At 42.5% G+C, this 72,089-nt stretch overlaps 3 protein-coding genes across 3 annotated transcripts; all 3 read left to right on the top strand.

Annotated features, from left to right (window-relative positions):
* The first annotated feature begins 15,860 nt into the window (after positions 1 to 15,860).
* Positions 15,861 to 16,844, top strand: LOC132403406 (hydroxycarboxylic acid receptor 2-like). The gene has a single exon (XM_059986815.1). The coding sequence runs from the start codon at positions 15,861 to 15,863 to the stop codon at positions 16,842 to 16,844; it is 984 nt and encodes a 327-aa protein (XP_059842798.1).
* Positions 16,845 to 31,325: 14,481 nt separating this feature from the next.
* Positions 31,326 to 32,501, top strand: LOC132403407 (hydroxycarboxylic acid receptor 1-like). The gene has a single exon (XM_059986816.1). It carries the CDS (start codon positions 31,326 to 31,328, stop codon positions 32,499 to 32,501), a length of 1,176 nt encoding a protein of 391 aa, XP_059842799.1.
* Positions 32,502 to 40,268: 7,767 nt separating this feature from the next.
* On the top strand, positions 40,269 to 43,224 carry LOC132403536 (hydroxycarboxylic acid receptor 2-like). The gene has a single exon (XM_059986932.1). It carries the CDS (start codon positions 40,290 to 40,292, stop codon positions 41,307 to 41,309), a length of 1,020 nt encoding a protein of 339 aa, XP_059842915.1. The 5' UTR covers positions 40,269 to 40,289; the 3' UTR covers positions 41,310 to 43,224.
* Positions 43,225 to 72,089: the final 28,865 nt, after the last annotated feature.

A 72,089-nucleotide genomic window follows, 5' to 3' on the forward strand; every position in this document is an offset into this window, starting at 1 on the left:
TCTATGTTATGACCTACAAAGTTCCGATAACAAAGCCGGATATATTTCCTTATATTAAATCTTTTGCATTCTGGCGGCAATTTTAAAAAGTTTCACTCTGGATTATGTTGCTCGGAACTTTCTGTATGCAGATACGATTATCTTTGAAGAAGTTTTCTCTGGACAAGGTAGAAATGGGCCCAGTAATGTGTCTCTGTGGTGGTTCAGTCCGAAGTCCGTTGTCGGGTCCTGAGTACAGCACAGAAACAGGCCCTTTGGCTGATCCTGTCCGTACCAACCAATTTCAACTGCCTACTCTCGTTGACCTTCACCGTGTCCATAGCCCTCCATTTGCCTACTATCCCTGTACTTGCCCAAAATTCACCTGAACGATGAAATTGAGCTCACAGATATTTAATACTCTGATTAGGGCAGCAGAAAATTACTTCAATATAGACTGAGCTGCCTCACCACATTACAAGCTCCATGATCGAGCGTGGCCCGAGGACCCTGGGTTATGTTTTGTAGCTCCAAGACTGATCACTGACTCAAAAGAGAACAAGAGCTGAGAGATGCGAGTTTAAACTTTGTTCTTTCACGTCAAGCGATGCGCGTCCGTATCATGTGATGACGTGTGCAAATAACGTCATTTACATCGGAATTAAAACTAATTATAACCAGAATCCTTAATTAAGCAATCTATATACAAGAGTACTCAACTATTACAAAATATTAAATACAAGCAGGGTGAAATATATCCAGCTGTTCAGATAAGGAACATTATCCACTCCTGTCCGTTCCTATAGATACATTATTTTTTTCCATTTTGAGGTAATCTGTCATCTCCATATGAGGAACCACAAACCTGGATAATGAGGACTTGCAAAGGATATTCCCATTACTGGGAGAGGATCCAAGGATCAAAAGGTCTAGGAGCCGAGGGCACAGCCTCAGAATAAAGCGTCATTTGTTTAGAACTGAGATGAGAAATTTCCGCAGCCTGAGTGTGGGGAGTCTATGGAATTCGTTGTCACATAGGGCATTTGAGGCCAAATCATTGGGTGTATTTAAGACAAGATTTATGGGTTCTCGATTGTTGCGGGTGGGGGGTTACGTGTTACAGGATGAAGTTTGGAGACTGGATTTGGAAACATAAACTCAGCCATGATTACGTAGTAGACCAGACTCGCTGGTCCGATTAGCCTAATTCTGATCCAATACCTCATGACGTTTTTATGGTCCTCCACAGACGGGCAGATGCTTTCCTGACAGGGTGTCGGGTGGGTGTAGGTGAGGTGCTCTGCTGCACCTACTAATTACACAGATCTTACTTACTTGCGTTTCTGAAATATGGGCATAAGCTTCTCAGTTCCGTCCCGAAAGTTCCTTCTGTACTTTGAGCAGCCGTGAGCCAGGGAGTCCCGAAGTCGGCATGGGATTTCATATTTGTTGAATGAGTCAGGCGCGGCCGCAGTGACGGCAGCAAGATTGGAGGAAGGCTGAAGGATTCAGGTGAAGTAGAAATTAAGGTGGCAGTGAAGGATTGTCACAAAGGCTTGAATTCATTTTATATATCTCAGCACGAGCACTGGGAGTCTTGGCAGGTTAACTCACAGGCTATATGAAGGAACCTGATAGAGGTCCAAGTGATGAAGCTTGGTGCCTCTGATCTTCGCCAGGCTAGTGGTTAAATTGTCTGGCTGCAGGTCTGCTCTGATACCCTGGGAGAACCTTTGGAATCCAACATCTTCAGTCGTTATCTAAGTTGAAATCAACAGAACTCCCATGTACTCCGGTCAGCAATTAGTGTACCTGCAGTAGCCTTCCACTCACAGTGGCCGGTAGCCCTTACAGACTTCCGCCTAAATCCCAATAGTGGCCATTTCATCAAGCACACCTGCCCACCAGCTCGTTATTTATCCAATCAGGCAATCATGTTCAAAGTTCAAATTTCAAAGTAAGATTTATTGTTAGAGTACATAAATACCGTTATGTACAACCCTGAGATTCTTACCCTTGCGGGCAGGCAGTAAGTCTATAGATTAGTAACTGTAAGCAGGATCAATAAACAGCAAACGGTGCAAATGCAAATCTAAATAACGAGCAATAAATAAGGCGGACATGAAATACCAAGGTAAAGTACGCTTAAAGTGAGATCATTTGGTCCTGGGAACTACAGAAACAGAATGCCTGCAGTTATCCTCTTGTGTTCAAGGACCTGATGGTTGGACGGTATTATCTGCTCTTGAACCTCCTGGTTCGTGAAAACATGCAGACATGGTCAAGGGGTTCAGTTGTTGTTTAAACCAAACATCAGGTTGTGGAAGAAATCTGACAATCAGATATAATTCATTGTCTGCTCCGTAATCTGAACGTTTGTGCCTCTGGATTTCCTGGAACTTGATGATGTCATTCCGACATCTCTGACTAATCACTCCGCCCATACATTGCTCCCACAGGGGAACGTTCATTCGAAGATGATCAGCTGATTAGGTTGTTCGTCTCCGAATCAGTTTGCTCTCCTCTAAAACATCTTGACTGTGTGACCGCCTTTTTCCGCAATGGAGAACTCGACCCCGGAATGTGCTCCTGGTGAAGATGTTAACTCGTCCTACAACCCGCCCGTAATTATCGTCACATTCATCCTCGGGATTGCTACAAATACGGTTGCTTTGTGGATCTTTTGTGCTCATGTGAAGTCCCGGAAACCAATTATTGTGTATTCACTGAATTTGATGATTGCGGACACTCTGTTAATGTGCTGTCTACCATTCCGGGCTGATTATTTTCTCCGAGGGAAGGACTGGATTTTTGGTGATGGACTGTGTCGACTGAACGTGTTCATGATTTCCCAAAACCGGATTGGCAGCGTCTTTTTCCTCATGGTTATTGCGATCGATCGTTATTTTAAGGTGGTCCATCCATTCAATAGGCAATAGACAATAGGTGCAGAAGTAGACCATTTGGCCCTTCGAGCCTGCACCGCCATTTTGAGATCATGGCTGATCAACTACTATCAATACCCGGTTCCTGCCTTGTCGCCATATCCCTTGATTCTCCTATCCATAAGATACCTCTCTAGCTCCTTCTTGAAAGCATCCTGAGAATTGGCCTCCACTACCTTCCGACGCAGTGCATTCCAGACACCCACAACTCTCTGGGAGAAGAAGTTTCTCCTTAACTCTGTCCTAAACGACCTACCCCTTACTCTCAAACCATGCCCTCTGGTACCGGACTGTCCCAGCATCTGGAACATATTTCCTGCCTCTATCTTATCCAATCGCTTAATAATCTTATATGTTTCAATCAGATCCCCTCTCAATCTCCTTAATTCCAGCGTGTACAAGCACAGTCTCTCTAACCTGTCTGCGTAAGACAGTCCAGACATCCCAGGAATTAACCTTGTGAATCTACGCTGCACTTCCTCTACAGCCAGGATGTCTTTCCTTAACGCTGGAGACCAAAACTGTACACAATACTCCAGGTGTGGTCTCACCAGGGCTCTGTCCAAATGCAAGAGGATTTCCTTGCTCTTGTACTCAATTCCCTTTGTAAAAAAGGCCAACATTCTATTAGCCTTCTTCACTGCCTGCTGCACTTGCTCATTCACCTTCAGTGACTGATGAACAAGGACTTCGAGATCTCTTTATATTTCTCCCTTACCCAACTCTACACCGTTCAGATAATAATCTGCCTTCCTGTTCTTACTCCCAGAGTGGATAACCACACATTTACTCACATTAAACGCCATCTGCCAAGTATCTGCCCACTCACCCAGCCTATCCAAGTCACCCTGAATTCTCCTAACATCCTCATCACATGTCACACTGCCACCCAGCTTAGTATCATCAGCAAATTTGCTGATGTTATTTTCTATGCCTTCATCCAAATCGCTAACGTAAACTGTAAACAACTGTGGTCCCAATACCGAGCCCTGTGGCACCCCACTAGTCACCACCTGCCATTCCGAGAAACACCCATTCACCGCTACCGCTACCGCTACTTCACAAGGTAAACAAGATCACTACAAGGTGTGCGGTGATGATAGCCGGCGGTCTGTGGATTGTAGCGGTGGCTATTTGTTTGCACTTGCTGATAGACAAACATGATTTCAAACAACACAACGTGAGAAACTGTGAGCCTTTCAGCATTAACAAGGCTCTGAGTCCCACAACAGTTTGGACTGACTTTATTTTTATATTCTTTCAGTTTCTGCTCCTATGTGTTATGGGTATCAATGAAGTTACCAGGTTATTATAAAATCCGCTCTGATTTACTAATAGTAAAACAATCTTGCTTACCTGTTGAGACCCATCTAGGAATGTCAAAAAACAGAAATTTATTTCACCTTAAAAGTCCTGCCGAAGGGTCTCGGCCTGAAACATCGACTGTACTTTTTTCCATTGATGCTGCCTGGCATGCTGCGTTCCTCCAGTATTTTGTGTGTGTTGCTTGGGTTTCCAGCAGACTTTCTCCTCTTTGAATTCCTCGGAATTGTCTTCTGTGGATCAATGTTTGCAGTAAAGAACTCTAACACAAGGTGGCAGTGTGGAAAGGAATGAACACTGAACACTGTATTCATTATGAAGAATCAAGGATAACCAAAAACATGTGGGATACTGAGTTAATAAGTTCTTTTATTCCCCAAGTCCTAATCAAAATATTTCTGGTGTCTCTGTCCGATTATTTTACATGAACTTTAACACCATGATAGAGTGTGTCGCCAGGAACTGTTGCAGCCTCCCCTCCTACAACCATGATAAACCATGTCCAGGCTGCATGAAGGAGAGCAGAAATCACTTTTAACCTTCATTCAGCAGATCTTTCTTTTCTTTTTCAATCTTTTTATTGTTGTTATTAATATCAATAAAATAAAATTGATACATAGATAATGGGATTACAAACATACACATTTCAACTGAACATGAAAGAAAACATAAGTAATGATGACAGTATAAATGAGTATTCCCAAATCATGGACGATACAATATACAAATAAACAAGGCAAACCTAGGTATATCATAATATATATTTAAGAAAAGCAGAAAAAAGAAAAAGAAAAAAAGCAAAAAAACTAATCTAATAATCTAATAACTAATAAGGAAAAAACAGAAAAAGAAAAATGAGAAAAAGAAAAAATGGGAAAAAAGGGCTGTTTATAATATCTCACAAATATACAAAATCATCAGTGTCGTCAACTCCGATCCTCTCAACATATATAAAATTGAAACTGGAAAAACAAATAGGCTTGGAACAGGGTCATATTACATCATATGAAAATATTGAATAAATGGTCTCCATATCTTTTCAAATTTAATAGAAGTATCAAATACAACACTTACAATTTTTTCTAAATTTAGACATAACATAGTTTGAGAAAAGCAATGAAATATGGTAGGAGGATTAATTTCTTTCCAATTCAACCAAATAGATCTTCTAGCCATTAATGTAAGAAATGCAATCATTCGACAAGACGGAAAAGGATAAATGGAGTGAGTCCATAATTGGGAAACCAAAAATTGCAGTAATAGGATGAGGTTGTAAATCAATGTTCAATACCGCAGAAATAATATCAAAAATATCTTTCCAATATTTTTTCAAAAGCAGACACGACCAGAACATATGAGTTAAAGACGCTCTCTCAGAATGACATCTGTCACATATAGGATTTATATAGGAATAAAAACGAGCCAATTTATCCTTGGACATATGGGCCCTGTGCACAACTTTAAACTGTATTAATGAATGTTTAGCACATATAGATGATGTATTAACTAATTGAAGAATTTTATCCCAATTCTCAATAGGGATAGTAAGGTTAAGTTCTCTTTCTCAATCATTTTTAGTGTTATAAAAGGGCCCTGAACATATCCTCATAATTATGTTGTAACATTTTGATATTAGCCCTTTCTGAAAAGGATTTAGTTCAAACAAATTCTCCAAAATACCTGAAGGCACAAAATTTGGAAAAGTAGGAAGTACAGTATTTAAGAAATTCCTAATCTGTAAATATCTAAACAAATGAAATCTAGGCAAATTATATTTATTAGATAATTGTTCAAAAGACATAAAACAATTATCCAAAAATAAATCAGAAAATCGTAGTAATCCTTTAGCCTTCCAAGCTGAATAAGCTTGGTCTATAATAGAACGATAAAAAAAAGCAATTGGATACAATAGGAATATTTGAAACAAACTGAGTTAACCCCAAAAATTTCCGAAATTGAGACCATATACGTAAAGTATATTTAACTATCGGGTTGTCAATTCGTTTCGTCAATTTAGAAAGAGCAAAGGGAAGAGAAGTCCCTAAAATAGAACTCAATGCGAATCCTTGTACAGATTTAATTTCCAGGTTCACCCAATGAGGGCTAAAAGATATATCCCAATCCTTTAATTGTTATGCATGTACCACAGCTCTGAGGGGCCGAAGGGTGCGGGGTAGCCCCCCCCCCCCCTTTGTAAGAATCACAAGATCACTGTTGAGTCAGTTCAGGAGGCCAAGGAAATGAGAGAGAGACGTTTGGAATGTCTTGACCCTTCCGACGATATAAAGCTACGGGAAACGGCCATTGTCTCTTGGAGTATTACAATATTGTGTATTACAATACTGTGCTACGTGGAAGCCCTCAGGCAAAGTGGGCTGGTTGAGGGAGGGATTGCGTCACCCAAACCTGATTGACATCTGAGACCCTGTGAGTCAGGATAAAAGAGGGTCTGTGGGAACAGCCACTCAGACGCACCAGAAGAAATGCTAGCTATCCCGTAATAGCAGAAGCCGATGGGAGGAGGCCACGTGCGTTCGGTTCCATTTGCCCCGGAACCGATGGCTTTTACCATGGAAGAACGGCTTTTAGCTAACAACGGGGAAACCAACTCCCAACGACTCCCGAAGGATTGGCATCATAAAAGGACTGGGCAAGTTTTAACCCGTCTTTCTCAAACCAAAACGCTGCAGCTTGAACGAACTAACAGTGACTTTTATATTACAGTTTTGCAATATAATTCTTGCAGCTGTGATGAGACCCACCTTTAAAATAGTAGATTTGTCATTGTTTACATTGAGTATCATTGTCCTATCACCCAGGAGACAAAGCTGTAGGCACAAGGGCAGTGTAGGACTCGACCAATTTCCCAAAAAATCAAGAACTTTACACCAAAATGGATGAACAACGAAACAGTCCCAAATCATGTGAAAATATGGGCCCACCTCATTTTTACATTTCCAGCATAAATGATTATGAACAATCCCCGCTTTGTAGGGTCTAGCTGGTGTCCAATAATATCTGTGTACTATCTTATACTGAATAAATTTCCCTCTCGCTTCCTCAATATGTCTACCAACATTTGATAAAATATTTGACCGCTCATTATCTCCAATATTGCTTCCAAGATCCTTCTGCCAGACTGCTTTGAGATTGTTACACGGTTCACCCACAGAGTGCTTGAGCATTTTATAAAACCCAGATGCTTTATGAACTTCCTGTGGTAGTGTATTCAGTTAAAGGGTTACTTTGTGGGCCACCATTCTTGAATATGCTACTAACGCAATGTCTTATTTGTAAATACTTCCAGAAATTCCCTTTATCTACAAAGTTATATTTCCTCTGCAAATCCACATATGACATAAAAATTTCATTCTCATAGAGATCACCTACTGTATTTACACCTTTAATCTTCCATTCTTTCCAGTACACCATTCTTTTCCCAATGCATATCGCAGGGTTATTCCAGAGCGAGGAGTATAACTGATTTAAATGTGACATTTTACAAGCTTTATGAATTGTACTCCACACACTCTTTGAGTGAAATAGTATAGGATTTAGATTAGTCTTGTTTTCCACATGTTGTGAGAGAATGTTAAGGGGAGAACGTGGTGCAGCCAAGCTCTGTTCTATAACTACCCAATCTAAATCAACATCAGCCCTGTCCCAATGTTTCGCTAACTCGGTCATTTCAAAGGATAATTTATATGCCCTGACGTCTGGTAGACTGAGCCCACCCATGTCCCTGGACATACACATCTTACTCATTTTAATTCTGGGCTTCTTCTTATCCCGTAGAAAGTCACTAATAATTTTTTTGTATTGCTTGTAGATCAAATCTGAAATATTTTAAGGAAGTATCATAGAAAGATCGCTAAACTGAGGTGCTATGACCATTTTAACTACATTGACTTTACTCCAGAGTGACAGTTGCAATGCCCCCCACTTATCCAGATTATTTCTTATCCTACTCAATAAGATCATAATTTAAAGTAATTATTTCATCCAATTTCTGATGAGTTTGACCTCCAGATACTTCATTCCAACTGGCACCCATCTGAAAGTAAATGAGATACTGAATTAGAATAACGCAATTTTGACACTGGCATAGCCTCAGATTTACTGCAGTTGATTTTATAACCAGACACTTATGAACATAATTGAATTGTTTTCATTATTGGGGGTAAGGAATTAGGAGGGTCACTAATCAGTAATAAAATATCATCAGCATATAACATCAACTTATGCTCCTTTCCAGCTCCCTTCACCCCTCTAATATTTGGATCTGCTCTAATCATGACTGCCAACGGCCCCAAAAAAATCGTAAATAACTGTGGGGAGAGAGGGCAGCCTTGGCGTGTACCCTGTGAAATGTTGAAAAATGGGGATTTGATACCATTTGCAATAGCTGCAGCCTTAGGGTTTTTATTCAAAATTCTAAGCCATGATTTAAAGATAGAGCCAAACCCAAAGAATGACAAGGCCATGGTTAAAAATCTCCACTCAACCCTGTCAAAGGCCTTTTCAACACCCAGGGAGATGACAGTAACTGGGATACTACTTGGGGACTTCAGCCATATCAAGTACAGTAATCTCCTTAAATTGTCAGTTGGGGATCTGCCTTTAATGAAGCCAACCTGGTCAGTGTTAATTATGGATGGCAATCCTTTCTCTAATTACGAAGCCAGTATTTTAGTCAGTATCTTACAGTCCACATTAATTAAACTTATAGGCCTATAATTGGAAGGATCTATTGCATCCCTGTCTTTTTTTGGGATCAATGATATTAATGCTTCATTAAATGTATTAAGTAAAGATTCCAAATTAAATGCTTCTGAAAAGATTTTTGTTACAGTAGGAGCCAATGTGTCCAGAAATTTCTGATAATATTCAACTGGGAAGCCATCCATACTTGGAGATTTCCCCACTTTCATAGCCACAATAGCCCGTCTGACCTCATCCTTAGTAATTGGGGCATCAAAGTACTCAGCTTGTTGTGGGGATAATGTAGGCAATTTTATGTTAGCAAAAAACTGATTCAGCTCCTCCTGGTCATGATTAAACGGTGATGCATATGGATGTTCATTTATTTCTTTAGATGATGACACTAATGTATCCCATTTAATTACAGGTATAACACTATTTGTGTTCTGCTGCTTTAAATATCGTGCCAGCATCTTACCAGCGTTGTCACCACCTTAATAGAAACTTGTTTTTAATCTAAATAATGCATATTCTGCTTCTTTGTTATATATGTTATTTAGCTGGGATTTCAAGTTGCACAGATCTTTGTATAAGTCATCAGTATATTGTCTTGATAAGACCTTTTATTTGCTAAATATTTTCTTTCTTCCTTTTAGATGCTTGTGCTATTAATTTTCCTCTTATAAATGCCTTGGATGCCTCCCATACTGAGGACAGCTTTACTGTGCTCCCTACGTTCAATTCAAAAAACGAAGTCAGATCCTCAGCCAGCTTATCACTGAAATCCTCATCTTTTAACAGCATAATATTTATTCGCCATCTACCCCTCCTTCCCCTTTCAGTATTTAAATCAATTTGAATTTCAGCTGGTGCATGGCCTGATAATGCTATTGGGCCAATTTTACAGTCTATCACCTGTTCAACAACAGAGTTGGATATTAGAAAAAAATCTATTCTAGAGTAGGATTTATGTCGATGAGAGAAAAATGTATGTTCTTTTCCGGATGGATTCACCAATCACCATATATCCACCAGAGCGATATCCTCAATACGTTGATGTAAGGCAGCTCTGTCCCTAGGTACTGGTGATGTCTGAAATATGCTTTTATCAATACCAGGGTCCGTTACTCGGTTAAAGTCTCCTGCTAAAATTATTTTTCCTTCCTTGGCACCTAAAATTTTGTTCACCTTGTTAAGAAAGTTTGGGTCTTTCTAATTAGGAGCATATATGTTACAAAGTACTACCTTCACCCCATTAATAAGTGCATCTATACAAATTCTCCTGCCTTCCTTGTCTTTAAATTCTCCAAGCAATACAAAATTAAATTTTTTGTTAACTAAAATCATTGTCCCATTTTGTTTGCTACTAAATGATGAATAGAATACCTGACCCACCCAATCTCTTCTAAATTTCAGTGCTTCAACATCTTTAAAATGTGTTTCCTGGACAAATGCAACATCAATTTGTTTACCTTTAAGGTATGATAAAATCTTTTTCCTCTTGATTGGGTTTCCCACCCATTAATGTTCCATGATATGAAATTAACAATTTTCATGTCCTAAACTTCATGCACACATCGCAAAAATATACATTTTCCCGGATGTCTGAGTCTGGAATGCAACAATTAAAAAAAACAATGAAAAACCTGTTGTACTCTATCCCCCTGCTCAATTATTACCAACAAACACTGCAAATGCTGAGCTTTCAAACAATTAAACCACCAACATAACCCAAAAACATAGCAATAATATATTCCTGCCAGATTAATTAACAAATAAAAACAACTGGGCGGGATAAACTCCACAAAGAAACAGAAAAGAAAAAGACACATGATATGGTCCGCCAAGTACCGTGCCAGCTAGTAAGCCTAGCACTAAACAGACCGCTTTATCCAGCTCCCCACCCACCCTGTTGTACCTAAAAAGTTTTCTCCACCTATTGCTGTCTCTCAGTCAAAGCCAGCGCCGCACTTTTCCTGAATGAATTTCTCTGCTTCTGCAGCATTAGTAAGGAACATGTTCTTTCCTTTCCACGTGAAGCGTAGAACTGCTGGATAAGCGAGTGTAAACCTCACGTTCAGCCTTTGCAGAATTTTCCGAGCCGTAGTAAATGCCCTCCGTTATTCGGCCAATTCTCTGGACATATCCGGAAAGAAAGAGACTTTGCATCCCTCCCACTCAACTCCTCTTTTTGCTTTGGCCGCTTGCAGCACTTTCTCTCCGGCCGAAGAGCGCAAGAGCCCACCTACCGGTGGGGTGGAGGCGCGATCCTCGCCCGGCCTCGGAGCCGGGACCCGCTGCGCCCTCTCAATCTCAAACTCTGCATTCAGTTCGATGCCAAATCCCTCCGACGTGATTCTTTGCACACACTTAATCCGACCGCCCGTTTCCGCACCCTCCTTCAGACAGACCAGCCTGACGTCGTTGCGTCTGTTCCTGTTCTCAAGCTCCTCCACACGGTTCCACAGCTGGTCCAAGCGTTTATTATTCTGCTCGCTGGCACCCACCAGTTGCACAGTGGCGTCCTTCACACTGGAGAGGAGATCCTCGGCTTCCGTCACCCTCTCTTGAATGGCACTGACGGTCGTTTCTTTAATTGTAGACACATCGGTAGCCACCCCGAGCAGAATGGAACCTATCCGACTAACCTCAGCTAGTAAATTCTCCATGTTGGAGCCTCGGTCCGTCTGTGTGGTTGACGTGCCTTGAGCTTCGGATTGTCTTGTAGCCACGTGGATCGCAGTAGCGCTCTTCGAAGGTCTTGGCGTCGTACCGAATTATCTCGCAAAGTTATTATTTTTAGTGTAAATAAACTAACAGTTTTTAACTGTACAACAGCTGTATTCCAATAAGGCGGGATAAATATGCTCTAGTTGATAGAATTTGATGGTGGGTTGTCGGAGCTCCACTAAAATGCAGCCATCTTGACTGGCACCCACGTTACGTCCCCCAATACTGGCATTCTTGGCAGGATAACTCACAAGCAACATGAGCGAACCTGATAGGAGTCCAGCTGATGGGGTTTCGCGCCTTTGATCTTCACCAGTCTGGTTCCTCCACTGCTTAAACAATCTCACCACGGGGCTGCCCAGATACTCCGGGAGACCGTTCGGAATCTGCCTTCGTAAGTCTTTATCCAAGTTGAAGTCAGCTTCCTGGAAATTTTGTTCGGCAGATATTGTACCTGCAGTATCCTTCCACTCACAGCGGCTATTATGGACTTTCGTCTTAATGTCGAAATTGGTGGATTTGATGAGAACTTGAGGGCACACGTCCACTCTGAGTAACTCGTCTTTCTTTTAGATTAGCACCACGTTTCCCGGATGGGAAGGGAATGAGTCGGTCTGAGTGAAAGAATGGAATGTGGAAGTGTTCCTAATATGGTTAATGAGCTGTCAGTGAATGAAGCTGCGGACTTGTTCCATGTGCGTGACAAGTTGCATGTTCAGTATGGTGTATGGCAAATATCAGCTTAAAACTGTTGGTATTTGAATACAGATGTCTTTAATTCTATAAGTCTCGGGGAGAAATTAACAATTTACCCCTTTATGTTTCTGGCTACTGTCAAGCTATACTACGTAAAGTAATCCAATATTTTAAAATGTCTCCTCACAGATTCCTTGGTTCCTCCCACACTCTACCACCTACCAAGAGAGGATGTGGAGAGGATGTTTCCTAAAATTCGGGTGTCAGAGAGTAGAGGGTTGCGCCTTAGAATACAGGGTCGTCCGTTTAGAGTGGAGATCAGGAGGAATTTCTTTAGCCAGAGTCTGGTGACCCTGTGTATTTCGTGGCCACGTCTGATTGTGGAGGCTAGGGTATTGGGTTTATAGATTATAGTATAAGGCAGAGGTTTATAGATTCTTAATTAATCAAAAAAGGATATGGGGAGAAGACAGGAGTTGGGGCTGAAACGAAAAATGTGTCAACCACGATGAAAGCAAAGTTAATGGGCCGAATACCCTAATTGTGCGCCTGTATCATTTGGCCCAATGGTGTAATATTTGGAGCGATTTACAGCAGGACATTTATCTACTGAGATGCATTTGTTTGCAAGGTGGCAGGGGTACTGGAACACCCAAAGGGAGTCCATGTAGGCCAGGGAGAATGTACAAAGTCCACACCCAAATGAATCCAGGGTTATGTGTTGAACCCAGAGTTCAGGTGCTGTGAGGCAGAGGTTCTGCCATTTGTGCCGATGTGCATCAAGTGTTGAGGTGATGATCTGAATGAATTGTGGGTGAAGGTCAGGGATCTCTATGGCCTGCCCCTGCATTTATTTCTGGTGTACTGGTTCGAGTACATCTAGAACCTCACAGCCAAAAAAAGATCTAAGCTTCAGACGGTTGGAAGACTTGGAAGAGTCCGTGTCACTGCTGGTCGCTCTCCCCACTCCACTCAGTTTGTACAGTAACATTCTCAGCATTCACACTGCTGGAGATATATTCAGAGACAATCGATTCCCAGGCCCTGCTTTTCCCATGTGTGAGTTGAGTGAGGCTTGATTCCAGACCTTCTCGAGAAGAAGTTAAAAAGCTAGAGTCCCAATGATCAGGTGTACTCAACACTTAAGATCCTCATTGCGAGAATCCTTTACAAATCCTGCTCACTCTTGAAAGCCCTTTCCTTCCCCTGATCTGTTCCTCACTCTCTGCCAACTCAGCACTAAATACTTCAGTTTGCTCCGTCTAGTGAACCTGCATTTGCAAGACTCTCTTCAATAAGAATGACTCGTCAAGTCTCCTGACAAGGACAGTGTGAGAGTGCTTGTGCAAATTTACTCTCTCCTGAACGTCAGCTCCTGGATACTTTCTAGTATTTCCAATGGGAACACGACCCTCCACTGAGTATCAGGTTTTAATCGCCTGTAGGAATCTCTGACCTGTTTCTCCAGAAGACTCTATTAACCCTCCAGCGTCAGTTTCATAACTTTTTGTTTCTATGTCCTCCCCGCAGGCTAACGGATCACAGATGCCTGTGATACCTCTGAAGCCCTCTGCTGTTTTGACTGTTTCCTCTTTCCTGGGCCCTTAATGTCTCTCAGCATCTCCATTGCACACCAGGATAGATATTCACACTCAGATATTTTGAAACTATTCTGTTCAACAGCCATGTCACTCAAGTTGAATCTCTCATAAGGGGGGCGTTGAGACTGGACCCAAATGCAGGACGCAGACACTGAAGTACTAGGAATAGGACGGGACAAAACTAAAGGACGGGACAGGTCGCATCAGGGCTGGGGAAGCAGGACCCGGAAGAGATATTGGGAACAAAGAGCCTGGGCTTGGACTCCGAGCCCGAGACTGGACACGGTCCCAGAACCTGGGTCTTGACTCGGGCTCAGACCCCAAACCAGGCCAAGGCGTGACGAGGCCTGGGTTCTAGGAACTTGAGACTTGGAGTTCTTGGGTAGCTCGAGGCTAGAGTCTTGGGGCTTGGAGTTCGAGGCTAGAGTCCTGGGGCTTGGAGTTCGTGGCTAGAGTCCTGGGGCTTGGAGTTCGAGGCTAGAGTCTTAGGGCTTGGAGTTCGAGGCTAGAGTCTTGGGGCTTGGAGTTCGAGGCTAGAGTCTTGGGGCTTGGAGTTCGAGGCTAGAGTCTTGGGGCTTGGAGTTCGAGGCTAGAGTCCTGGGGCTTGGAGTTCGAGGCTAGAGTACTGGGGCTTGGAGTTCGAGGCTAGAGTCTTGGGGCTTGGAGTTCGAGGCTAGAGTCTTGGGGCTTGGAGTTCGAGGCTAGAGTCTTGGGGCTTGGAGTTCGAGGCTAGAGTCCTGGGGCTTGGAGTTCGAGGCTAGAGTCCTGGGGCTTGGAGTTCGAGGCTAGTCTTGGGGCTTGGAGTTCGAGGCTAGAGTCTTGGGTTGCTCGAGGCTTGTGTCTTGGGTTCTTGGAGCTTAAGGCTCGAGTCTTGGGTTCTTGGAGCCAGCCTCCTGGACAGGACGTGAGACACAACCCGATGGAGGCAAGGAACAGGAAGGGATAAAACTAACCATAGAGGAACGGCAGAGGCCTGGCTTACACGACGGAGGCGAGGGACAGGAAGGGAACTCGGTCTGGGGTGGCTCCGAGACTCGAGGAGGCCGGTAACTTCAGTAGGCTACGGAACAGCCAAATCCATAACTTACTGAATGTACTAGTCTTCCACCGGTGGGTTACTCCAAGGGGAGACTGACGAGACGACCCCTCACCCACACTCAATCCCAGGGCCACTTATATTCCCAGCCCTCAAGATGAGCACCAGGTGCTTATGTTCAAGTCCAATCGAAACAAGGGACAGTCGGAGGACCCAGAGTCCGGAGTCCACAGACTGGATCGTGAACCGGAATGCGGATTTAGGACAGAATCTCTTGCTCAAACCAAAGGAAGTAGATGGACTTCTATATGACAATTCCTTAAAATAAAAAAAGAAGATTTGCTTAAATACAGCACCTTCACGAACATCAGATGATGCTCAGGGAGTCATTTAAATCTAAAAAGACAATCAAAAACTGTTGAAATCCAAAAGAGAGAGAGGGACATGAAATAACAAGGTAAAGTGTGCTTTATGTTAGATCATTTGGTTGTGGGAACAGCAGAAACAGAATGCGTGTAGTTGTCCTCTTGTGTTCAAGGACCTAATGGTTGGACGGTATTATCTGTTCTTGAACCTCTTGGTTCATGAAAACATGCAGACATGGTCAAGGGGTTCAGTTGTTGTTTAAACCAAACATCAGATTGTGGAAGAAATCTGACAATCAGATATAATTCATTGTCTGCTCCTTAATCTGAACGTCTGTGCCTCTGGATTTCCTGGAACTTGATGATTTCATCGGACACCTCTGAGTAATCACTCCACCCATATATTGCACCCAGAGGAGAGCAGACTCATTCGAAGAAGATCAGTTTATTAAACATCTTGACTGTGCGGCCGCTTTTTCTAGCAATGGCGAACTCGACCCCGGAATGTGCTCCTGGTGAAGATGTTAACTCGTCCTACAACCCGCCCGTAATTATCGTCACATTCATCCTCGGGATTGCTACAAATACGGTTGCCTTGTGGATCTTTTGTGTTCACGTGAAGTCCCGGAAACCGAGTATTGTGTATTCACTGAATCTGATGATTGCGGACACTCTGTTATTGTGCTGTCTACCCTTCCGAGCTGATTATTTTCTCCGAGGGAAGGACTGGATTTTTGGTGATGGACTGTGTCGAGTGAACGTTTTCATGATTTCCCTGAACCGGATTGGCAGCGTCTTTTTCCTCATGGTTATTGCGATCGATCGTTACTTTAAGGTGGTTCATCCACTCCACAAAGTAAACAAGATCACTACAAGGTGTGCGGTGATGATAGCCGGCGGTCTGTGGATTGTAGCGGTGGCTATTTGTTTGCACTTGCTGATAGACAAACAAGATTTCAAACAACACAACGTGAGAAACTGTGAGCCTTTCAGCATTAACAAGGCTCTGAGTCCCACAGCAGTTTGGACTGGGATTATTTTTATATTCTTTAAGTTTCTTTTGCCAGTTTCAGTTATCCTCTTCTCTACGTCCTCCATCATCTGGAGGTTACGGCAGATGGAAACTGGAATGCGGGCCAAATATAAGCGAACTGTGAAACTTGTGACAGCCGTGGCTGCAGTTTTTGTCATTTGCTTCTTGCCCACCAGTGTTGCTGTGGTCGCGGTTTTGGTCACTAAGCTAAGAAGACCCTTCGACTGCAAGTCGTATCACACAGCAGTGAATATCTTTTACAATACGCTGTTTATAACGTATTTGAACAGTGTGGTCGATCCCATTATTTACTATTTTTCTACTTCGCAGTTTAAAGATGGTTTGGAGAAAGCTCTACTTCGTCTTAATTTCAGCTGTGGCAGATCAGCCACTGAACCAGGAGCTTCCAGGGAGGAGCAGACCGTGGATCTGTAAACGAGCTCTGTAGCAGCTTTCTGATCGCTCAGTGTCCGCGTGTACTAGATGCTCTTTATTGTTATGTGATCAAAGTTAAGCTGATAAATGCGACCGGACGCAGAAATTGATCAATTTTGAAAACGTTGGTGCGAAATAAGTCGATCTTTACGAACAAGTTCTGAAATACACTTCACTTTATATGTAGAATAGTTAGAGCATCTTATCTACACCAAGTCAGTTTATTTCAGAGGTTGTTCATGAAGAAACCCTTCCTGTTTTTAAAGCATGGTTTCCCTGTTTTCTGATGGAAGGAGGGCAATGGGGATCCCGGCAGTCGGCGTCAGCCGCGCTGCTCTGAGGGAACTACCCCGCTTTTACCGGGAACTGTGGAGGGTACGGGGTCTGGCCTCATCCGGGCAGGGCGCTCCTGTGCCGTCGGACGGTTCTGTGGCTGCCGGGGTTTCTGGTCCCGATCCTATTACGGTGGGTGTCGGGAGTTGCGGGGAAGTGGAGGTGTTCCGGTTGTACCACCTCCCTTTCGGATCCACGCCGGAGAGGGTCCCGCACAATGTGAGCCGTCTCGCAGGGATGCCCACCAGGCGGTTCCGTGACGCTCCGAAGCGTTTCTTGTCCGGGCTGCTCCTGCACACCTTTGACTTCGTCGGCCGACCGGACTGGCCTTGTGTTACCATCTGGCAGCGGAGGAGGGCCCCCGTGGAAGTCCCTTTCCGCAGGGATGCTTCCCCTTGAGCAGGTTAACCTGCCAGCTGCCCATTCTGTAGGCGGGAGGTGTCAGTGTACGACACGTACGCCAGGGGACGGGGCGTGAGGAGAATCTGCTGGTGGGCTTGGTCCTGGGTTTGGCCAAGATGGCCCTTCACAGGCATGTCGGCGGAATGTGGAGGGCGCTGCCCGAGCCTACTGCCTGCCCCTTTTCCGAGGACACGTTCGTGCCCGACTGAACCTGGAGAGGGAGCAAGCGGTTGCGACGGGTACATTGTGTGGACTTCCGTGAGCGATGGGCCCCCCGGGTAATTGATACTCTTATAGACGGTAGTAACCACATTTTAATTTCAGTATACTTACTGTCTTATTGACTGATTGACTGTACCTTGTGTTTATGTGATGTAAGTACCTTCTGTCAATATTGACTGATTGCTGTACCTTGTGTTTATGTGATGTAAATACACTTCCATAGTTTTGTTAAAGTTTATTCCATATGCTTAATTGCACTTGGAACCTAACCCTCTGCTCTTTTCGGCAACTCGGGAGATGACGCGCATCTGAGTCGGACTAAACGTCGTACATTGTCTTTCGCATCTCTTTTGGCCAGACGTGCAGTCCTTCTCAGGTGGAGAGATGCTGCCCCACCCACTCATGCTCAATGACTCGGAGACATCATGTCCTGCTTAAACCTTGAAAAGATTCATTATTCACTTCTTAATTTGGGCATAAAGTTCCAAAAGGCATGGGGACCTTTTCTTGAATATTTTCATAATTCCCTTTTAGATTAAGGGTTCACCGCTCCTTTTTTCTTTTTAATCTTTTACTGCCAGCTTCTATCGGTTAAGATCTATGGTTTTTTAAATGTCTAAACATATTATAGTTTAGGTAGTAGGCAATATACCTTCTTTTTATAAACACAGCTTTGTGGTGTTTTCAATAACTTTTCTATATATCGTAAATTGGCTTGGAGTTGGGTGGTGGGAGGGTGGGCTGGTTTATACGATTCTACTGTGGCTGCTTTCCTTAACTGTTATGAACTGTACATTTGATATATTGGTTTTACACTGAATAAACTTTCTTTACTGTATTTTTGTTGTTGCATTGTAGAAACTTATAAAAAAATTAACTTGAAAAAATAGTAAGTGTTCCGAGGACCCCAGGCTGGGATCCTCTACTTTAAAGGAAAGGGTTTATGGATATTTAAGATTTCCTCTTTCCATATAAGCAATTGCTTCCTCAGATGACGTTAGCCTATGTGTTTCGTTTGTAGCTAGTGTTACGTATTCAGGCAACAATAAATATATGAGTTCGGCAAAGGTTTCTTATAACAAACAACACGTTTATTAAACACCGAAAACAAACCCCCCAAAAGTAAACAAACACTACCGTAACCGGAAACAGCTGCTGAGCGGCAGCCCAAACAGTTCGTAAAGTGATATTCCAAAACAGTTCTTTAAAGTGATATTGCCAAAAGTTCAATATGCTCACAGTCCATTTAAAAGGAGAGACTTTACAGGACGATTTAAATTCTCTTTCACGTCGCTTTGCTTCGATCCCCGACGTCGAACTTCCCACGAAGAATTTACGAAACAGAACGGCTTAAAGGCACTGACCTTTCCTTCTCCACTACCTTCAATCCTTTCTAGGTAAACCTAGGGATTAACACGAAGATAGTCAACGAAATCCTTCCAAATAAGGATCAAACAAAGGTCGCCCCCGTTTCACCGTAGAAAGCGATTCTCCTCGATCTTTAACTTCCAACCTTGAATCTTCACTCTCCTCTAATTCCCTCGAACTAACAGAATCATAAAGAACCTGTTGGCATTAACCTTTTAAACTTTAGGCATTAAATAAAAACTTCATCCTTCAGCTAAACTGCGTCATCACTTCAAACACGCAGTGGCATGAAGTCAACTTGGCAAATCCAGCCACGAACTGCCCCTCCTCACAGGGTGGGGTCTACCTTTTATAACCTGTAAAAAAAACCCGTCACATGATCTCTACTGGCGGAAAAATGACGTCATTCCACCATCACCTCAAGTCCAGTACAGCTTCAACCCCAGTCACATGACAAGGGCTCCACTGTCATGTGTCACGATTACGTAACACCTCCCTCCAAAAAAAACATTTTTGGTCTGACAAGAACAAAAATTTTTAACAATTGCTTACAAGGAAAACAAAGGTATAAATTTTATAACATACACAATACACAACACCATCATATAACAGCTTATAAGTCACAATACAGTAGGAGTGTTACAATTGAAAAAAAAACCACTCCATAAAAAAAAATTACAGTGTACATTCAACATCGAGATAAACAATCAGCAACCACATTATCTTTACCTTTAATATGAGTTATCACAATATTGTACTCTTGTAACATCAAACTCCAATTTAATAATCTTCTGTTTTTGTTTTTCATCTTACTCAGAAAAACTAACGGATTATGATCAGTGTAAACAATAAGTGGTTTCTGAGTTGTACTAACATATACCTCAAAATATTCCAAAGCTAAAACAAGAGATAACAATTCTTTCTCTATTGTCGAATAATTTCTTTGATGCTTATTAAATTTCTTAGAAAAGTAAGCTACTGGATGATCAACCTCATCACCCTCATTCCTTTGCATTAATACTGCTCCTGCAGCCTCATCACTAGCATCCACAGCCAATGAAAAAGGTTTTCCAAAGTCAGGTGCCTTAAGCACAGGTTGTTGACATATCATTGTTTTCAATTTTGCAAATGCTTCTTGACAAGGCACCGTCCATACAAACTTCTCATTCTTCCGCAGAAGGTTAGTTAATGGAAGGGCAACATTAGCAAAATTCTTACAAAATTTCCGATAATATCCTACCATTCCCAAAAACCTTCTGAGAGTCTTTTTCCCCGTTGGAGTGGGAATCTCTAAAATTGCCTGAACTTTTGCCTGAACAGGAGCTACCTTACCTTGACCCACAACATAACCAAGGTAAGTCACAGTGGCATGTCCAAATTCACTCTTAGCTAAATTAATAGTTAAGTTAGCTTTTGAAAGCCTTTCAAACAATTTCTCCATCGCAATAATGTGTGCTTCCCAAGTATCATTTCCTGTCACTAAATCATCAATATAAGCATCAGTATCTTTCAATCCCTGAATCACAAAGTTAATCATCCTCTGGAAAGTACCTGGGGCATTCTTCATCCCAAATGGAAGAACATTATACTCATATAATCCAGATGGAGTTACAAATGCAGAAATCTCTCTACCTCTGTCCGTTAATGGAACACACCAATACCCTTTCAGTAAATCAATCTTTGTAAGGAACTTTGCCTTTCCAACTTTATCTACACAATCATCTACTCTAGGAATTGGATATGCATCTGTTTTCGTTACAGCATTCACCTTCCTATAATCCGTACAAAACCTAATACTACCATCTGGCTTTGGCACCATAACACATGGCGAACTCCAATTCGAGTTAGAATGTCTAATGATATTATTCTCTAACATATATTCAATTTCTTTCTCAGCAAGTTCACATTTTTCCATGTTCATCCTATATGGATGTTGTTTAATAGGTTTGGCATCCCCAACATCTACATCATGTGAAGCTATAGTAGTCCTTCTTGGAACATCTGGAAACAACTCCCTATATTTAAAAATCAACTCCTTCATCTGTTGTCTCTGCTCCAACTGTAAATGTGCTAATTTTTCATCAATATTTTCCAGAATGGTTGAATTTGGTAACCTAACAGAAACAATGTTGGATTTAGAATGAAAGTCAGATGAATCATCTATCATGTTCCTAGATAAATCAAACTCATTCTCACTAACCACAACAGTCACAGTATCAGATTGTTTTTCAAAATATGGTTTCAACATATTTATATGGCAAAGTTGTGTTGACCTTCTACGATCTGGAGTTTTTACCACGTAATCCACATCATTAATTTTAGACACAATTTCATAAGGACCATGAAATCTAGCTTGTAAAGGATTTGTCTGCACTGGGAAAAGAACCAACACCTTATCTCCAGGCTTAAACATCCTCATCCTAGCGTCTTTATCATACCAAGTCTTCATTTTCTCCTGAGCCAACTTTAAATTTTCCTTAGCTAAGCTACAAGCTTTATGTAACCTGTCCTTAAATTTCAACACATAGTCCAACAAATTAATGTGTACTTCCTTATTAATCCACTGTTCTTTCAACAAAGCTAAAGGTCCTCTAACTCTATGCCCAAACACAAGTTCAAATGGACTAAAACCTAAAGATTCCTGTACTGATTCCCTTACTGCAAATAAAAGTAAGTTTATACCCTCATTCCAGTCACTTTCATTTTCCACACAAAATGTCCTAATCATATTCTTGAGGGTAGAATGAAACCTCTCCAAGGCACCCTGCGATTCTGGATGGTATGCAGACGAAGTGATTTGCTTAGCTCCCAATTTATAAACTATCTGTTGAAACAATCCAGACATAAAATTACTGCCTTGATCAGTTTGTATCTCCTTAGGTAATCCAAAATAAGTAAAAAAATTTATAAGGGCCTTTGTCACAGCCTTAGCTTTTATATTCCTAAGTGGTACTGCCTCTGGAAACCTAGAAGAAGTGCACATGATAGTCAACAAATACTGATAACCAGTTTTTGTCTTTGGTAATGGACCAACACAATCTACAATAACTTTAGAAAATGGTTCACCAAATGCTGGGATAGGTTGTAATGGAGCTACTGGTGTAACCTGATTTGGTTTACCCACAATTTGACAAGTATGGCATGTTTTACAAAACATCGCCACATCTTTTCTTAGACCAGGCCAGTAAAAATGTTTTAAAATCTTGTCCACAGTTTTCCTTACCCCTTGATGTCCACCTAAAGGCACACTATGAGCTAAAGTCAAAATCTCATTACGATAAGCTTTTGGAACAACTACCTGGTAAACAACATTCCAATCCTCACTTGCAGGAATTGTAGGCGATCTCCACTTCCTCATCAACACTCCTTTTTCCAAGTAATATCCTACTGGCACCTTATCAATTTCACTATCTAGTAAAACCTGCTCTTTTAATTTTATAATCTCAGAGTCTCTATTCTGCTCTGCTATCATCTCCTTCCTAGACAAAGATAAATCTTTATAGTCAGACTTACTCTCAGAATCTTGTTCAAACAACAAAGATAAGAAAGTCTCTGACACATCCTCAAAACTCGAATCCTGAGTTGAACAATCCTGAATAACAACCTCATTCTGCGCATCAATCTTTTTAGCCATAGCTCTAGTCACAACACAGGAAGAATCTGTGTTAGAATTCAACTCTGGTTCCTCTGACTCCATTGTCAAATGCACTTCAGGAAAAACTTGTCCACCTGCCAAGTCATTACCTAACAATAAAGAAATACCCTTCACAGGTAAGCTATGCTGTAATCCTACTTTAACAAATCCAGTAACTAACCCCGACTTTAAATTTACTTTATGTAAATGTACAGGCATAAAATCACTTCCAACACCTCTTATGTAATTTACCTCACCAGTATCAGACTCTTCATTAAACTTCAACAAACTGTCTAACATCAATGATTGAGAAGCACCAGTATCCCTAAGGATTTTTATTGGCACCAGAGTAGATCCTTCCTTCAAGGATACAAACCCTTCAGTTATAAAATGATCATATCCCTTTCTGACTTGGTCAGACTCTAACAAAGCCTCATTTGTTTTTATCAAACCCTGTAACTTTACAGGTGCTTCAGTATGTTGCACACAAGCATCTGGAACTGCTTCTTTCTCTTTCTTTTTCAATTTGAAACAGTTAGCTATTACATGGCCAGGCTTCTTACAATAGTTACAAGTAAGACCAAACTGTCTTTCCTTCACAGGCTTTCCTTTCTCATCAACTTTCTCATTAACCTCCGATTTAATTTCAAATTTACCTGGAGTCTCCGTGTTATTTTTCCTCTTAAAAATTCTGCCCTGAGGAAATTTGTTCTTATGGATCAAAACATACTCATCAGCTAATCTAGCACAGTCCTGCAATTTATCAGTATCCTTCTCATTTAAGTAGGTCCTTACTTCAACAGGAATGCTTCTTTTAAATTCCTCCATTAAAATCAGCTCTCTCAATGTATCATAGTCTCCATTTACATTTTTAGAAGAAACCCATCTCTCAAAACACATAGCTTTATCATAGGCAAATTCCACATAAGTTTTTTCCACAGACTTTTTCAAACTTCTGAATCTTTCCCTATATGCTTCTGGGACTAACTCATATGCGTTTAAAATATGACTCTTTACAATATCATAATCAAGAGCTTGCGCAGCTGTTAAAGCTGTGTAAACTTGTTGTGCTTTGCCTTTAATTACACTCTGTAACAACACTGACCATTTATCTTTCAGCCACTCTGACATCAGAGCAATAGTTTCAAAATGTTGAAAATACCTTTCCACTTCTGTTTCACTAAATGGAGGGACCAATTTAATTTCTTGACTAGCAACAAACGTTTTTTTAGAACCAGAAGACTGATTTCCAGTCCTTAATTCCTCCATTGCATATGCAAATTCTCTCTGCTTTTGTTCCGCCTCCAATTTACACCTCTCCAAATCAGCTTTACTTTGTTCCAATTTCATTTGTTCGATTTGCAACTGCATCTCCAGATTACTTATTGGAAACGACTCTAAAATCGATTCATCAAAAACACCCGAATCCACATAGTGTGACGCGATTTTTCTCTGTATCACAGCCTTAGAAGTAGTCTGCAAAATACCTTTAAGTTGCAATCTACTAGCTAGCTCAAACACCTCAGTTTTTTTCGCCTTCGCCAACACCTCTGCAGCTGGCGAAGCCAGAAACTCATCAATATTCATTGCTGCCGAATACCACAACAAGCCAAACAAAAGAACCGAGTAATCCCCGTTTCCAAAACACCGATTTAAAAGTCAGCAAGCATTCAAACTCAAAAGTTGCAATCCCGGACGAGCCCCCATATTTAAGGCAACAATAAATATGAGTTCGGCAAAGGTTTCTTATAACAAACAACACGTTTATTAAACACCGAAAACAAACCCCCCAAAGGTAAACAAACACTACCGTAACCGGAAACAGCTGCTGAGCGGCAGCCCAAACAGTTCGTAAAGTGATATTCCAAAACAGTTCTTTAAAGTGATATTGCCAAAAGTTCAATATGCTCACAGTCCATTTAAAAGGAGAGACTTTACAGGACGATTTAAATTCTCTTTCACGTCGCTTTGCTTCGATCCCCGACGTCGAACTTCCCACGAAGAATTTACGAAACAGAACGGCTTAAAGGCACTGACCTTTCCTTCTCCACTACCTTCAATCCTTTCTAGGTAAACCTAGGGATTAACACGAAGATAGTCAACGAAATCCTTCCAAATAAGGATCAAACAAAGGTCGCCCCCGTTTCACCGTAGAAAGCGATTCTCCTCGATCTTTAACTTCCAACCTTGAATCTTCACTCTCCTCTAATTCCCTCGAACTAACAGAATCATAAAGAACCTGTTGGCATTAACCTTTTAAACTTTAGGCATTAAATAAAAACTTCATCCTTCAGCTAAACTGCGTCATCACTTCAAACACGCAGTGGCATGAAGTCAACTTGGCAAATCCAGCCACGAACTGCCCCTCCTCACAGGGTGGGGTCTACCTTTTATAACCTGTAAAAAAAACCCGTCACATGATCTCTACTGGCGGAAAAATGACGTCATTCCACCATCACCTCAAGTCCAGTACAGCTTCAACCCCAGTCACATGACAAGGGCTCCACTGTCATGTGTCACGAGTACGTAACACTAGCTTCTACCCGTTATACTGGGCCATTCTCAGGTTGAGTGACTGCCCACTGTAATCAGCAGTGATCTGGTCAATCAAGAACAACCCTACCTGTGGTCTTTCAGTCAGGAGCAATGTGATCGAAGAGGCGGCTGCGCCGGTGCCAAACTGTATGTACCCATTTCCTGACAGTGCTGAAACTGGGTACTGAATTCGAATAACCAGCCTCTCCCAGTGAACTGGAGACAGATGGTTAAACCCCTGTTCAAAACTGTGGAATTTACGTTCCGTAAATAAAACTGAAATCTGGAAAGAAGGAAGATTACCAATACTGAAGAATGATGGGCAGCATTAAAGAAGGCTGATCAGTATTTAGAACGGAGATATGGAGGAAATGCTTTTACAACAAGGTGGCCAATCTGTGGAATTTACTGCCAGTGATGGTTGTGGAGGCCAAGTCATTGGGTATATTTAAAGCAGAGGTTGATATGTTTCTGATTGTTAACTGCTGGCGAGAAGGCGTGAGAATGGGTTCAGAGCGATAGTAAAGCTACCATTATATAATGGTAGAACAGAGTCGATGGGCTGAATGGACTAATTCTGCTCCTATATGCTATGAGTGTCAATGAAGTTGCTAAGTTTTTTATAAAATCCGCTCTGATTTATTAATATTAAAACAATTATGCTTACCTGTTGAGACCTATCAAGGAATGTCAAAAAAAAACAGAAATATATTTGATCTTGAAAGCCCTGCCGAAGGGTTTCGGCCCGAAACATCGACTGTACCTTTTTCCATAAATTCTGCCTGGCGCGCTGAGTTCCTCCCGCATCTTGTGTGTGTATTGCTTGGATTTCCAGCAGACTTTCTCTTCTTTAAATTCCTTGGAAGTGACTTTTGTCGATCATTGTTTGCAGTGAAGAACTCCAACACGAGGTGGCAGTGTGGAAAGGAATGAACACTGAACACTGTATTCATTATGAAGAATCAAGGATAACCAAAGACATGTGGGATACTGAGTTAGTAAGTTCTTTTATTCCCCAAGTCCTAATCAAAATATTTCTGGTGTCTCTGTCCGATTATTTCACACTTGCCCACGTGAACTTACACAACATGATAGAGTGTGTTGCGAGGAACTATTGCTGCCTCCCCTCCTACAACCATGATAAACCGTGTCCAGGCTGCATGAAGGAGAGCAGAAATCACTTCTAACCTTCATTCAGCAGATCCTTGTGGTAACAGAAAATCTGCTCTGGGAATACTGTTGTCTGTCTGCACACGGCAAGTATAGAGCATGGAACAGCAATTCTATATAATCAATGAGATGGATTTGAGTAACATTCTGCTCTTCTCATTGAGGGCACCTGCTGGACCAACTTCCCAATCTACGACGGGAGCTGGAGTAGAGTAGGGTTCCAGCTGAGTAGTTTTCATTCAGAGAGAGAATCTGCATTTCATCAGAATTCGGAGTGAACTCTGAATCCCAAACTGTTTTGTTAGGACCATACAAATGGTTTATGTACTCAATATCAGGTTGAAGTATCATACAATTGTATGTTATAACCTATAAAATTCTGATAATAATGCCGGATATATTTCATTGCATTAAATCTTGTGATTTCTGAGAGGAATGTTAATAAACATGGAAGGCAACATCAATGATCTGAATTCAGCTGGAGCTCAAAATTGCGGAACTCAGATGCAGAACAGTGTATTCACTGAATCTGGTATTTGTGGGCACTGTTCATGTGCTGTCATGTCTCACTGCAGGGTGATAACTTTGTAACTGAGAAGCAATGGATTTCTGGGGATTTTCTCTGTCCCCTCAAGATGTTTATGACTTTGCTAAACTTGATTGACAGTGTCATCCATTTGATGAATTTAACCCTTGATCACAGTGTGAAGATGGTCCGAGCACCCTGTAATGTAGACAGAATGTACGCGATGATGACGAGTGGGGCTCTGTGAATTGTGGAAGCGCCAGTTATTTCTACTTGCTGATTTGTTTCTACCTGCTGTCTGTAAGGAGTATGTGCATTCTGTCTATGACCGCATGGGTTTCCCCCTGGTGCTCCGCTTTCCTGCCGCATTCCAAACACGCTTGGATTGGTAGGTTAATTGGTCACATGGGTGTAATTGTGCAGGGGCTCGGTGAGCCGGAAGGGCCTGTTACTGCGCTAAATCGCTAAATAAATCCAAATAAAATACCACATATCTACAAGCGATACAATCTGTGCCCAGCAATATCAGTTACTCTTTCAATGCTGCAGCAATTTCATCGACATCATTTTATATTCCACATGGGTTTGTCGAGCAGTTTTGATCACTCGATGCTTCATTTTTTTTTGCATCAACATGAGGAATCAAAAGCCTTTGATGACTATAGATTATGTTTTGTAACTCCAAAACGTTAAACTAATTCAAAGACAAACAAGAGCAGGAAGATGAGACCCTTAACGTCGTTATTTTACTTCCAACGAGGCGCACACTTATCATACAATGACGTGGGCAATTAACGTAATTTACATGGTAATTAATATTAATTATAAGAAGAATCCTTCGTCAACAAATCTATATACAATATTACTCAAATATTACAGAATATTCAATATACAAAAGGTTTGCAAAATATCCACCTCTTCAGCTAAGGAACATTGTCCAGCCCTATCCGTTCCTTTAGATGATTTTTTTCCCCATCCTGAGGTAATTAGTCACGGACGTTTCTATTAGAAGCGGACGATACAAGGATCCAAGGACACAGCCTCCAGATAATGGGAGATCTCTCTGGAACTGGGATGAGGAATTTCTTCAGGCAGAGAGTGGGAACCTATGGAATTCATTGTCATATAGGGCGGAGGAGGCCAAATTATTGAGTCTATTTAAGATAACGATTTATAGGTTCTTGATGTGAAGGGGTTTAAGGTTTGTAGGGTGAAGTTGGGATACTGCAGTTGAAAACAGAAATTCAGGCATAATTAAATAGAGGATCAGATTCGATGGTCTGAATAGGCTAGTTCTGATCTAATATCTTACGGTGGTCTTATGGTCCTCCAGAGATGGGAGATGCCTTGTGACAGGGTGTACGTGAGGTGCTCTGCTCCACCTACTATTTAGGCAGCTCTTTGTTGCGTTTCTGCAGTATAGACCTGATATACTATAGTTCCATCCCGAAAGCTCCTTCTGTACTCTGAGCAGCTGTAGGCCAGGGGTTCCCGAAGTCAGATGGCACCTTGCATTTGTTGAATGAGGCTGTCATGCCCCAGTGATGGAAACAAGACCGGAGGAAGCCCAAAGGCCTTTAGTGAAGTAGAAATGCAGATGGCAATGAAGGATTGTCTGGAGGTTTGCGACTCAAAGGCAGGAGTTCATATTGTATACCTGAGCACGAGTACTGGCATTCTTGGCAGGATAACGCACAGGCAACAAAAGCGAACCTGATAGGAGTCCAGCTGATGGGGTTTCGCGCCTTTGATCTTCACCAGTCTGGTTCCTCCACTGCTTAAACAATCTCACCACGGGGCTGCCCAGATACTCCGGGAAACCGTTTGGTATCTACCTGCATAAGTCTTTATCCAAGTTGAAATCAGCTTTTTGGGCATTTTGGTCGGCAGGTATTGTACCTGCAGTATCCTTCCACTCACAGTGGCTATTATGGACTTTTGTCTTAATGTCGAAATTGGTGGCTTTGTTGAGAACTTGAGGGCACACGTCCACTCTGAGTAACTCGTCTTTCTTTTAGATTAGCACCACGTTTCCCGGATGGGAAGGGAATGAGTCGGTCTGAGTGAAAGAATGGAATGTGGAAGTGTTCCTAATATGGTTAATGAGCTGTCAGTGAATGAAGCTGCGGACTTGAAGCTGCGGACTTGTTCCATGTGCGTGACAAGTTGCATGTTCAGTATGGTGTATGGCAAATATCAGCTTAAAACTGTTGGTATTTGAATACAGATGTCTTTAATTCTATAAGTCTCGGGGAGAAATTAACAATTTACCCCTTTATGTTTCTGGCTACTGTCAAGCTATACTACGTAAATTAATCCAATATTTTAAAATGTCTCCTCACAGATTCCTTGGTTCCTCCCACACTCTACCACCTACCAAGAGAGGATGTGAAGAGAATGTTTCCTAAAATTCGGGTGTCAGAGAGCAGAGGCTTGCGCCTTAGAATACAGGGTCGTCCATTTAGAGTGGAGATCAGGAGGAATTTCTTTAGCCAGAGTCTGGTGACCCTGTGTATTTCGTGGCCACGTCTGACTGTGGAGGCTAGGGTATTGGGTTTATAGATTATATTATAAGGCAGAGGTTTATAGATTCTTAATTAATCAAAAAAGGATATGGGGAGAAGACAGGAGGTTGGGACTGAGACGGGAAATGTGACAACCACGATGAAAGCAAAGTCAATGGACCAAATACCCTAATTGTGCACCTATATCTTTTGGCCCAATAGTGTAATATTGGGAGCGATTTACAGCAGGACATTCATCTACTGAGATGCATTTGTTTGCAAGGTGGCAGGGGTACTGGAACACCCAGAGCGAGTCCATGTAGGCCAGGGAGAATGTACAAAGTCCACTCCCAAATGAATCCAGGGTTATGTGTTGAACCCAGAGCTCAGGTGCAGTGAGGCAGAGGTTCTGCCATTTGTGCCGATGTGCAGCAAGTGTTGAGGTGAAGATCTGAATGAATTATGAATAATGTCCAGGGAACTCTATGGCCTGGTCCTGCGTTCATTTCTGGTGTACTGGTTCGAGTACATCGAGAACCTCACAGCCAAAGTAGATCTAAACTTCTGACTGTTGGAAGACTTGAATGAGCCTGTGTCGCGTCAGGTCCTGGACACTTTCTCGTATTTCCAATGGGAACTCGACCCACCACTGAGCATCCGGCTTTAATCTCCCGTAGGAACCCACGACGTATTTCCTTGAAGACTCTATTTACCCTCCAGCGTCAGTTTCATAACTTACAGTTTGTTTCTACCGCCTCCCCACAGGCTAACGGATCACAGATGGTTGTGATACCTCTGAAGCCCTCTGCTGTTTTGACAGTTTCCTCTTTCCTTGTCCCGTCATGTCTCTCTGCATCTCCATTGCACACCAGGATAGATTTTCATCCACTCAGATACCTTGAAACTATTCTGTAACACAGCCATGTCATTCAATCTCTTGCCCAAACCAGAGGAAGTAGATGGACTTCTATATTATAAATCCTTAAAATAGAAAGAATATTTGCTTAAATACAGCACCTTCACTGATACCAGATGATGTTCAGGGAGTCATCCCCATCTCAAAAGACAATCAAAAACTGTTGAAATCCAAATAAAAAAAGGAGAAAGAAGGAGAAAACTGAAGCACAGGCTCTGATTTTCTTTCCAGAGTTTAGATACTGGGAGTTTGCTGCGTTTTGCGATTTTAATTCATATCCCAGTGCATTTTGATGTCAATTGTCGGCAGGAGATTTTACAAGAATAACTTTTTTAACAGAGTGAATTTTTTTTTGGGTTGATACTATTAGATAATTTGTCCTTTTTGAAAGAACATATTATATCACAATACGATGTGTGTCGAATTTTAATCTTCTTTGAGGTCAGTCAAACCTTGCATAGTCCTCCATTTTCGTATCAACCATGTGCCTACCTAAGAGTTTCTGAAATGCCCCTGATGTGTCCGCCTCTACCGCCAAACCTGGCAGCGTGTTCCTCGCACCCAACCTCGCTGCGTAATAAACTCCGCCCCTGACTGACACCCCCTTATACTTCCCTCTAATCAGCTTAAAATTACGCCTCCTCATTAAGTTTAAAAATAAAATTGTTCATGCACTCAATAGCAAAACTAAGTGGAGTACAATTTTATGCCGGGCATTGAAAGCTAAATATATGTCATTGTTTGCTGCTTAATCTGAATGCTGATGCTTTTAATTTTCCTGGAACTTGCTGATTTGATCGCACTGTTTATTGGTGCTCTGACTATTTCACTCCGCCCATGTACTGTAGCGAGACGGGAAAAAAATCATTCGATGCGGATCAGCTCTTCAGGTTGTTCGTTTCTGATTGAGTTTGACCTCCTCGGACACATTTTGAATTTTTCGGGCAATGGCGAACTCGACCCCGCAAATTTATTCGAAGAAGATCTGCTGATCAGGTTGTTCGTCTCCGAATCATTTCGCTCCGCTCTGAAACATCTTGACTGTGTGGCCGCTTTTTGTACAATGGGGAACTCGACCCCGGAATGTGCTCCTGGTGAAGATGTTAACTCGTCCTACAACCCGCCCGTAATTATCGTCACATTCATCCTCGGGATTGCTACAAATACGGTTGCTTTGTGGATCTTTTGTGCTCATGTGAAGTCCCGGAAACCGAGTATTGTGTATTCACTGAATCTGATGATTGCGGACACTCTGTTATTGTGCTGTCTCCCCTTCCGAGCTGATTATTTTCTCCGACAGAAGGACTGGAATTTTGGTGATGGACTGTGTCGAGTGAACGTTTTCATGATTTCCCTGAACCGGATTGGCAGCGTCTTTTTCCTCATGGTTATTGCAATCGATCGTTACTTTAAGGTGGTTCATCCACTCCACAAAGTAAACAAGATCACTACAAGGTGTGCGGTGATGATAGCCGGCGGTCTGTGGATTGTAGCGGCGGCTATTTGTTTGCACTTGCTGATTGACAAACATGATTTCGAACAACACAACGTGAGAAACTGTGAGCCTTTCAGCATTAACAAGGCTCTGACTCCCAGAGCAGTTTGGACTGACTTTATTTTTATATTCTTTCAGTTTCTTTTGCCAGTTTCAGTTATCCTGTTCTCTACGTCCTCCATCGTCTGGAAGTTACGGCAGATGGAAACTGGAATGCGGGCCAAATATAAGCGAACTGTGAAACTTGTGATAGTCGTGGCTGCAGTTTTTGTCATTTGCTTCTTTCCCACCAGTGTTGTTGTGGTCGCGGTTTTGGTCACTAAGCTAAGAAGTCCCGTCGACTGCAAGTTGTATCACACAGCAGTGAATATCTTTTACAATACGCTGTTTATAACGTATCTGAACAGTGTGGTCGATCCCATTGTTTACTATTTTTCTACTTCGCAGTTTAAAGATGGTTTGGAGAAAGCTCTACTTCGTCTTAATTTCAGCTGTGGCAGATCAGCCACTGAACCAGGAGCTTCCAGGGAGGAGCAGACCGTGGATCAGTAAACGAGCTCTGTAACAGTTACCCAATCGCTCCCGGACCGTGTGAACTAGATGCTCTTTATTGTTATGTGATCAAAGTTATGCTGATAAATGCGACCGGACGCAGAAATTGATCAATTTTGATAATGTTGGTGCGAAATAAGTCGAACTTAACGAACAAGTTCTGAAATACACTTCCCTTTATATGTAGAGAAGTTAGAGCATCTTATCTACATCAAGTCAGTTTATTTCAGAGGTTGTTCATTAAGAAACCCTTCCTGTCTTTAGGGCATGGCTTCCCTGTTTTTTTTTAATGCAAGGCGGGCATGCAGATCCCGGCGGGTACGCGGATCCCGGCGGACGGCGTCAGCCGTGTTGCTCTGAGGGAGCTACCCCGCTTTTAGCATTTTGCAGGGGACTGTCCACTGCAATCAGTAGTGATCTAGTCAATCAAGAACAACCCTACCTGTGGACTTTCAGGCAGGAGCAATGTGATGTAAGAGTCGGCTGCGCAGGTGCCAAACTGCATGTACCCATTTCCTGACAGTATTGTAACTGGGTACTGAATTCGAATAACCAGCCTCTCCCAGTGAACTGGAGACAGGCAGTGAAGCGCCGGTTCGAAACTGGGGAATTTATCTTCCGTAAATAAAATTGAAATCTGTAATGAAGAGGGATTATCAGTATTGAAGAAGGACGGTCTGCATTTAGAACAGAGATGTGGTGGAATCTCTTTAACCAAAGGGTGGCTGATCTGTGGAGTTCTTTGCCAGAGACGGTATGCAGCAAGTATGATTAGCTTCTAACTGTTATAGTGGGCCACTCTCAGAATGACTGACTGTCCAGAGGAATCTGCAGTAATATTACTCAATCAAGTTCAATCCTACCTGCAGACTTCCAGTCAGTAGCAAAGTGTTGTAAGGGGTTGCTGGAATGGTGCCAAAGAAAAGCCTTTTCTGGTGAACTGGAGACAGGAAGTGAAGCGCCGGTTCAAAGTTGGGGAATTTATTTTCCGTAAATAAAACTGAAATCTGGAATGAAGGAAGATTACCAGTACTGACGATGATGGGCAGCATTAAAGAAGGCTGATCAGTATTTAGAACGGATATATGGAGGAAATTCTTTTACAAGAAGGCCGTCAATCTGTGGAATTTACTGCCAGAGGAGGTTGTCGAGATCACGTCATTGGTATATTTAAATCAGTTGTTGATATGTTCTTGATTGTTAACTACTGGCGAGAAGGCATGAGATTGAGATCAGAGCGATAGTAAAGCTACCATGATTGAACAGAGTCGTCGGGCTGAATGTCCTAATTCTGCTCCTATGTGTTATGGGTATCAATGAAGTTACCAGGTTATTATAAAATCCGCTCTGGAATTACTCATATTAAAACAATTTTGCTTACCTGTTGCGACCCATCTAGGAATGTCAAAAAACAGAAATGTATTTGAGCTTGAAACTCCTGCCGAAGGGTCTCGGTCCGAAACATCGACTGCACTTTTTTCCATAGATGCTTCCTGGCGTGCAGAGTTCCTCTGGCATTTGGTGTGTGTTGCTTGGATTTCCAGCAAACTTTCTCTTCTTTAAATTCCTTGGCAGTGATTTTTGTGGATCATTGTTTGCAGCAAAGAACTCCAACACAAGGTGGCAGTGTGGAAAGGAATGAACATCGAACACTGTATTCCTTATGAAGAATCATTGATAACCAAAGACATGTGGGATACTGAGTTAGTAAGTTCTTTTATTCCCCAAGTCCTAATCAAAATATTTCTGGTGTCTCTGTCCGATTACTTCACACTTATTCACGTGAACTTAAACACCATGGTAGAGTGTGTCACAAGGAACTTTTGCTGCCTCCCCTCCTGCAACCATGATAAATCATGTCCAGCCTGCATGAATCACTTCTACCCTTCATTCAGCAGATCCTTGTGGCAACAGAATATCTACTCTGGGAATACTGTTGTCTCTCTGTACTCTGCAAGTATCGTGCATGGAACAGCAATTCTGTATAATCAATGAGATGGATTTGAATAACACTCTGCTCATCTCATTGAAGGCACCTACTGGACCAACTTCCCAGTCTACGATGGGAGCTAGAGTAGAGTAGGGTTCCACTTGAGCAGTTTTTATTCAGAGAGAGAAATTGCATTTCCACAGAATTAGGAGTGAACTCTGAATCCCAAACTGTTTTGATAAAACCATACAAATGGGTTACGTACTTAATATCAAGTTGAAGTATCATACAATTGTATGTTATAACCTATAAAATTCTGATAAGAATGCCGGATATATTTCATTGCATTAAATCTTGTGATTTCTGAGATGAATGTTAATAAACGTGGAATGCAGCAATAAAGGTTTTGAGTTTTGCTGTGCACAGAACTTCATTTGAGATCATTTTGTTTACTTGTCTCTGAAATATTGTGACTGTGTTTACTGCGGCATTTTAACAATTGACAATTCAGTCCCGCAACGCGTCTCCAATGAGATTCTGCTCACAGCCCACCAGTAATTTGCAGAAGAATCGACTTGGACTAGTGAGAAATACAACTGCTTTATAGATGTTCTATTTTCAGGTAAAATCATAGAGTCATAGAAGAGTACAGCAGAGAAACAGGCCGTTTGGCCTATCTAGTCTGTTCTACACCACTTAAACTGCCTACTCCCATTGACCTGCACAGGACCATAGCCCTCCATGTACCTACCATCCAAACTTCTCTTAAACATTAAAATCGAGCTTGCATGCAATATTTGTGATGGCAGCTCCTTCCACATTCTCCGGACCCTCTGAGGGAAGACGTTTCCCCTCATGTTCCCCTCAAACTTTTCACCATTTGCCCTTACCTCGTGGCTTCTAGTTGTCATCCCACCCAACCTCAGTGGGAAAAGCCTACTTGCCTTTACCCTACCTGTACAGCTGGAGTTCAAAATTGCGGAATTCAGATGCAGAACAGTGTATTCACTGAATCTGGTATTTGTGGTCACTGTTCATGTGCTGTCATGTCTCACTGCAGGGTGATAACTTTGTAACTGAGATGCAATGGATTTCTGGGGATTTTCTCTGTCCCCTCAAGATGTTTATGACTTTGCTAAACTTGATTGACAGTGTCATCCTTTTGATTAATTTAACCCTTGATCACAGTGTTAAGATGGTCCGAGCACTCTGTCATGTAAACAGAATGTACGGGATGATGACAGTACGAGCACTGAGAATTGTGGAACTGGCACTTGTTTCCACTTGCTGATGGAAGTTGCTTGGGTCAGCACAGTTAGCGTAGCGCTATTACTGCACCGATGACCTTGGTTCAACTCCCGCCTCTGTGTGCACATTGTCTCTGTGAGAGTGTGGCTTTCCTCCCGGTGCTCCGCTGTCCTGCCATATTCCAAACACGTTTGATTAGTAGGTTAATTTGTCACATGGGTGTAATTGGGCAGGGGGTGAGCCGGTAGGGCCTGTTACTGCGCGGAATCTCTAAATAAATAAAAATAAAATACCACATGTCTACAAGCGACACAATGTTAGCCCAGCAACATGAGCTACACTCTTAATACTGCAGCAGTTTGGATCGACATCACTTTATATTCCACATAGGTTTGTTAAACAGTTTTGGTCGCTTTGTGTTTCATGAGACAAGAAAAACATTTGATGACTCTGGGTTATGTTTTGTAACTCACAAATATTAAACTAATTCAAGAGAAAACAGGAGCCAAGAGACAAGAGTTTTAAGTTTGTGCTTTTACTTTAAGTGAGGCGCCCCCACATCACGAGATAGCGTCACAACATATGTAATTGATAGATAACTCGTAATGCATTATTGAAACAAAGAATGTTCAACCAACAATTTGTTTACAAGCTTACTCAAACATTATTGAAGTATTCTCTGCGCTGTACTGAGGCTGTGGCCTGCAACTAATGGTCTGAGACACCGGCTGCAGCGATGACTGGCTTCGCGGTCTCAGTTCCATAACTTCGGTGGTTTGCAGAGTTTTTTCCCCTGCGCATTGGCTGTTTGGCAGCTTTTTAAATGGGTTTTGGTGGGTTTCTTTGTTTTGTGACTCCCTGTAAGGAGACGAACCTCAAGGTTGTGCACGGTATACATATTTTGATATTAAATATACATCGAGTTTGAAACATTAAATACACAACACTCTGAGTCTGTAGTTGCTGGAGTTTAGAAGGATCATGGGGGAATCTCCTTAAACCCTATCAAATACTGAAAAGCCTAGACAGAGTGGATGCGGAGAGGATGTTTCTTGTAGTGGGGAATTCTAGGACCAGGGAGCACAGCCTCAGAAAATACAGATGTCCTTTTAGAACATAAGTGAGGAGGAATTTCTTTGGCCAGAGGATTGTCTACGTCCTTTTGTAGCCTCCCTGCTTCCTCAACACTACCTGCCCCTCCACCTATCTTTGGATCATCTGCAAATGTGGACACTAAGACATCAATTCCTTTATCCAAATCATTGACATATAACGTGCAAAGGTGCAATCCCTATATCAACCCCTGCAGAACACCACTAGTCACTGGCAGCCAAACAGAAATGACCCGCTCTATTCCCATTCCTTGTTTCCTGCCAGTCAGCCAGTCCTCTATCCATGCTAGTATCTTTCCTGTAATATCATGGGCTCCTCTCTAGTTAAGCCGCCTCATGTGTGGTACCTTATCAAAGGCCTTCTGAAAATCGAAATGAAGAATTTTCTGACTCTCCTTTTCTATCCTGCCTGTTATTTCCTCAAAGAATTCCAAACAGATTTGTCTGGCAAGATTCCCCCTTAAGAAAACCATGCTGAATTTGGCCTATTTAATCATGTGCATCGAAGCATCCCAAACTTCATCTTTAATAATAGACTCTTAATTTTTTTTTCCAACTACGGATGTCAAGTTAATTTCTTTTCTTTTGTCTCCCTCCCTTCTGAAAGATTGGAGTGAGATTTCCAAATTTCTGGTCCTCTGGAACCAATCCATAAACTGGTGACTCTTAAAACATCATTACTTATGCCTCCAGAATCTCATCAGCTATTTCTTTCAGAACCCTGGGGTGTAGTCCATCTAGTCCAGGTGATTTATCAAATTCAGTCTTTTCAGCTTCCCAAGCACTTTCTCCTTAGTAATAGCAGCAACCCTCACTTCTGCCCTGACATTCTCACATTTCTGGCATCTGCTGATGCCTTCCACAGTGAAGATTGATGCAAGATACTCAATAAGCTCATCTGCCATTTCTTTCTCCCCCATTACTAACTCTCCAGTGTCATTTTCCACTCTTGCTTCTTTTTTTACTCTTTATATAGCTGAGAAAACTCTCAGCATTCTCCTTTTATATTATTGGTTAGCTTACCTTCATATTTCATCTTTTCTCTCCTTATGGCTTTCTTATGGCTTCTGGTGGTTTTTATAAGCTTTCCAATCCTCTAACTTCCTACTTTTTGTTTACTGTTTTATATGCCTTCTCGTTTGCCTTTTTGCTGTCTTTGACTTCCCTTGTCACCCGTGGTTGCTTCATTCTCCCTTTAGAATATTCTTCATCTTTGGGACATATCTTTCCTGTGCCTTCCAAATTCCTCCCAAAGATTCCATCCATTGCCGTTCTGCCATTATTCCGGCTAGAGTCCCCTTCCAATCAACTTTGGCAGCTGCTGTCGCACATCCCCGTCATTCCTTTGAATCCACTGTAATACTGATACATTTGATGTTAGCTTCTCCTTCTCAAAATGCAGGGTGAATTCTATCTTATTATATTCATTGTCTCCAAAGGGTTTCTTTACCTTAAGCTTCCTAATCAGAACCCAAACCACAAGTTGCTCTTAAAAACAACCTTGTAGACATTCTACAAATTCTCTCTCATGGGATCCAGCACTAACCTGATTTTCCTAACCTACCTGTATATTGAAATGTCCCATGACTATTGCAACATTGCCCCTTTTACGTGCATTTTTATATCTCCCATTGTAATATGCATCCCACACCCTGGCCATTGCTTGGAGGCCTGCTTTTTACCCTTGCCGTTTCTTAATGCTACCCACGAGGATTCTACAACTTCCAATCCTACGTTACCTCTTTCTAAGGATTTAATTAGACCACTGGAAAAAAACACTTATGTCAGCATGTTGGCTGTTGACCATAGCTCAGCATTTAATACCATCTTTTGCACTGTCCTGATCGGTAAGGTACAGAACCTGGGCCTCTGTACCTCCTTCTGCAACTGAATCCTCAACTTCCTCACTGGAAGACCACAATCTGGTGGATTGGTCATAATATCTCCTCCTTGCTGACGATCAACAGTGTGGTACCTCAAGAGTGTGTGCTCAGCTCATTGCTCTACTCCCTCTATACTCACGACTGTGTGGCTAGTTCCAAAACAAGTACCATCTATAAATTTGCTGATGATCGAATCGTTGTTGGTACAATCTGAGATGGAGATGAGAGGGTGCACAGGAGCGAGATGTACCAGCTAGTTGATGGTGCAGCAACAACCTTACACTCAATGTCAGTAAGATGAAAGAGCTGATTATGGACTTCGGGAAGGGTAAGATGAGGGAACATGAACCAACCCTCATAGAGGGATCAGAAGTGGAGAGAATGAGCAATTTTAAGTTCCTGGGTGTCAATATCTTTGAGGATCTAACCTGGTCCTGATATATCAATGCTGCTATAAATAAGGCAAGACAGCAGCTATATTTCATTAGGAGTTTGAAGGTATTTGGTTTGTCAGCTGAAACACTCAGAAACTTCCATAGATGTTGAATAGAGAGCATTTTGACAGGCTGCATCACTGTCTGAAAAGGGGAGCGGGTTTCTACACTGGTCCGAAAGAAGCTACAGAAAGCTGTAAAATTAATCAGCTCCATCTTGGGTACTTTCCTCCCGAGTACCCTAGACATCTTCAAGGAGTGGTGCCTCAGAAAGGCGACGTTCATTATTAAGGACACTCATCACCCGGGACATGCCCTCTTCTCATTGTTACCGTCAGGTGGGAGGCACAGAAGCCTGAAGGCACACACTCAGCGATTCAGGAACAGTTTCTTCCCCTCTGCCATTCGATTCCTAAATGGATATTAAACCCATGAACATTTTTAAAAAATATATATTATTTCTGTTTTCCACTATTTTAAATCTATTCAATATACATGTATACACACTCACTGTAATCGATTTATTTATTTATTTCTGTATAGTCATGTACCGAATAGTGCTGCTGCTGCTAAGTTAACAAGTTTCGCAACAAATGCTGGTGATAATAAACCTGATTCTGATTCTGTTTACAGGACCATTTACAATGACCAATTAACCTACTAACCAGTAGGTCTTTGGACTGTGGGAGAAAGCCGGAACACCCTGAGGAAGGCCACGCGGTTGTGGGGAGAAAAACGTACAAACTCCTTGCAGGCAGCGGCGGGAACTGAACTTGGGTCGCCCATATCGTGAAGCGTTGAGCTGACCCCTACACTCCAGTGCCGCCTCAAATGATTGAGTTCCGAATATCTAGTAAGGTTTAATGTAATAAGAATGAAAAATATTCTCATTACGATTATTTTTATTCATTAAATTTGATCCCAAAGAGATCAATTTGCGTGTGGAGAACTGAGTTTAAGTTTGGCTTACACAATTACTCTGTTCTCTTCGTCATGCATATTCAGTCATGGTATCCTCGAATTTTTTGCCCAGTAAATTTACTAATCCCGTACTTCCCCTATTCTGTTAACCCCGTCATGTGATATGATGTAATCTAGAGAAGGTGTATAAATTTGCCCATCTTTCGGTTAAGTGAAACATTTTATTGCAATGTGACGGAAGTTACTGCAGTACTTTTTCAATGGAGAACGTGACCCGCCTCTGTGCTCCCATTGACGATTCCAGTTCGGCATACAATTCGCCAGTGATCATTATAACATGCATCCTGGGATTCATTGGAAATGCGATTGCTTTGTGGATCTACTGCTTCCATGTACAGAGCTGGAAGCCAAACACGGTGTATTCTCTGAACTTGGCAATTGCGGACACTCTGCTAATCTGCTGTCTTCCGTTCCGAGCCGGTTACTACATACGTGACAAAAATTGGATTTTTGGTGATGTCCTCTGTCGCCTGAACATATTCATGATTTCCTTAAACCGCGTCGGCAGCATCATCTTCCTTATGGTCATTGCGGTTGACCGCTATTTTAAGGTGGTCCACCCGCTCCACAAAGCGAACAAGGCAACTCCAAGATGCGCGGTGAAGATAGCAGTCGTCCTTTGGGTTGTGGCAGTGGCGCTTTGTTCGCACTTGTTGATAGAAAGACACGATTTCATCCAAAGGAATGTCACGTTCTGTGAGCCTTTTAACATAAACTTCCCCAAGAGTCCCACAGCAATTTGGACTGACGCAGTTTTTATTGTTTTTAAGTTTGTTTTGCCGGTTACGGTGATTCTGTTCTCTACCTCTTGCATCATCTGGAAGCTAAGACAGATGGACAGTGATATAAGGGGTAAATATAGGAGAGCGATTAAGCTTGTGATCGCCGTGACGGTAGTTTTCATATTTTGCTTCCTGCCCACTAATGTTGCTGTGGTCGCCGTTTTAATCACAAGGCTTAGAAGCGATGAAGATTGCCAGTCATATGTCACAGCAGTTAATATATTTTATAATACATTATTCATGACATATCTGAACAGTGTGGTCGATCCAGTAATCTACTACTTTTCAAGTTCTGCGTTTAAAGGTGCCTTGAGGAAGGCTCTGCGTCCCCTTAATATCAGCGTTTCCAAGTCAACAACGGATCAGGAAATGGAGCCTCGGGAATCTAAGGCAGAGCCGTCTACGGATCGACATTTGAGCTCCGCCGTTTTCCTCTGATCGCCTGCAGTCGGATTCTGCTGTGTAATATCGATTCTCATGTAGCTAAATGATAACCCGTGACTTAGTGCAAAACTTCGGAATCAAGCACGTTTTGTCAAGAAGTGGTTTGGTCCTAACATGTTCTGAAATGAATTGTGATTTACTGGAACTTTATTAAGTCTTGATGTTGCCGCGTATCGGTTTAAATCCTTTTAAAGCACAAAGTTCAAAGTAAATGTGTTAGCAAAGTATCTATATGTCACCATATGCTACCCTGAGATTCATTTTCTTGCAGGCGTTCACGGTAGAACAAAGAGGTACAATAATAGAATTCATGACAAACTACACTCAAAGATTGACTAACAACCAATGTAAGACTACAAAGAAAATAGGCCTTGTAATTAAACAATCATTAATTGGTTAAACAAATGTATAGATGGATAAATAAATAGATAGATACATGAAAAAGTAGGTATGCAAGTGAGAAATTGAGCTGTAGAGTCTTGAAAGTGAATTTATAGGTTGTGGAATCAGTTCAGAGCTGAGGTGCATGAAGTTATCCACGCTGGTCCAGGAGCCCAATGCTTGAAGTGTAATAACTGTTACTGAACCTGGTGGTATGGGACCTTAGGCTCCTGCATGTATTTCCCAGTGGCAGCTGCGAAAAGAGAGGATGCCCTTTGTGGTGGGGGCCCTAGATGATGGACACTGCTTTCTTGTGGCAGTGCACCTTGTAGATGTGCTCAGTGGTGGAAAGTGATTGATAAAGGGACCATTTCAGCAGGAATTAGAAATGACACTGAGTTTACAGAGAGTATGAGGGGGAACTTCTTCACTCAGAGGGCATAAGAGTGTGGAACAAGCTTCCAGAACAAGTGATGCATGTGAGCTTGATTTCAATGTTCAAGAGAAATTTGGTAGGTACATGGATGGTAGGGGCATGGATGGCTGTGGTCCAGTTGCAGGTCAATGGGAGTAGGCAGTTTAAATGATTCAGCACAGAATGGATGGGCCAAAGGGCCTGCTCCTGAGTTGTATTTTCTATGACAGTACATAATGTTTAAAGTTGCTCCTTGTCAACCATGCTGCTTTCATTTAATCTCAATGTATTTCTCATACAGTTCTCACCCATTCTCTCACCAAATTGCACTGTTCTTACTGGCATTTAATTAGTTCAATGTAACATTACTCATTTAAGGGCAAAACAGAACAATGCTGGTCCAGTCAAATATACCCATGGCAATCAGCAGCAGAGTGTTGGGGATGTCAAGCAGTTCTTCTTAACAGCACGGCAGTATAGTGCCATTGCCATCCGGTGGTGTACTGGCATCAGCACTGGCCTTTGAGGCAAGTGGTCCCAGGTTCAAATCTAGCTGGCTTCTGCACTTGCTTCCCCACTGACCTGATTCCTGGACCAGGACCCAGGGCAGATCAGGAGCGCATGGAGGCCCTGTGTAAGTTGGGAAAGGAATGCACTACTACCCAGATTGTGGAAGAGTCTGCCTATTGGATCTTAGCGTCACTAGCCACCTCTTCTCAGAGCCAGTCTTCTCAATCCCACGGGACTGCCTCAGTAATAAGTGTCTCAAAATGTTAAAGTGCAAACTAGTGAAAGTCAAGTTTGAGCAGTACAGCTGGGGAATTGAAAATGAGGAAGTACTGCTGTCCTTTCTCCTACTGCTTACAGAATTATATTTTGTTGAAGTAGACCTAGCATTTTGACCAGGCTTAGACATTGCAATGAATCAATTCAACTCTGTTCTTCAGATGCTTTGATCACCGGGCACACGAGATGTAACACCCCCCCATCCCCGCCCAATCCTCCCCCATTCCGTCCTGTGCTTGACCATCTTTGTGCTCTTTATAACTTGTGTTTTATTGTATTTCAAAAAAATGACTTTATTCCTGATTCATGATATAAATTATATATAGTACAAAGGAATAAACAGTAAAAAAAAGACATCTTATGTTTGTGATTTGTACATTCATCAGTGTAAACTATGAAGAAAAAGACACAAAAAAAATCACACCATTACCCCTCATGTGGGTTCCTGAGGTGATGGTCTTTTGTTGTCCGAGGGTCTTCCCCACTCATCTTTGCCTCTTCATATGTGGTGGCAGAAGAGCCCTTCCCCATAGTGCCTTAGCATTGGCTGCTCTGATCTCAGCACATACCTCCTGCAGGCAGGGCTGAGCCAGTCAGTGACGTTCCCTTACAGCCGTCTCACTATGCTGGGCGACCCAACAAGTTTCGGGAAAGACTGAAGGATCTTTATGTTCACTGAGATAAAGACCTTGCAGGGCAGTTGATGCATGTTTTGGTGTGTGTCCCAGAGAACAGTTTGTAAATTGGGGAGACTTATGTGCAGGTTGCTGTGACCTGGATGGACCAGGACACCGATTCTTGCATCTTTCTCCATGCCCCCTTAGCAAATCCACAGTCTGCATAGCGATGGGTAACTGTCTCTTCCCCACCACATCCACCCCAAGGACAGTTTGTGTTGGAGGTGATAGTACGTCTGCAGAGGAACGTCCTGACTGGGAGGCCACCTTTCACCACCAGCCAGGTTGGACTTGGTGCTTGTTGGTCTGGTCAGGTGAAGCATTCTCCTGTATGGTTTGGCCCATTTGCTTACAGAACAAGCCCACAGAACGCAGAGCATCCTTGTCCCACAGTGCCTGCAGGATGTCCCATGCTGACCACTGCCTGATGAACTTGTGGTCAGAGGCGTTTACTTGGAAGTACTTTTCCTGTAAAGGCGACAAGGTTTGGCTGACTGGGGCGTTGTGCAGCAGAGGGGATAAACATCATCTGCAACACCAGGGACAAGTAGCTCCTCAGAACGTGGGGATCTGTTATGCCCCTGTACTTTGGGTCCACACACCGACTGACACAACCACAGATGAAAATGGTCATCAGCATGAGGGTAACACTAGGTGTACTTTTGCCTCCATTCCCAGGGAACTTGAACATTGTGACCCAGCACACCCACTCCACCTTGGACTCCTAGAAAAATCGGAAGATGTCCTAAGTGATTACTGGGACAGGGAGGCGAAGGAAGGGCCACACCCTGCGCCAAATACAGCAGCCCTGAGAGTGTATTGCACATGATGACCCAGTTCATCCCAGTTATTGACAGAGTGTGGCAGTTCCACAAATCCAGTTTATGTTTTCCCTTCCCAATTTACTCCAGCAACTCTTGTTACATGCGTTGGTCCCTCCAAACCAGATCCCCAGCACCTTCAGGTAGTCTGGCCTAATGGGGAAGGGAACACTGAATCAGTTGGGCCAGTTACCAAAGAGCATGGTCCCAATCTTCCAGCAATTGAATCTGATCCTGGATGCCACCTCGAACTTGTCGCAGATCTTGATCAATCTGGTACGCTGGACCCCCATCCTGTTCTAAATCTGAGGTTTCACAGTATTCGCAGGCCTCTTTGTTAATCTCCTTCCCTTCTCAGCTCACCACATTGCAGTGTTCGTGACGGTATTGCACATCTTGGAACATACACAATGCAATACAGCTTCCTTTGTTGTGCAATCCCCAAGAATAGTTCTGCTTAGTGCAATTACATAGGTCCTGTAGTCAGTCACAATCTCAAATGGCTTGCTTTCGGCTAAGAATGGGGTCTTGGTTAAGAAGGATTGCTCTGGGTAAAGATATGCAGGAAGAGACCTGAGTCCATTGCTAGGCCCATGGGGTGGGTTTGGGATGCTGTTATTGGGGCAGGTTCTGACATACTGGTAGTATGGTGGTATTAGTCATCCAAGGTTACATTAAAAAATTTAAGGTGATCTTCATGTGCTCCCAGTGTGGCCTCCTATATAATGGTGAGACCTGACATAGATTGTGAGACTGTTACGTCGAGCAGCTAACCTCTGTCTGCTAGTAAAAGTTGGATCTCCTGGTGGCCACCTATTTCAATTCTACTTCCCATTCCCAATCTAACATGTCAGTCTTCCTCTGCTGCTGTGATGAGGCCACACTCAGGTTGGAGGAGCAACAGCTTATATTCCATATGGGTAGCCTCCAACCTGGTGGCATGAACGTTGATTTCTTGAACTTCTGGTAACTGATCCCCCACCCTTAATCCTTCACTAAATCCCCATTCCCATTTCCTTCTTATCTCCTTAGCTGCCCATCACCTCCCTCTGGTGCTCCTCCCTCTTCCCTTTCTTCTATGGTCTTCTGTCCTCTCCTATCAGATTCCTTCTTATCCAGCTCTTTATCTCTTTTGCCAACTGACTTACCAGCTCTTTACTTCACTCCTCCTAATGTCTTTTGCTCAGCCCTGATGAAGGGTCTCGGCCCGAAATGTTGACTGTTCACTCTTTTCTATAGATGCTGCCTGGCCTGCTGAGTTCCTCCTGCATTTTGTGTGTGTTACTTTGATTTTCAGCATCTGCAGATTTTCTCTTGTAAGTGATCTTCCTGGGTCAGTTTTCTGGCATTTGCCCGGGATTTGATCCAAGTGATCCCTTTGCCCAGATCAGGTGCATCAGCAAGAGCACACTAAGAAATTTATTGTTTCAGCAGTGACCAATGGTTGTTGCTCCTTGGGACAATATGATTCTTTCCTTGGGATTAACAGTATTCCAGTCATGACTGATAGACCAGTGCTGCCATGTTATCATGTACGAGCTGAGAGAAGAGTACCATGCTATTTCTTGTTCCTCAGCTGCTGCCTGACCTGCTGAGTATTTCCAGCATTTTCTGTTTTATATAGCACAAAATTACAAAGTAAATCATTAAGAGCTGAAAAACATTCCTTGTTCCATTCCAAGCCAAATATGGCTTGGCATCAAGAGCAGTAACAGTCTGAAATTCTGCTCCTATGTTCAAGGGGGAGATCTAGAGGTCAATGTTCTGGTTAATAGTCTTTTTGTTATGCCTGTAACTTCTACCGCAGAATCCTGCTACAAAGTTTTTGACAATATATGTGAACTTGTTGGTATTTCAGCCTCCCCTCCCTTGACTCTGTCTATACTTTCCACTGCCAACATAATCAAAGCTCCTCTCACCTGGTCTTTCATATTGCTTCTTCCTTTCATCAGGCAGAAGATACAAAAGCTTGAGAACATGTACCAGTAGGCCCAAAGACAACATCCATCTCTTGAACGGACCTCTGCTGTGATAAAGACCTCCTGATTTGTCAGTCTACCTCATCTAGGTTGTTGTATTGCATTGGTCTACCTGCACTGCACTTTCTCTGTAAATTAAACACTACATTCTTCATTCAGTCATTACTTACTTGCACCACTGGCATTCAGGGCAGCAATGAAGGTCTTCCATCTCTGTCTGTCCATATGGTTGCACACAGATATAAAAGGATTCCTCATTGCTGTTTCTATAACAGCTTTCTTGACCAGTCTGGGTTGTTAGCCCTGAGCTGAACCCCCAAACCTGGAGGACTGGTCTTAGTCTGCCCTCGCCACTTTGACCTGTTTGGTGTGGGTGAACCTACCAGAACCAAAGCATAATGCCCTGAGTCTAGCCAATGTAGCTCTCCAGATCATTGAGACACACAAGCGTCCAAACCCAATGACAAGGTTGTGCTCCTCTTGGAGAATTCTGTCATGGCTTTTCATTTTTTTTTAACTACCTTGATGTACTTACGTTTGGAGTGAATTGTACGAAAGGCATGCAAAACAAAATCTCGCACTGTAGCTCAGCCCATCTGACAATAATTAACCAAATACCAGTTAATTGCTACCATGGAGGATAAAGCCATTTAGCAGACAAGGTCCCTGTCGGCTCAGCACAATGGTCACATTTCCCTATAGCTTATTCACCCTGACATGCCCTTCAGTTAATCTTTTTGGCTATTCTTCTCCTTCAGTACACTAATTGTTAATTCACAGCAGATATTTAACCTACCAACATATCTTTAGGAAGTTTGGAAGTGGGGGGAACCAAAGTACCCACATGATCACAAGGAGAATGTACAAACTCCATGAAGTTAGCACTGAAGACTAGAACTGAACCTGGGTCCCTTGAGCTGTGACACAGCAGCTCTGACGGTTGCCTCACTGTTCAAGTCTAAATCTAACATCCTTCCTATTCTGAAGAACTTTGAAAGCAGGGACCCAGGAAATGTGTCATCTCCAAACACAGAGCATGTTAAAATTGATTTGACTATGTCTTCACTGTTCCAATAAAACAGTGAAAGAGGGTGAAAGGAAAAGAGTCTAATTTGATGATGGGTCACATCACCCCTTTTTGCTCCTGGCCTGGATATTTGTATGGGACAAACTCCTGAAATCACTCTGGCTCTATGAACATGTGAACCAAGTAGCTCATGTGCAAACTCTTCTTGTGCAAACCAGGATGAGGAACAAGTGCTGACAACACACATCCTGTGTGCAATGGAACATGATTGAAATGTATATTGTTAAAAAAAAGCTTATCTATTCCAATCAAATAGAACATTACAGAAGAGTACAGGCGTTTCTGTCTACAATGCTGTGTCAAACTTTTAACCTACTCTAAGATGTATCTAATCCTTCCCTTCTACATAGTCCTCTATTTTTCTATCATTCATGTGCCTATCTAATAGTTTCTTAAATATCCCTAATGTATCTACCTCGGCCATCACCACTGGCAGCATATTCCATGCACCCACCATGCCCTGTGTAAAAAAAACTACCTCTAACATCCCCCCTATACTTTCCTCCAATCACATAAAATGATGCCACCTCAAATTAGCCATTTCTACCCTGGAAAAAAGTCTCAGGGGTGGAGCAGACTCAATAGACTGAATGGCTGAACTCTACTCCTATGCCTTATGGTCTCTGGCTGCCCACTCAATTTGTGCCTCTTATCATCTTGTACACCTCTATCAGGCCACCTCTCATCCTCCTTCACTCCAAAGAGAAAGACACGGGCTTGCTCAGCCTATCATCCTATGACATGCTCTCAAATCCAGACAATATCCTGGTAAACCTCCTCTGCAACCTTGCAAAAGCCAACCAGAACTTGTATTCCAAGTGTGGTCTAACCAGAGTTATATAGAGCTGCAACATTATGTTATGGCTCTTGAACTCAATCCCATGACTAATGAAGGCCAACACACTACATGCCTTCTTAATATCCCTATCCAACTTACATGTCAGCTTTGAAGGAACTTTGGATGAGGACCCCAAGATCCCTCTGTTCCCCAACACTGCTAAGAATCCTGTTGTTAACCCTGTACTCTGCCTTCAAACTCATCCTTTGAGAGTGAATCACTTCCAACTATTCTAGACTGAACTTTCTGCCACTTTTCAGCTCAGGTCTCCATCCTATCAATGTCCCATTGTAACCTCCAACAACCTTCTACACTACCCACAATACCAGCAACCTTTACCCCATTTGCAAATTTACTAAGTCACCTTTCCACTTCAAGTCAGTTATAAAAATCACAAAGAGCAGTGGTCCTGGAACAGATCCTTGTGGGGAACCATTGGTCACTAGTCTCCTGTAAGAATATGCGCCATCTGCTACCTTCTGTGGGCAAGCCAGTTCTTAGTTCACATAGTCAAGTTTTCCTGTATCCCATGCCTTCTAACTTTCTGAATGAGGCTGCCATGGGGAACCTTATCAAACGCCTTACTGAAATCCATATACACCACATCAAATGCTCTACCTTCATCAATGTGCTTTGTCACATCCTCACAGAATTCAATCAGGTTCGTGGAGCATGACCTCCCTCTCACAAAGCCATGCTTCTCCAAATGCTCCTATATATCCTGTCTCTAAGAATCATCTCCAGTAATTTGCCCACTGCTGAAGTAAGACTCACTAGTCTATAGTCTATAGTCTAAAGTAGTAACATTTGCCAGTCATCTGGTACTACTCCTGTGGCCAAGATGAAACAAAATTATCATCAAAGTTGCAGTGAACTCTCCCCTTACTTCCTTCAGTAACCTGAGGTATATCCCAACTGGCTCCAAGAACTTAGATATCTCAATGTTTTTCAAATGTTCCAGTGTATCCTCTTTCTCAACATCGACATGTTCTAACATATCAGCTTGTTTTACGATGTTCTCATGTACTTCAAAGTCCCTCTTACTGGTGAATACTGAAGCAAAGTTCTCATTAAGGACTACCCCTATGTGGTGGATAGTGTGGAGGGCTGTCAGAGGTTGCAGTGGGACATTGATAGGATGCCAAACTGGACTGAGAAGCGGCAGATGGAGTTCAACCCAGATAAGTGAGAGGTGGTTCATTTTGGTAGGTCAAATATGATGGCAGAATATAGTATTAATTGTAAGACATAGTGTGGTGGATCAGAGGGATCTTGGGGTCTGTGTCCATAGGACACTCAAAGCTGCTGCGCGGGTTGACAGTGTAGTTAAGAAACAAAAGGTGCATTGGCCTTCATCAACTGTGGGATTGAGTTCAAGAGCCGAGAGGTAATGTTACAGTTGTATAGGACCCTGGTCAGACCCCACTTGGAGTACTGTGGTCAGTTCTGGTCACCTCACTACAGGAAGGATGTGAAAACTATAGAAAGGATGCAGAGGAGATTTACAAGGATGTTGCCTGGATTGGCGAGCATGCCTTATGAGAATAGGTTGAGTGAACTCGGCTTTTGCTCCTTGGAGGAGCAGAGGATGAGAGGTGACCTGATAGAGCTGTATAAGATGATGGGACTATATTATACTGTAGGTTTTCTATGTTTCTAAGCATTAGGAGGCAATTCTCATAATATAATAGACTTCACCCTGCAGTTTGTGAGGGAGAAGCTAAAGTCAGATATATCAGTATGACAGGGAATTATAGAGGCAAGAGACAGGAGCTGGCTAAAGGTGATTGCAAGGGGAAACTAGCAGGGATGATAGCAGAACAGCAATGACTGGAGTTTCTGAGCAAAATTCAGAAGACACAGGATAGCTACATCTCAAAGAAGGAGAAGAATTCTAAAGGCAGGTTGATGCAAGTGTGGCTGACAAGGGAAGTAAAAAATAACATAAAAGCAAAAGAGAGGGCATATAATCGAGCAAAAATATTAGTGGGAAGCTAGAGAACTGGGAACTTTAAAAAACAAACAGAAGGCAGAAAATCCCTAAGGAGGGAAAAGATGAAATATGAAGGTAAGCCAGCCAATAGTAACAAGAAGGATACCAAATGTTTTATCAGATATTTGAAGAGTAAAAGAGAAGTGTCTCTAGAGATCAGACTGCTGGAAAGTGAAGGGAGAAATGTGAGACAAGGAAGTGGCAGATGACCTAAATTAGTATTTTGCATGTTTTCACTATGGAAAACACTAGAAGCATGCTGGAAGTTTGAGAGAATCGGGGGCAAAAATTATTGGAAATGCTGTTACTAAGGAGAAGGTGCTTGGGAAGCTGAAAGATCTGAATGTGAATGTCACCCAAACCAGAGGTGACTGGGGAGATTGTGGAGGTTTCAGTAATGATTTTTCAAGAATCACTAGATTCTGGCATGGTTCAGCAAGATTGGAAGGTTTCAAATGTCATTCCACTCTTCAAGAAGCGAAGGAGGCAGAAGGGAAGAATTTATAGGCAATTTAGCCTGATGTTAGTGGTTAGGAAGATGTTGGAGTTGATCAGTGATAACATCACAGCTACTGAAAGGGAGGAATCATCTATTAAATCAGTGAGGGTGGAAGTCAGGGCATGGCAGTGAGGGACATGATAAAATAAAGTTAAAGTCAGAATGGTTTCCTTAATGAAAATCTTGTCTGACAAATCTGTTTGAATTCTTTGAGGAAAAAGCAAGTAGGATAGATATTGGAGAGTTAGTTGTCATTGTGTACTTGGATTTTCAGAAGCCCTTTGACAAGATACTGCACACAAGGCTGGTTAATAGGAGCCCATGGATAGAGTATTGCTGATTCGCAGGAGGGAAAGAGTCAGAATAAAGGGGACCTTCTCTGGTTGTCTGCTGGTGACCAGTGGTGTTCCATTAGGGTCAGTGTTGGGACCATTCATGTTTGTCTTATATGTGAGTGGTTTGGTTGACGGAATTGATGGCTTGTGGCCAAGTTTACAGATGATATGAAGATACGCGGAAGGGCAGGTAGTGCTGAGGAAGCAAGACGGCTTCAGGAGGACTTAGACACATTAGGAGAACGGTCAAAGAAGTGGCAGATGGCATATAGTGTCGGGAAGTGTCTGGTCATGCACTTTGGTAGAAGGATCAAAAGCGTAAACTATTTTCTAAAAAGGGCAGAACGTTCAAAAATCTGAGGTGCAAAGAGACACCTCATGCAGAATTCCCTAAAGGTTAACTTGCAAGTTGAGTCAGTGGTGAGGAAGGCAAATGCAATGATAGCATTCATTTTGAGGGGACTATAATACAAAATCAAGGATGTATTGCTGTGGCTTTATAAGGCACTAGTGAGGCTTCACTTGGAGTATTCTGAGCAGTGTTCAGCCCGTTATCTCAGAGTGAAATTGCTACCTTTGGAGAGTGTTCAGAGGAGATTCTCAAGAATAATTCTGGGATCGAAAGGCTTGTCATATGAGGAGTGTTTGGCAGCTTTGGGCCTGTACTCACAGGAATTTAGAAGAATAAGGGGGGATCTCATTGGAATGTTGAAAGGCCTAGATATAGTGAATGTAAAGAGGATGTTTCCAATAGTGGGGGAGTCTAGGACTGGAGGGCACAGTCACAGAATAGAGGGATACCATTCAGAACAGTGATGAGGAGGAATTTCTTTAGCCAGAAGGTGATGAATCTGTGCATTTCTTTGCATGTGTGGCTGTGGAGGCCACGTCTTTATGTATATTTAAAGCGGAGGCTGATAGGCTCTTGATTAGACAGGGTGTGAAAGGTTACGGGGAGAAGGCAAGTGAATGGGGTTGAGAGGGAAAAAAGATAAGCCGTGATGAAATCCTGAAGCATTCCTGATGGACCAAATGGCCTACTTGTGCTCCTGTTTTTATGGTCTAATGGTTTAAAATGTGGAGGCTGCAGAAAGTGTGCAGAAGAGTTTGCCAGGATGCTGCCTGGATTAAAGGGTATCGGCTATAAGGAAAGGTTAGCTAAACTCAGCTTGTTCTCCTTAGAGCACGGGTTCCCAAAATTCTTATGCCATTGACCCCTACCATTAACCGAGTGGTCAGAGAACCCGAGGCTGGGAACCCCTGTGAGCATCAGAGGTTGAGGGGAGACCTAACAGAGGTTTCTTTTTAAATTATGTGAGGCATAGCTAGAGTAAGCAGCTAGAATCTTATCACTTGGGTAGAAATTCCAGAGGGAACACTTTTAAGGTTGGAGGAGAGAACTTAAAGACAATGAGGGATAAGTTTATAAGCAGGGAGTGGTACGTGGCACTTCCCGGAGATTGGAAGTTTGGTAGAGTTTAAGAAGAAATTGGATAGGCAAGTGCATATGAAAGGAATGGATGTTTCACAGCAAGAGGGAGTTCAGTAAAAGCGGTATCAAGATTGGCACAACATCATGGTCTGTCCAGCTCTGTACTATGGACTCGATATAGGCCCACAAGGGCAGTGAATGCTCCTCTAATAGCTCTTACCGTCAAAAGACAAAGTGATGAGAAAGTGATGCAAACACTGAAGTGATGAAAGCATCTGTGGATAAAAACAATTTTACCAGAAAGTGCGCAATATCTTGTTGTGTAACATCTTGCTGTGTAAATCTTGATGACAAAAATCCCCCTGTGAATGATTAGCTCCTTGATTCTTGTGTAGATTATAGAGAAAGGAGAAAAAAGTAACTGTTTATCTAAGATTCAACAATCATATCTATCATGTCCTGTTTTGAAGTTACTACTTCAGTTTAATATAGTAACTTAATGATTAAGAACAACTTAAAACAAAAAAAAAACAGCTTTTAACACTACTTTTCCTTTCGGCCTGATGGTTGAGCAATCCAGTTTCCGAACTGTCACAATCATTATTACTTCAATGTGAAATGCAGGACTTTCTTTTCTGTATATTAAATATTATTCAAAACATTCAATAACAAACTACAATTATCAATCAATTCTGCGATTGCTACTGAAAAAAATCTGCAGATGCTGCAAATCTGAAATGAAAACCTAAGAACTTCAGTGCTGGAAACAGCAGGTCAGGTGGCATCTGCGGAAAGAGAAACAGATTTAGATATTTCAGGTTGAAGATCTTCATCAGAACCAGAAAAGTCAGAAAATTAGTTTGTTTTAAGTCACAGGGAAGGTGGTAGAAGGATGGATAGGAGAAAGGGAATAACTCTGGCAAAGTGTGGATAGGGTTGTCATGTTGATAAATTGTATTAATAAGTATTATTAAGGATCCCATCCATCCAGCATTCTCTTTGACATTCTAACATCAAGCTGGAGATTCCGATGCATAAAATCAAGAAAGGTTGGGATGGGAAACAGCTTCTTTCTTCAGGCCATCAGACTTGTGAATTTTCTGCCGCATCACATTCAAAGTGTCACTGGCTAATCTGTCGTGTACCTTATAATATTTAATTTATGCAGTTTAGTTTGTTATTTATGTGTGATTCATATGTAAATATTATCCTTAATTTCATAAGTTTTTGTATGCTATGCGTACTACAGTACTTTACACCCTGGTTCGGAGAAAAGTTGTCTTGTTTGATGGTATACATGTATATAGTTAAATAACAATAAACTTGACTTATTTACAAAGCACCTGATTGGTAGGTTAACAAGGGCAGTTATGGATAATGATAGCAATTAATAAAACTAGCGAAGTACAAGTTACTATCTTACTATAGGGGAATCAAGGGATATGGGGACAAGGCAGGGACTGGGTTTTGATAGTGAATGATCAGCCATGATCTCAGAATGGCGGTGCAGACTCGAGGAACCGAATGGTCTACTTCTGCACCTATTGTCTATTGTCTATCTTTCCTTTCAGTTAGTCCTGACGAAGGGTCTCGGCCCGAAACGTCGACTGTACTTCTTCCTATAGATGCTGCCTGGCCTGCTGTGTTCCACCAGCATTTTGTGTGTGTTGTTTGAAGTGCAAGTCAGACTTGTTACAGAGAAAGAAAGCCAAAGGAACATTTTAAAAATTCCCAGGACATCAGTTAGTGTCTGTGGAGAGAGAGAGAGAAGTGCTGAGTTAACATCGAGGCTGGGCAGCCTTACATGAGAATAAACCAGCTCCAATATGAACAGAAAATCAAGCTGTATGAAATAATTGGTTGATATTGAGTTATCAAGGTTGCAGTGTGCCTATGACAAAAGATGAGGTGGTGTTTCCTCATATTTACTCTGGGCCTGATTGGAGTGGTGGAGGAGAACTCTTGAGTTATGTCACCAGAAACACTGTGCTTAGGGAAATGAAAGAAAATCTCATTGGAGTATTTAAAATCCCTTGAAGGATTGACAAAGTAGGTATTATAAACTGCCTTCCACTGACCTGCATCTAAATCTTGAAATCCTAATTCAAGGATAAGTAGTTGGCCAATTAGGATGATAATCTGATAAGGGGAAACAAATACTAGAAGTGTCGGGAGCACAATTGAGAGCATCCTGACTGGCTGCATCACTGCCTGGTATGGGAACTGTACCTCCCTCAATCGCCGAGAGTGGTGCGGACAGCCCAGCGCATCTGTGGGTGTGAACTTCCTGTGATTCAGGACATTTACAAAGGCAGGTGTGTAAAAAGGGCCTGAAGGATCATTGGGAGCCTGAGTCATCCCAACCACAATCTATTCAGGCTGCTACTATCCAGGAAATGGTACCGCAGCATAAAAGCCAGGACCAACAGCTTCTTCCACCAGGCCATCAGACTGATGAACTCATGCTGATTTGAGTGTACTCTATGTTACATTGATTGTTCTATTTACTATAAATTACTATGATTGCACATTGCACATTTAGACAGAGATGTAATGTAAAGATTTTTACTCGTGTATGTGAGGATGTAAGTAATAAAGTCAATTCAATTCAAAATACAGGGCATGTGGTCAATTTTCAGGGCTCTCCAATCCAGATAAAGTTGAAAATGTTAAAGCAGGGTCTCATCGCAAACATCTGGATTGCTGCAGTGTGTTGGGAAAATGAATCCATTGGAAAGCACTCTCTTTGTTGGTACAATGGGTGCAAAAAGGTGGTGATTGCTTCAACAAAGCATAGCATGTGGCCAGAGACCACCAGTGTACAAAGGGCAGAGTAGGGTGGAGGAAAGGCAAGCCCTCAATGTCAGAACCATGGGAGTGCACAAAGCAACATGTCTGGTAGTGGCAATAAAGAGGATATAGTGAGGATGCGGACATCTCATCCGTGTCCGTAGAGCAGCTACATAATCACAACTTGTACTTTGAGGAACATGTGCTATATTAAAAATGGCAGCTGGCACTGAAACTATTGACGTAATCAATCTCAAGTTTGGAGTTTGAATGTTTGCCTTTGTATGTTTTTAAAATGGCCTGCTGCTTGTGTTCGGTATCTGTTCCGCTTAAAAGCTGATAACCATTTGTAGCTTTGCCTTTATTGCTGGAAGTGTTCATTTCGATATATGTCCATTTGAACTTTTTAAAAGATTCTAATGTTATTTTTTAATGACACAAATGTTTTGTAGGCTTGTGAACTCAAATGTTTCTGAAAATTTAGAAAACTTCTAAGCTTGTAAACCAATTAAGTGAATCAATATTTTGAAATTGTATAAAGAGCTGTATATTCGCCTCAGCTTATGAATTTCTTTCAGATTGTCAGGAATCTTGAACCAAAAGCCAATGCTCAAAGAGTTAATTGCATAGGTTTGCAAATTTTCTTTGAATCACATGTACTCTTGTCTACTGAGGGGAATTAGAAAGATGCGCCAAGCCCTGGCTGTAAGAGGAGCAACCACATAAAAAAAACCCAGAACTACAGAAATGCCACCAGGAAGCTCCAAGGACCACATCCCTGCCTAGATGATGTATGAAGTCATGTGGTGAAAGTGGAAAACACAGGACTGATCATTAGTCAGCACGGCTCCGAGGACTCAGGCAGAGCTGCTGTCGATGGTTATGACCAAGTATGGATGATGGTTTAAGAGGAACAAGTTCTTAAAAGCTGAAATTCAAAGTTTCAGTGCCTGGTTTTCAATGAATGCAACTCCTAACAAACATGTTTTAATTTGACCATTTTTAAGAAATTGCTTTTTATCTCACACAGCCTAAATTAAAATGAAGCTGTTTTCTTTCCCTAGTCAACAGTGATACAAATTGTTTTGTGTTCAAATATTCTTTTCAATGATTGTAGTCACATTCAATTCTCCCTTTGTTGAAACGCTCAACAAAGGGAGAGGGCTCATCAGTGGAAATAAGCATGCAGAGAGTTAACCCTTTCCACTGATAGATCTTTTGTTCAATTTGCTCAATGTTAAGTAGATACTTCTCTGAGAGACAAATTAAATTTCTTGGCAAAGTTGTCAGTAGAACATAGAACAGCGCAGGGCAGGAACAGGCCCTTCAGCCCACAATATTGTGCCAAACCAACTCAAAAACAAATCAAAAACACCCAAACACGAATCCTTATTCTACCTACACTGTCCATATCCCTCCATCTTCCTCACATTCACGTGCCTACCCAGATGCCTCTTAAAAGCCTCAGATGTGCTTGCCTCTATCACCATAGCAGGAAGTGCAGTCCAGTCACCCACTCTCTGATCATTGCACAACACCCAATCCAGAATAGCTGACCTCTCATGGGCTCAACCAGCAGCTGCTCGAAAAAGCCATCTCATACGCATTCTAGAAAATCCCCATCCTGGAATCCAGCGCCAACCTGATTTTCCCCAATCTACCTGCATATTGAAATCCCCCATGATTATTGTAACAATGCCTTTTTGGTGTGTGTTTTCTATGTCCCATTGTGATTTGTAGACCACATCCTTACTACTGTTTGGGCGGGGGGGAGGGGTCTGTATACAACTCCCATCAGGGAGTTTTTACCTTTGCAGTTCCTTAGCTCTATCCGCAAAGATTCAACACCTTCTGACCCTATGTCACCTCTTTCTAATGATTTGATTTCACTTTTTACCAACAGAGCAAAACCGCCCCCTCTGCTTTCCTGCCTGTCCTTTCGATACAACGTGTATCCTTGGACATCAAGCTCCCAGCTATAATCTTCTTTCAGCCATGATTCAGTGAGGCCTACAACATCATGCCTGCCAGTCTGTAACCATGCTGCAAGTTCATCTACCTTATTGTGTGTACTGGGAGAGAGAGGGAGAGCGAGAGTTAAATGTTCATGGATTACTCCATAGAGGAACTGATTTTGAAATAATAAAGATGAAAGTTGAAACATGCAGCCTTTTGAAACAAGTAGCAATAGAGCGCAAAGATTTGACAGTCAGCTAAAAGACTAGGAGAGGTTAGGGGATCGATATGTGTAAAAAGCTGTCATAAGGGGGGTGTTGGGAGCAGACCCAAATGCAAGACACAGACACTGAACTACCAGGAATAGGACTAGGCATGAGAAGGAAGCAAGGGAAGTGGGGAAGAAAGGACGCTGGACATGACACAGGCCCTGGATGAGTCAAGGATTCCAGGCCTGGCCGAGGACTTGATTAGGATAGTGGAACCAAGACATGGAACTGGGAACTAGGAGCCTGGGCTTGGACTCCAAGCCAGAGACTGGACAAGGATCCAGAACCTGGGTCTTGACTGGGGCTCGGACCCCAGAACTAGGTGAGGACATGACAAGGAGAGGCAAGAGGACTGGATGTGAGACTCCTGGACAAGACAAGGGAACCCCAGCACAGGACAAGGTAATCCCAGCACCGGGCTGGGCAAGGTACTCCTGGGCTGGGCGAGGCACATGGACCAGACAAAAACACAAAGCCGTGGCTTGGACAGGACAAGGTTCTTGGATGTGGCTAGGACTGGACGAGACCCTGAATCCTGGACTTGGTTGAGGAAGTGGCAGGAACACAGATCTTTGGTCAAGGGAGAGACAGGAGCATGGAACACAGAGCCAGGACCTCTCCTAGGGTACAGGACATAGGGCCAGGACTTGTTACACAGAATGCAGAATACGACAAGACGGTTCCCAACACAAGATAGCAGCAAACAGCCGGACCTACCTAGCAAAGACAAGGACACAAAGGTGGTTCTCAATACTAGGTAGCAGCATACAGCCAGACCTACCTAGCGAGGGTATGGACACAGAGACAGTTCCTTATCTTGCTCCAGTGATAGAACTTGACAGCAGTGAAGACGAGGCTTCAGGAGGAAGGTGAAGGGAGGGATACAGACAGGGGGTTTGGACGGGAACAATCCCACAGCCAGAGAGTGTCTCTCCCTCTCTCTCCCCCCCTCTCCCCCCCTAGCTTAATGGTGCATTACCACCACCTTCTGCTCCGGAGTATGCGATGGACTCACATTCTAAATCCCTTCACCCAATCGCACACACACACATACCCTAACCTACACTTTATCCTCCCCATCCTAGTACCCTATTGCTGTTTATCCATCATATCCTATAAAAAAAACCCCTGTACCCCTTAAGAAAGCTAAAAATACCCTGACCTGTGTTCTCTCACCCATGCCCAGCAACCCTTTTAATGTGAATTCCTGCACCCCCAATTCCCTTTAATTCTCATCATCTCTCTGTATCCCATACTTCCTGCAACTCAGAACTACATGTTCTACCGACTCTTCTTCCTGACATTCCACACACAATCCTGTCTGGTGCTTCCCTATCAATTTCAATGTTTGGTTTAGTTCACAGTGCCCCAGCCTTAACCTAATCCACACAATTTCCTCTCTTCTGTATCTACTTCCTACCCTAGTACCTGCAACACTTTTTTGTATTTGATATAAATGCTTCTCTTTCCCCTCCCTGACCCATCTTTCTTGCCACATTTGGTTAATTTTTTTCCCAGATTACACACTTAACCTCTGCTTTACTGATACTAATGTGCATTTCTATATTTTCTTTCTTTATTGCCCTCTTTGCCAACTCATCCACCCTTTTATTGCCCTTCACCCTCACATGAGCTGGAACCCATAGAAATTTAACCTAACCTCCCTGATTTGCGACTCTTGTGACTGACCGAAGGACTTCAGGAAGTACATCTTGCCGGCTGTTTGAGTGAAAAGACCTTAAACTTGCTAGTACTGAAGATGAATCTGAGCATATAAACGCTTTGTCTAGTTTAGTTTTCTCCACCCAATGCAACACAACCAACACTGCCATCATCTCCACTGTATACACCGCTAACTTATCAGATGTTCTTCTGCTGATTGCAATTGCTTTTGCTGGTATAGCCACCCCAAACCCTGTTACTTCTGTCTCAGGTTCCTTAGCACCTTCAGTATAGACCAGAGTATAATCACTATACTTTTCCATCACATGACAGTTAAATGCACTTACTGAATCAGTTTTATACTTTCCTTTCCTTTTTACCTCTAACAAATGCCAGTCCACGTCAGGCCATACCAGCTTCCAAGGAGCTACAACCGGATAAACTACTGAAGGACTTACCCTTAGATCAAACACTCCACATGATCTAGCAATATCATTCCCTACCCGACTAAAGTTTTCCCTCTGAAACCTCCCATTTTCCCAGGACTCCTGCAACACTCCTTTAGCAGGGTGAGAATCACTGTGTCCCTGCAAATTAGCCCAGTAGTTTGCCATCAATTGCATCCTTCTTAATTCCAAAGGCATTATTCCCATTTCTACCTGCAGGGCTGATACTGGTGATGTTTTAAAAGCCCCACTGCACACTCTCAAAACCTGAGCCTGAATCACATCCAGTTTCCTTATCAGAGACCTGGCTGCTGATCCATATGCTACACTTCCATAATCCAACACAGATCTTACTAAAGCCACATACATTCTCTTTAATGCTGAACAACTTGCTCCCCATTCCCTACCAGTCAAACATCTCATCACATTTATTACTTTTTTACATTTCTCCTCAACTTTCCTGATACGGTCTGCCCATGTTAATCGTGAATCAAATATAACTCCCAGAAATTTAAATGGTCCAACCCTTTCTAATTCAATCCCATACATCCTTAACTTCTTCCCTACCTCAATTCTTTTCCTAGTGAAAAATACAGTTTGAGTTTTTTCCACTGAAAATCTACATCCCCAATCATAACCCCACTCTACCACTTCATCAATTGCTCCTTGTAGTTTCCTGATTATATGCTCTGTGTTCCTGCCTCTTTTCCACAAGGCCCCATCATCCGCAAACAGTGACCTACCTATATCCACTGGTACCTTTGTGAAGACATCATTGATCATAATGATGAAAAGTAACGGGCTAATCACACTACCCTGGGGTGTGCCATTTCCCACCATGTACTGTTTTGATAATTCTGACCCAATCCGAACTTGAATTTTTCTACCAAACAAAAAATCTTTAATCCAATTAAAAACTCTCCCCCCACCCCAATCCCCATCTTGTGCAGTTTAATTAATAATCCTTCCTTCCACATCATATCATAGGCTTTTTCAATGTCAAAAAACATTGCAGCTACTGATTCTTTATTTGCCTGGGTCTTTCTTATTTCAGTCTCTAACCTTATCACTGAGTCCATGGAATTCCTTCCCTTCCTAAAACCACTCTGATAACTTGCCAGCATTCCTCTCTTCTCAAGATCATGTGATAACCTTTCAGTTATCATCCTTTCCATTACCTTACATATATTTGATGTTAGTGCTATTGGCCTGTAGCTAGTGGGTTTTGACGGATCCTTGCCAAGTTTCTTTTTTTGGAATTACTACTGCTTCTTTCCATGCACTTGGTAATCTTCCCTCCTCCCACACTCTGTTATAAAAATGCAGTAACTTCAAGAGCACTCCTTCTCCTAGATTTTTTAGCATAACATAGCATATTAGATCTTACCGTGGGGAGGATGGTCTCGATCTCTTTATTGCTCTCACCATTTCTGCCAAAGTAAATGGATCAGTAATTATATCATCTGTTTCCTTCCTCCTGTTTAACACACCTGGGTATTGGCTCATTGTTCTTTCCCTTCTCCTTCTCCCTTCTTCAGACAAATTTTCTGAACTATGTATCTTTACAAATGACTTGGCCATGGTCTCAGCCTTATCCCTGCTGGAGACTGCTGTTTCCTCCTCAGATATCATTACTGGATATTCCCAATCCCTTCTATCTCTCCCCATCCTCTTAATCATTCCCCATACCTCTCCCACAGGCGTTATTCTTCTTATTTTATTACAAAAACTCCTCCAACTTGCCCTTTTAGCTTGACGTATAGTTCTTCTCACCACTGCCTGTGCCTTCTTATATTGAAGCAAATGCTGCATATTATGGGTTCTTTTAACTAGCCTGAATGCTCTATTGCTGTTTTTTTTACAGCCTGACAACATTCCTCCGTCCACCATGGCACTAGTTTTCTATTCATCCTATTTTTACTCCTGGGTATAGATCCTTCTGCTGCCATAATAATTGCTGAAGTCACCTGACTGTTTAATTCATCTATATCTCCAGAAATGTCAATCTTTGTCAATGCTTCTTCACTTAACTTCTGGAACTTACCCCAATCTGCTTTTCCAAACATCCACTTTGGGACTCCCCCCACCTGGTCTTATTTCAACTCTTTCACCCACTGAACATAAAACTGGGTAGTGATCACTGCCTACTGTTGAAGCAGTCCAAACTCCTGATGCCAGCCAAGACATTAGACACTAACATAATATCCAATACTGACTCAGTTCCTGTTGTTATGTTTATCCTTGTTCCTCTACCATCATTCATACACACCAAATCCCTTTCTTCCATCAAATCTTCAATTACCGTTCCATTTGGATCTGTAATTGGATCCCCGCATATTGTGCTGTGAGCATTGAAATCTGCAAACCACACTACTTTATGTCTGTTTTGTCCTTGTATCCTTAGTAGCTGTCCAAATCCAACCTTTTACATGGATTGTAGTAGTTAATTATAACCACTCCCTCCCATATTTCCACCACTATGTATTGCTGATCATCTCCTTTTTCCAGTACTCTATACGGTATACCTTGCTTGATTAACATAGCACAACCTCCTCCTCCCCCTAGATTTCTATCTTTCCTTATCATTGTATACCCATGTACCACAAAGTCTAAAGCTGGTTTCAACCAAGTTTCCTGAATACACATCATTAAGGAAATGGTTGTAAAACTGGATGTAAAGTCCTTAAATTCCTGGCCATTGGCTAGTAAACTCCTTGCATTCCATTGCAAAAGAATCACCATAATGAGTACTAACCAACCTATGACACTTCCTGGCTTGACTGATTAGTGAGGTTCTCCCTCACTTCTTCCCATGTCAGTCCTACTAACCCTAAATGGTTTACTGCTGCTTTGACCACCAGCTGAATTTTGACACTTTTTGACTTTATCTCTGCCGTACTATTAATGACTCCTGCAATGAATGTTACTGGAGCTTTTTTTCCCACATAAATCCTGTCATTTACTCTTCGCTGCATCTCTTGCATCCCTATTGCTCTCTGGTCATTAGGAGCATTATTCTGTGCTCTTGACATTCTTACAGCTTCTGCATAAGTGATCTTTCTTTTCACTCTTATTTCTGGAATTTTATTCTCCCGTCTCATAACCTCACACCCACTATACGCCACATTATGAGCTCCTCCACAATTACAGCATTTTGGTTGCACTCCTGTTCCACACTTTCCATATTCATGATCACCCCCACATCTAGCACATCTCCTCTGCCTTTTACAGTTTTTAGCTATGTGTCCAAACCTTTGACAATTATAGCACCTCAATGGCTTTGGTACATACACCCTTACTGGGTGAAACCCAGTAACACTTTCCTTGGAACTCTTTCTTCTTCAAATTCAATCAATACTGTTTCACTTTCCTTTTTCATTCCCTCCTTTGTTGTTTTCAGTCTTAGAACATTAATTACTTTTCCACCTTTGATATTCCTCTTCAACTCCTCCATGTTTATACTCATTGGTACACCCGTGATCACTCCTTTACAACCACCATATCATGCTCCCACCCTCCCTGTATACTCCACCTTGCATTTTCCTATCTCTTTTAGATTGAGTGCTTTCTCAAGTTGTTCCTCATTTGCACATCTTACCAATAGATTGCCATCATTAAGGACTTTTGCAAATACTATTTCCCCTATCTTATTTGCCAGAGTTGTTGTTAGTACAAACGGGTTAATTTTCTTCATGTGTCCTTGCACCTTCTCATTAAACCTAATTATGACAACACCTCCTCTCTGAACTTGTTCATCTTCCTCACTTTCAGAACTCTCTCCATTATTATTTCTTATTCTTTTATTCCCTTTGTCTCAGTTTTCATTCATCCATCCCCTCACTATCTCCTTATTCCCTTTATTTGTCCCTTCACAATAATCCATTTCTCCCCAGCTGCCTACCCCTGATCCCAAATCCCTATCCCGCTCCTTCTCCACTCTCTTTCCCTCAGCCCCTCCTCTCGCCTTGTCTGCCATTACCAGACCCAGGCAACCCCCTCCCAGCAATTCCCACTCCTACCCCCATTCTCTTTCCCTCAACAAGTTCCAAACCACTTTCACATATGCACTAAGTCCACAGCCAGAGGCTGAATCCTGAAGCTATTTATGAAGCCAGCCCAAACAAGAATCAGCTGCCTCAACAGAAACTGGGGAAAATCAGAAATCCTGGAATAAGGAGCATGGACCAGACCGTGAACCAGAATGCGGATTTCACAGACCGGACCATGACAAAAGTGTTACGTAACTGGGTGTCTAACCAGCAGAGAAAGAAGAATCCACTGGAGTCTGGTGGTACTGTATTCAAAAGTGTTTATTAGTAAAATAGGCAAATCAATACCAATAATGCAAATATATAGATAACACAAGTTAGCAATAATAAACTTAAAAGTGTAGGAATAATAATAAGCAATAATAAACAAGCTCTATTGATGTCTAGGGGTAAATGAATTGCCATAGAAAAGTATAAAGTTCAGTTCAGTTTATGCGTGCTGAGGTAGATATGGTTGTTGTGTTGTAATCGTTAGAGAGAGAGAGGGAGAGAGCAAGCGTGATGTTACAGCTGCTGCAGCCAAACCTTCCTTTGCTTTCTTAATCTGTAGTATCTTTGTGGTCATTCAGTTATGACCCCTCTGTCTTTCAGCTAGACCGTTCTTCTGTGGTGGACTCTGGCATGAGTGGACATACACAGAAGTCCACACCGGCCCTGCTGTAACACTATGAGTTTAACTGACTGATCTCCTTGTTCAGTCTCCGATGCCCCCACCTTTCCTGTGGGTTCCAACACTCAATCAGTGTCCACTGGTGTGTCTGAATGGTGTCTCTCCAGACCTGACTTTTATCCCTACTCACAGGGTCTCAGCTATCAATCAATTTTGAATGACTGTGTCCATCAAACCAGCCCACTCCGGCAGTCCACTGAGGAATGTTAATGAGCAAAATGGTAGAAGATAAATAACCCTCACAGAAGTCATAATGTAGTAAATCAACAAGTCTCCCTCATCTGTAGCAGATGTTCTTGCATGTTTTCTTTTCATCTCTCTCTCTCTCTCTCATGAGCAGCATAGCAACAGTAATGGTTCGTGATTCTCAAAAGGGTGGGGGGGAATATGGGCAACGCTGCACCCCAGTGTCCATCAGAACTGTTCATCCTTTGTAACAAAAGCAACACTGAAAAATCTTTTATTTACATATATTCAATGAGGTAATGTAATTTGTTTTTCTGCACGTTTTACTTATAGAAATTAATTGAGAAATTAATGAGCAAGCAGGTGATTTAGGAAGGGTTAAACTGCTTGAAATTGCTACTAGCAAAGACCAATCATTCTGTACACTGTGCAAATGGAAATGATGTCCTATTGAAGATGTGTCTAACAATGACTGTCTCATTAGTTCTCTAGGACATGAAGCAATGAATCATTTGAATTGCCTGATTTCATTAGTCATGTCCTAAGTCTACTTGAACATCACTGGAACAAACACCTAGTGGCCACTTTATTAGGTACACCTATATACCTCTTCATCAATGCAAATATCTAATCAGCCAATCATGCACTGGCAACTGAATCCATGCAGATGTGGTGAAGAGGTTCTGTTGTTGTTCAGACCAAACATCAGAATGGGAAAGAAACGTGATCTACACAGTGAAATGATTGCTGGTGCCACAGGGGCTGGTTCGAGTGTCTCAGAGACTGTTGATCTCCTGGGATTTTCCATGCACAACAGTCTCTGGAGTTCACAGAAAATGGTGTGAGCAACACAAGCAAAACATCCAGTTCTGCGGGTGAAAATGCCTTGCTAATGAGACAGGTCAGGGGAGAATGAGCAGGTTGGTTCAAGCTGAGAGGAAGGTGATGGTAACTCAAATAACTCTGTTTTACAGCAGTGGTATTGAGAAGAGCATCTCTGAACATACAACACATTGAACCTTGATGTAGATGGTCTTCTGGAGCAGAAGTCCATGAGCATACACTCAGAGGCCACTTTATTAGATACAGGAGCTGCCTTTAAAAGATTGATAAGTGACTTCAGTGTATAAATAGGGGTAAGGAGCAGATTTCTGGATGTTCCTGTCAGCTAGACAATCCTACCAGTTAAATCAGGTCAAATGTTATCAATACAGGGCCGTCCAGGAGAGAAGGTTACAAAAATTTATTGTACTGAAGTTGACTTCTTTCTAGTTAAAATGAGTTCTGAGTAATAAAGGATGTGAAACAAGATGCGCATAACCAGAGAGTTGGGCAAACTCTGCCAGAACGTGTAATTACCGTGATTCCCTTTAATCACTTTAAGAATTGTCCTTTGGTATCTGTTGATTGTCTGAGACATTTTGTTACACGGGGTGTTTACTTCTGGGTTCTAGTGGTAAAGCTATCCTGATACCAGATCGCTCCTGAGCCTGGTTTGGTTCGAACAATCATTACCATGCAGGGACAAGGCAGGAAGTTGACTTCACAGACACAGGAAATGGACTAAAAGTAGAAGATCAATTATCTTTCTCTGGGCCTGCTCCTGTTTGTAACAATCTCAAATCAGAAACCTTTGACCCCCATGACATAGAAATGGGACTTGGAAGTGCAGTAGACTCACTTACTAACCTAGGGGGCAGGATGATAGAGTAGGGGTTCGATTCCCACTGCTGCCTGTAAGGGGTTTTGTTCATGGCCTCTGGGTTCCGCCTGCATTCCAAAGACATACGGCTAAGGGGTAGTGATTTGTAGACGTGCTGTTAGCAATGGAAGCATGGTGACGCTTGTGGGCTGCCCAGCACGAACTTCACTGATTTGACTTTAGGCAAATAATGTATTTCACTCTATATTTTGATGTACATGTGACAAATAAAACTAATCTTCCTTTTATTTTTTAAATCTTACTTTAAAAAACTGATGACCAGAATATGGTTCGGATGTTAAAGCTTACCTCCCTTACCTCCTCACCATCCTGCCCCCTGTGTTTCTCACCGCCCTTCTTTCTGTGCTTAGTGAATGTCTTCATGTAACTGAGTCATTCCGATAGCTTGGATTGACTATGGGGAGGAGAATCATGGTGCATCTTGGATGGGTTCGAGTCGCTGCTCTCGGAGTGAGCCGATGGGCTGGAGTCACTTCCCTTGGAGGGTCTGCCATCGGAGTGACTCAATTGGGAACATTGGGTCCCAATGCTCTCAGAGATGTTATTGAAATTCTGAGATTTATGGCTTGGGCTGCAGCCATTTTGGTGACCTCCAGTACTATGTCTTTTCGTGTTCTCTCTTGTTACCGATTGGCGGGCTGGGTTTGATGTTTTTGTTGTTTCTCCATGTGAGTGATTTGTTAGTTTTTGTGAGAGGGAGGGGTTGGGCTTTGTGAATTTTTGTTTATTTTTCTTTTCATGGGGGTTGGGGTGGTGGAATTGATGTCTTTCTTTCAACTATGATTTTCTGTATTTTATGGTTATCTGGAGAAGACGAATCTCAGAGTTGTATTCTGCATACATACTTTGATAATAAAATGAACTTTGAACCTTTGAAGAGTTGTGATGTACATAATAGATAGCTGGTGTCAGTCACTATTTGGACATTGGGAAGGAGATGCATTGCACCTTACAACCCTCTTTCTTTCCTGTCTGTGCTTCCTGAATATTGACTATCCCGGGATATTCAGCTTGGAGTCCGGTTACCTCATAGCCACATCGCTGTAGCAACAGTCATATTGTATCAATTAACTTCTATTTGTTCTGCTTATTTAATGGCTTCAATACAAATGCTTTAGATCACCATAAGACATAGGAGTAGAATTAGGCTATTCAGCCCATCAAGTCCACTCCATAGCTGATGTACTATCCCCTCAACCCCATTCTCCTGCTTTCTGCCTGTAACCTTTGAACCGCTGACTAATCAGGAACTTATCAAGCTCCGCTTTAAGTATATCCAACGACTTGGGTTCCACAGCCGCCTGTGGCAATGAATTCCACAGATTCACTATCCTCGAGTTTAAGAAATTCTTCCTCATACATACATACATCACCTTTACATTAGCCTTTTTACATTTAACACTTTTACTACAATGGCCTTCTTTGTTTTTTCCCTGCCTAGTACATTTAGTTAGTTGTCTGATCCACCCCTTCCTGACCTAACTTGGTTTTCTGCATCACAATCACTTTCCCCTTTGCTGCACTATTTCATTTTCACTCTGACACCAAGATTTCTCTCTCTTACTTAGCGTGGAGCTCGTTCTACCATTCCACCTCCTTTGTCAGATTCAGATCTATCTACCTGTCACATGTACAGTATATTGAAATACACAATGAGATCTGTCATTTGGGTGACATGGTAGTGTTGTGGTAGCACAAAGCTTTACGGTGCAGGCGGCTTGGGTTCAATTCCCACTGCAGCCTGTAAGGAATTAGTATGTTCTCCTCTTGTCCACGTGGGTTCCCTCCGGGTGCTCTGGTTTCCTCCCACAGTCCAAAAATGTACTGGTTGGTAGGTTAATTTATCATTACAAATTGTCTCCTGATTGGGTTAGGATTAAACCTGGGGATTACTGGGTGGTGTGGCTCAAAGGACCAGAAGGACCTCTTTTACTTGATTTATCAAATTAATTATTTCAATGCATATAAAATTATTAACTTGGTTTGTTTAGTGAAGTCATTTAAACATCATGAATTGACTGAAAATGTGGGCATTTGACTGAAAATGTGCGTCACCAATCACTCCACACGGGGTCAAGGAATCAGGGAATAACTGGGAATAAATCGGGGAATAACTGGCCACTAGGTGGCGGCAACTGTCAGGCTGGAGGCATATCAAGCGAACTTAAACCCAAGAGGTTAAATATCCAAAGTTAGAGGAGCAGAAATGAGATTCTGTGGGCACGATAGAGACACCAGGATGATATGTTGCCTCCCAGGTGACAGGGTCAGGGATATCTCAGATCAGGTCCATGGCATTTTAAAGGGGAATCAGAATCAGAATGTGTTGTGAAATTTGCAGCATTTCAATGCAATACATAATATAAAAGAGGAAAATAAATAAATAACAGAATACATATATTGAATAGATTAAAAATCATGCAAAACCCCAGAAATAATATATATTTTTAAAAGTGAGGTAGTGTTCACAATTTCAATATCCATTTGGGAATTGGATGGCAGAGGGGAAGAAGCTGTTCCCGAATTGCTGAGTGTGTGCCTTCAGGCTCCTGTACCTCCTACCTGATTTGAGAAGAAGGCATGTCCTGGGTGCTGGAGGTCCTTAATAATGGACACTGCCTTTCTGACACACCACTCCTTGAAGATGTCTTGGGTACTTTGTAGGCTAGAACCTAAGATGGAGCTGACTAGATTTACAACCTTCTGTAGCTTCTTTCAGTTCTGTGCAGTAGCCCCTCCGTATCAGATAGTGATACAGCCTGTCAGAATGCTCTCCAAGGTACATCTATAGAAGTTTATGAGTGTGTTTGTTGACATGCCAAATCCCTTCAAAACTCCAAATGAAGAATAGCCGCTGTCTTGCCTTCCTTATAACTGCATTGAAAAATTGGGTCCTGGTTAGGTCCTCAGAGATCTTGACATCCAGGAACTTAAAACTGCTCACTCTCTCCATTTCTGATCCCTCTATGAGGATTGGTATGTGTTCCTTCGTCTTACCCTTCCTGAACTCCACCATCAGCTCTTTCATCTTACTCTGCTGAGTGCCAGGTTGTTGCTGCAACACCACTCCACTAGTTGGCATATCTCACTCCTGTACGCCCTCTCGTCACCACCTGAGATTCTAGCAACAATGGTTGTATCATCAACAAATTTATAGATGGTATTTCAGCTATACCTAGCCACACAGTCATGGGTATGGAAAGAGTAGAGCTGTGGGCTAAGCACACACCCGTGAGGTACACCACTGCTGATCGTCAGTGAGGAGGAGATAGTATCACCAATCCCCACAGATTGTAGTCTTCCGGTTAGAAAGTCAAGGGTCCAATTGCAGAGGAAGGTAAAGAGGCTCAGGTTCTGTAACTTCTCAATCAGGATTGTGGGAATGATGTTATTAAATGCTGAGCTATAGTCGATGAGCAGCATCCTGACATGGGTGTTTGTATTGTCCAGGTGGTCTAAGGCCATGTGGAGAGCCATTGAGATTGCTTCTGCCGTTGACCTATTGTGGTGATAGGCAAATTGCAATGGGTCCAGATCCTTGCTGAGGCAGGAGTTCAGTCTAGTCATGACCAACCTCTCAAGCCTTTTATCACTGTAGATGTGAGTGCTACACTGTGACAGTCATGAAGGCAGCTCACATTATTTTTCTTAAGCACTGGAATAATTGTTGCCTTTTTGAAGCAAGTGGGAACTTGTGCCCATAGCAGTGAGAGGTTGAAAATGTCCTTGAATATTTCTACCAGTTGGTTGTCACAAATTTTCAGAGCTTTACCAGGTACTCCATTGGGACCTTCCGACTTGCAAGGGTTCACCCTTTTTAAAGACAGCCTAACATTCGCCTCTGAAACAGAGATCACAGGGTTACTGGGTGCAGCAGGGATATTCACAGCTGTAGTTATATTCTCCCTTTCAAAGCGGCCATAGAAAGCGTTGAGTTCATCTGGTAGTGAAGCGTGGTTGCCATTCATGTTATTGGGTTTCGCCTTGTAGGAAGTAATGTCTTGCAAACCCTGCCAGAGTTGCTGTTCATCCAATGTCGCCTCCATCCTCATTCGAAATTGTCCCTTCGCCCTTGAAATAGCCCTCTGCAAAACATTCCTGGCTTTCTGGTATAGAACTGGGTCACCAGAGTTGAATGCCACAGACCTAGCCCTCAGCAGATGTCATATCTCTTGGCTCATCCACAGCTTTTGGTTTGGGAATGTATAGTAAATCTTTATAGGCACACACTCATCCACACAGCTGAGCAGCCAGAGGTTTTGGTATATATTGTCACCAATGACATAGATAGGAAAGGTGAAGAGGTCCTGAAGTTGATGCTGGAGACGTATTAATGGGGGACAAGGAAATGGCAGATGAACTGAATAAATATTTTGCATCAATATTCACTGTGGAAGACACTAACAGTATGTTGAAGGTTTGAGAGTGTCTGAGAGAAGAAAAGCATGAAGTTGTTATTAGAAGGGAGGAAGTTCTCAGGAAATTGAAAGGTCTGAAGGTAGATAAGTCACCAAGCCCAGATAGTGTACACCTCCGGGTTCTGAAAGAGGAGGCAAATGTCACTCCACTCTCCAATAAGGAAGAGAGGCAGAAGAAAGGAAATTATAGGCCAGTTAGTCTGACCTCATTGGTTGGGGAGTCGATTTTTAAGGATGTGGTTTTGGGGTACTTGGAGGCACATGATAAAATGGGCTATAGTCAGCATATGATAGTTCAGTCTGAAATCCGTGGTCTGGTCCGTGGACTCCGAACTCCGGGTTTTCCGACGGTCCCTTGCTGAGGTTGGACTTAACTAGAAACACCTGAGGCTCATATTGGAACTGGGAATATAAGTGGCCCTGGCAGTGTGTGTGGTTGGGGGTTGTTTATGGCTGGTGGAAGGCTAGAATGGGCTCTTGCCATCTTTGGGGCTGTGTTGGAGAACCATTGCTTCTGGGAGCCTTGCTGGTAGTAGTTGGAGTGGTCACTGTGGTATGGATTTAGCTGTTTCCTGGGCCAGCTGGGTGGCTGTCAGCCACTCTGAGCCAGGTAGGGATCTGGTTGCTTCTGTAACCAGCCAAGGCTGCTGGCTGTAATGGCTACTTGGAGCTATCCTGATGTGGAGGTGGAACTGTCTGTTATTCCTTGGTGTTAGTCTCTTCCTGTCCTTGCCTCTGTGGGGTAAGTCTGGCTGTTCTGCTGTTGCCCTGTGAGGGGATTGGTCTTGCCTTGGCTCTGCCTCTGTAGGGTAGGTCAGGCTGTTCTGCTGTTAATTGATGGATGGTCCTGCTCCACCTTAGTGTAGAGCTATAGATGAGTCCTGGCTGGTTGGAGGATAAGTCCCAGCTCTATGTTGTGTACTGTCCTGTCTCATGTCTGTATCCTGTTAAGATGAGTCTGGCTCTTTGGAGAAGTCCTGGCTCCATGTTGATGTACAGTTCCAAGCCTGCAGCCCTGACCCAAGCCTGCAGCCTGCAATTCTCTAGCCAGGCCTTGTCAGTTCCTCACCTGGGTTTGGGGGACTGAGCCCAACGCAAGACCCAGTTTCTGGGTCCTTGTTCAGTCTTGGTCTCAGAGTCCACCCCAGTCTTGTTCCCAGTCCTTTGTCCTGGTCCTGCTTCCCCTGCCTAGACTGCATCCTGTCCTGTCCTTGGGTTCTGTCTAGTCCTGTTTCTGGGACTCCAGTGTTTATGTCCTGCTGTTGGGTCCTGATTCAACACCTGACTTTGTGACACAGCAGGGTTTACTTGAGGGAAAATCTTGCCTTCCAAATCTATTGGAATTCCTTGAAGAAATAACAA

This window comes from Hypanus sabinus, chromosome 13 (assembly GCF_030144855.1).
Source record: "Hypanus sabinus isolate sHypSab1 chromosome 13, sHypSab1.hap1, whole genome shotgun sequence".
NCBI lineage: Eukaryota > Metazoa > Chordata > Chondrichthyes > Myliobatiformes > Dasyatidae > Hypanus > Hypanus sabinus.

Coding starts and splice junctions, on each gene's coding strand:
- LOC132403406 (XM_059986815.1), top strand. CDS start 15,861: ATGGCGAACTCGACCCCGGAATGTGCTCCTGGTGAAGATGTTAACTCG.
- LOC132403407 (XM_059986816.1), top strand. CDS start 31,326: ATGCGGATCAGCTCTTCAGGTTGTTCGTTTCTGATTGAGTTTGACCTC.
- LOC132403536 (XM_059986932.1), top strand. CDS start 40,290: ATGGAGAACGTGACCCGCCTCTGTGCTCCCATTGACGATTCCAGTTCG.